A 72,089-nucleotide genomic window follows, 5' to 3' on the forward strand; every position below is an offset into this window, starting at 1 on the left:
AGGGGGCTACCTGGGCAGCTGGAACCTTTAACCTACTGGTGCGCGCAAAACGGGCCATGACGTGTAACTGGGGAGAGCTGGGGGCTCTGACTTCTGGCACTAGAAGAGGAGACTAAAGTCTGGGATGTCAGAACGACCTGTACCTATAGCATATCTGATATCTTGTGTTTGGAGTACATGTTGCTTGAATCTAAAAGTCATCAGAGCAAAGGCTACTTGTCACTAAGGCTAATGCTTGCATATATTTCTTTATGTATTGCGTGTGCTATGAATCTTCTTATGGATATTAATTCAGTAATTCTCTTGCATGGAGACAGAAAGACTAGACTATAGATGAAGATGTTTATGCGGTTCGTTAGCTAGGAATGTGAAACAGGGGAGCTGAACTGATAACTGTAGGCATAACATATTCTTGGCAGACAGGCAGGCAGGCCAGGCCGGGCACCGCGCTGCTTGGCAGGAAGTAAGTGAAGGGTCAGAGATACGGGAGGGGCTGCATCTCTCCTCGGAGTGTTTCAGGAGACTGGAGCTTGAATCTGGTGTCCGGGCCCTGTAAGGCCTAGAAACGGGTGCAACTCGATGATTTAACGTGCACAATGTAAAGACGTTGGCAACATAGGCCTAGAAGCCTAATTCACGTTGCTTTCACGAGGGACTGGATAACTGACATACTAACGTTGGACACAACTATAATTGCGTCTTTATTCGGTCAAGGGGAAATATGCATATTAATCATGCACATATAACATACGATGGGGAACACGTAGGGACACACGACAGGGCAAAATTCAATTTTCCTCATTCCCTCCTTGTTCCCTACGTTTCCTTCAGGAAACATCAATATTCATGAGACCATCTATCTGTTCACACAGCATCATTTGCTCGTCTTTTATCTTCTGGGAATGGGACTTTGGACGTGGAATACAAGAGGTAGCGCACAAGCCGCAAATCGCAGGGCCACATTGTAAACAGAGACAGCAACTGAATATGATCATTACTACTATCCCTAGGAATGATAGTACTTTCCATCCCCAGGCAGATATTATATTCCAGAGCCAACCGGACCATGTCCAGGTGCCTGGATTCTGGTGTAACTGATGGGCTATTTTATGAAGTCTTGTTATTGCTGAATATACAGACGGTGCGTTATTAGGAATGAAAACGCAACAACTAGATCCGATGACTCTACAAGCTCCGCCCCTATCGGCCAGTATGACGTCAAGAACAAGGCGGTTCTGAAGAACGACAAATCTCATAGCAGATTGCTCTTCTGTTAAGTTACCTAGAGCGGAAGTAGTCTCATTCACTACTGCTTCAAGGGTTCTGGTTAGCCTACGTATTAATTTACTATTCTGGATAGGTCCTATGAAGAAAAAGAAACCTTTATTGAAATCTGTATACTGTTCTAATGCAGTTTCAGTTTGATCGACAATTGGGGACTCGATCTCCCTTCTATGTCTGACGTGTACTAGATGTGTATTTCTGTGATAATCGGATGGGGCTAGGAAAACTGGTGGCAGTAGGAAGGCAATGTAACATGTTCCATCCCAATCTAGGGGCAGACGTACATATGCGGTCTGACCACATACAAAATACGAATGACGTGAGGCTTTGAAATTAGATTTCCCACTGTCACTATACTCGACCACAGTAGTACAATCACTGTGTCCTAGATGTACTGAACCATTCTTTCTAACACATAATTCGCCTTTCACTGGTAGAACTGTTATAGCAGGCAAGTCTGGAGTAGTCTCGGACTGAACATTCAAAACCATGAAATTGGAGGAGAAATTACCTAGATCATATACTTCATTTTCTAAATCTAACCCTGTCCTATGGGAAAGACCTTCCTTGTCTGGGAAACATGTTCTATTCAGAAGGGACTTATCGTCTAAGGATGATGTCAATGTAAACCATGCTCCACACGAACCATTGTGTGAGAACGGATAGGGAAAGAGTGGCAGAACTCCCTTCGGTGTCTGGAAAGGGGGGAGTCGACCACACACCCAACAATTAGTGGCATTGCTGGTCTGGTGTGAATAGTGTAACATACGGATAAAAGTATTGCTGCGCATTGCAAGTCGGTAGGATAACTCGTGAGGGGGTAGTTCACTAAAAGTGTGCTCTACTGTATCATTAGAGGAAAGATGTACATGCGAACCAAGAGGAGGAAAAAATACATGTAAAACATAACTTATGCATGTGATCGTAAGACTCAGAAATAACATAAACAATAATGTAACAACACATCTGCTTCGCAGATTCTTACAGTAACGTATTTTCTTGGAGTTTCGTCTAACTCTCTCACTATGGGGGTCTATCTCATACATGTCAGGAACCTGTCTAACCGCTTCACCCGAGAGGGACTTAAACAATTAAACTGTCTGACTTGCTAGACCTTAACTTGAGTTTATACTCCTGCTGCGGAGTTTTCTCTAACAGGGGAAGTTTAGAGTCAGTATCGGAGCAGTCCTTGAGAAAAGTCTTTGGACGTAGTCCATAGAAACGCTTGATGTGGCTGGAGTGTAGCCAGCCCTTTCTGCCTTCCAGCTTCACGGCAGTCCTTGTGGTCATCAGAACAAGTTTCGTCTCTTTCCAGCGGGGCTCCAGAGGGCTTGAACGATCAAAATTCCTGACGAGGACTAGGTCGCCTGGAACGACCTCGTGCGGTTTCACCTGGGTGTTGTCTGGAAAGGCAGCCGCGACCTGTGAACGACAAGAGAGTAGTGCAGACATCAAGGAAGCTAGGTAATCTGTCAGCATATTACTGTCAACATCGGTGATTGTACGTGGCATAGGTGTACCCCACATGTTTGGGGGACGACCAAACACTACTTCAAACGGTGACAGACCAGAACGGGAGTGAGCGACCATTCTCATGTAAAAGAGGGCAACCGGCAGGGCTACCATCCAATCTACACTTTTCTCTGCACATACCTTCGCTATACGTATTTTCAGAGTTTGATTGTTTCTCTCTACGAGGCCAGCTGCCTCGGGGTGTCGTACGCAGTGGAACTTCCACTGGTACCCTAACAGAAGTGATACTTGTTTCATGAGTTCGGATGAGAATGGCTGTCCGTTGTCTGAATACACGACGCTGGGCAAACCATAGCGTGGGAAGTACTCACGAACCAACTGCCTGGCAGTGGTCGCTGCAGTGTAATCTGGGACTGGATATGCTTCTGTCCATCTGGACAAAGCGCATACAACTACGAGGACATACTTGAAACCTCGACATCGATCCATCTGAATATAATCCATCTGGAGGACTTCAAAAGGGTGGTCAGGAGGATGGAATCCACCTTGTTCCACCGGAACACCTTTACCTGGATTGAACTGACAACAGATCATGCAGGTACGCACTTTCTGCTTCGCTGCTGCTCGTAAATGCTTGTTAAACCAAAGGTTCTGGATGCTGTCTAACATGGCTTTTTCTCCTAAGTGTGCTGGACTATGTGCGGTGTTACTAATGACTTGAACCATAGAGTCGGGGAGAAACCATGTGGCTTTTCCCTTCGTCAACCATCCCTGATCTGTCTGGACCCCTCCTTGTTCAGACCATTTCTTGATTTCGTCTGGGGTAGCATGTGTCTGTATGTCTAGTACGTCTCGTGTAGGGTCCTTAACTGTCATACAAGTCGTCTGGACTGTAACATCTGTCTTTGTCGTGTTGACTGGAATGTCTGGAGTCTGAGCTGTAAGCTTGGCTGTTCGATCTGCTAGATCGTTACCTTGGGAAATGACGTCAGTGGCTTTCGTATGTGCTTTGCACTTCATAATGGCAATGGCTGTCGGTAAATGTATTGCTTCTAACAGAGCTTGAATGAGGGGGCCATGCTGAATCTTGGCTCCATGAGAGGTCATGAAACCTCTTTCTTGCCAGAGGACTCCAAAGTCGTGAACGACTCCGAATGCATAACGTGAATCTGTATATATGTTTACTTTCAGGTTCTTGGCTCGTATGCAGGCTTGGGTCAGAGCAATGAGCTCTGCTGCTTGAGCAGACAAGGTGTCAATACGACGTGTCTCTATAACTTCAGTTTCAGTAGTCACTGCATACGCGGCTACTAACTCTCCTGTACTTGTTCTCATACATGAACCATCCACGTAAAGTGTCAGGTCGGGATCAGGTAATGCATTGTCCGTCAAGTCTTGTCTTGGCTTTGTCATGGTGGTAATAACTTCCACACAGTCATGTGTGGCAGGGTCTGATGTAATCAAAGGTAACAGTGTAGCAGGATTTAATACGTTGCAACGTCTGATTTCTATGTGTGGCTGAAACAGTGTCAGTTCATATCCTGTTAAACGTGCAATTGTCAAGTGCTGAGTCTGTGTTCGGTTTAAAAGAACTTCCACGGAGTGTGGAACTTGTACTGTCAGGGAGTGTCCTAACACTATGGAATCACTTTGTCTGATAGCTAGAGCTGTGGCTGCAACTGACTTGAGGCACGCAGGCAGAGCCTGGGCTACTGGATCTAATGTGCTAGAAAAATAAGCACAAGGCTTGTGTTGTCCCGCTTGATCTTGTGTGAGAACAGATAATGCTGTACCATCACGTTCAGTGACAAAAAGTGTAAAAGACTTACTGTAGTTTGGTGTCGCTAAAACAGGTGCATTACATAAAGCTTTCTTTAACTCATTGAAAACAAGTGTATGTTCCTGGGTCCAAGGGAGGACAGTCGATGTGGCTGCCTCCCGTGTTGTCAACTGTATCAGTGGTTTGGCTAGATATGCGTACTGAGGGATCCATTGTCTGCAATAAGAAGTGAGGCCGATAAAAGCTCGTACCTCCTTCTGTGTCTTGGGCTGTGGAAGATGTGCAATTAACTGGATACGGTCAGGTGTCAACTGTCTACCCCTCTTGGACAGCAAGTGTCCAAGATATACCACTTGCTGGACACAGAATTGCAGTTTCGAAGGGGACACCTTGTGCCCCATTTCTGCCAGAAAATACAAGACTGTCAGTGACGCACGTTCGCTGTCACTTTCTGTACGGGCTGTGATCAATAGATCATCGACATACTGGAGCAGGGCAGTGTCAGTTGGCATGTGAATACTGTCTAGTTGTCTTTTAAGTGCTTGACTGTAAATGCTAGGACTTTCTGTGAAACCTTGAGGAGCACGTGTGAATTTATAGCTTCTTCCATTTAAACAGAATCCGAAAAGGAGCTGGCTGTCTGGATGAATGGGGACACTAAAGAATGCGTTCTTGAGATCAATAACAGTAAAGAACGTAGCTTCAGAATCAATGGCAGTCAATAGGGAAGAGATATCTGGAACCACTGGGTACTGGGGTATGATACATTTATTAAGTTCTCGAAGGTCAATCACTAATCGATACACTGGAGGTGCATTTGGATCAGTACGTTTAAGAATCGGAATGATAGGAGAATTACATACATTGGAGTCAGTTTCTACAACCACTCCTTGAGCAATGAGCTCGTCAATGATTTTCGATAAGGCTGCTACAGACTCAGGTGGCAATTTGTACTGTCGGATTCGTGGTAATACAACACCTTGTTTCAGAGTGACACGATATGGTGTAATGTGCATACAACCTACATCAGTTGGACCTTGCGCCCATAAATGCTGTGGTACATTCAGTAATCTTGGATCAAAATCTCGTAACACATAATGACCTTTAAAATCACGTAAAAACAATCTCACTCCTTCCGGAGAACAGCAAATGACAGCTCCTAATTCTTTCAATGTTTTATTACCAAGTAAATTTTCAGGACATGATTTCGTAAGCAACAAGTCTGTAGTTCGGGACAATGGACCAACTTCTAGGGAAACTGGTTTCGATATTTCATTAACAATCGGCTTTCCTGAAAATCCCAGGGAAACATTTCTTGAGCCTGAGAGTGGAGCCCCTGGAACCTCGTCATGACTGATGGTAGTCCTACTTGCCCCTGTATCAATCAGAAACTTTCTGTCTTTCCCTAATACTTGACTGTGTACATAGGGACCCTCTTGATCTACAGGAACCTCGATGAGAGGCAAGCCAACCTCCTTCTCTAGGCTGTTTCATGAATACTGCTGATATTCTGGATAATCTGACTGTGCGTACTGGTACATCTGTTGTGTAACGTGTTGTGTGGCAGCTATAGGCTGCGGTACTGTAACTGTCTGTTGTGCGTTCTGCGGTGGTTGCGAATTTTGCGGAACATGTTCCTGTCTAGGAGGACGCGGTCTCTCTTTCGTCTTACCTGTAGCTATGTTGTGTTTCAGAACTGCACATTCGTTTATATAATGACCTGGCTGTGTACAGTAATTGCATGTCCCTTTAACGGGAGCTGCAGAATGACTAGTTTGATTCGTACCCCTCTTCTGACTATCTGGTGGAACAGACTGTGCAACTAGTACTTTCATTTTCGTATCTTTCATACGTCTCCTTTCGTGTTCTTGCTCTTCCCTGATTCGGTTCTGGTGATACTGTAACATCTGTAGCATTTGGGACGGGGTATTAGCTTGCCATGTACTCTCGACTTTTAATACTCGATTTTTAACTTGTGGTAAAGAATTCTCAACTAGTTTGGTAACAAAAAGATGTGGATATGACTCACTACTTGTTTTCAAACCGCTATTAATAATGAAACATTTCTCAAATCTGGAATAAAAATCACTAGTGTCTTCGTCTTGTTTCTGTTTACAGGCTGAGATGGCATCCCAATCTTCCTTTTTCGTGGCTAGTAATCTTGGCAAGACTTGTATTAACAACTCGGGCAATTCTTTGGCTTTATCCCCAAGACCAGTACCTGGGACCCGTGTGTTATCTTCGTTCTCTAACGCGGTCCAGTCAATCTTTTTCTCTCCCACCTCCCATTCTTTTTCTTTGAGTTTTTCATATATGCCCGCAGGCAACAGGACCTTTAACATTTTGATGATATCAGGATACATGTATTCTCCCATACGGAGCATGTCTTTTAATTCACGGTGGAACCCTGCTGGATCTTTATCGTGACAGGGCACTAACTTTTTCATTTCTAGTAGTTCTATTTTCGTTATAGGGGTGTAAACAAATACTCGCTCGAGCTCACCCCCCGTTCCCTTAACAGGATGCACTTCTCACAACGGATTCTGTCTATCTATGTAGAATGGGGGTGAAACAGGAACAAAATGTGGAGTCAGGAACGTTCTGTATTTGTGGCGCTGTTCTAAAATGACGCTAATCAAATCGGTACCTAGACCTTTCCATCTGTTAAGGAGTAACTCATTCAATACATTATATAAAGGACCTGGATCAGAATGCTGATCCTCGTACAGTGTAATGAGGTGCTGGATCATGTACATACCCACCAGTCGTTGTTCGCCTGGGGGAAGCTTCAGAAACATTTGAGCCACTACTTCGTCTGAAAACGTGATAGAATCACTAGTCCATCGGACTGCTGATCGGGCTAGTTCTTGTTCATGCATGGTACTAAGCTCACCGTAACCTATTCGTAGTTTCAGAACTTTATCGGTAGCCTGGAATAATTGTTCAAGAGAACACTGTTCTGGTACGGGAGGAGGAAAAACTTTCTTGTAGTCTGTGCGTGTGTGTCTATCAAAAGGTCTCGTTCTACCTACATACGCTATTCTGGTGGGATTCTCGTCGTCTATATCTTCGTCTGAAGAGTCATTCTCTTTCTCGGCTGCTCCACTTGCTTTCTCGCTCTCGTGTATCCTTATAATTTCTTTACGAATCTTTCTGTACATGATTTCTATACAATTTTGTGTCTTGTGTTTTCCTTCTGATATATTGTCACTCCATCTTATCAGGACTTTCATCTCTTCTGGATTTTTATCAGGACAATCCTGTTCTCTTATTAAACAATTTATTAAAAATTGCAAAATCATGCCTTGAATCTCGACTTTCCTGTGTGCCATAGCTTCGTGAATACTTTCTGGTTTCTCCCCTGTTCGGATGAAATGATATATTCTGTCTAAGTGTTCTTTCATATTTGATAGGGTAATCAAAAAGTTTGCAACTCGTCGTAAACGTATGGAATACAATACCATGTAATCTTCGCCTGGCACTGGGTCATATCTACAATCATTAAGGAACTTTTTGAGGGCTTCATACGTAGCCACTTTTGGCGTACGCTGTAATGCTGCGTCTCTCAGCGTCAGGCGTTTCGTTTGAGGCGGGGTGATAGGAATACCTCCCCCTGCTCCTCCTGAACTAGAATCGTCAGTTAATACTGAATGTGCGGCTGCTGGTAATGTGACTGGTAAAGTAGGTGTACGTAATGTGGGTTCGTCCTGGGGTACTGGCACATTAACAGGATTCCCGGGACCAACGACTGGAGGCACAGTGATTACGTTATTAACAGGGTGCTGAGGTTGAACTGGCGGAATAGGATTCGTATTAGCATATTCTGGGACAGTGTCGTCTAAATAGGAAGAAAGGAAGATTTCAGCTGCAGTCGGTTTATGACGTAGCTTAGTCGGAACTAATGGTGGCGGTAAATTACGGGGTGCTTCCGGGGTCGCCTTAGGCAAACCCTCGGCGAGAAGGGGATACATACCTTTAATGAGGGCATTTCTTTGTCTGTCTGACTGTTCTGCTCTAACTCGTTCACCTTCTTCTAGTAATTCCCTTTCTTGGGCTTTTTCTGAGGATTCCCTACTTAGTTCTGCTTTTCTGAATTCCTTCTCTGTTCTTTTATGGGATTCTTTACGCCATAATTCTATGGCATCTTTCTGGGATTGTCTGGCTTTCTTTTTCCATAATGCTTCTTCTACTCTCATGATGCACTCGGCATCCCATGTTCCTGAAACAGGCCATCTATATTTCTCTTCGAGATCCTTGGTGTAGTCCACCCATAAATCTAGATACAGTATGGCATCTAAGCCATGCTTATGATACATGAAATGTCCAGGACTGTCCCTAGGAGGGACAGGAACTGATTCTTCGAGTACTGCTTTTCTCGTTTTTATCTGACGTAACTTTGAAAACAGAGGCATATTTGAACCGTACTTGAACTTGAACACAATACACAATGAACACAGTAATGAATAGCAAAACAATCACTCATACCATGACATAAAAACACATTAATAACAGTTCGAACATATGCTACCTAATACATTGAAAACACAATACTTCGAAAACATAATACTGGAACTTCTCGAGGAACTTTACCAGAGAACAGACTTACTAGAATTACTGGATGCACTGCTAAAACAGTACAGAACATACCGGTCTCCTAAAGAGACACGTCATACCGTATCCACCTAAGTGAACACGTCGGACCGGATCTGTGTACCCAAACCCGTCGGACCGGGCACAAATTAATGAACCCGTCTAGATACGTTCCCAGCAACGGTACTCACCGGGAAGCAAAACTGAAGGCCTCGGACTGGACTGGACTGCACTGCTACGACGTCTGGTTACTGCTACGCACTACGCATGCGCCTCGGGCTTCGGAAACAGGTGGGCCTCCGGATACCTCGGACCTTGCTCTCTCGGCTTGGGCTCTGGTCGGGACGATCCGCCTTCCTCACCGCCTCGTCTGGATGCCGGACCGCAGTCTCCGTCTCCTCCGTGGGCCTGAGGGAGACTTGAAGCAGAAATATCTGCACGTGCACAGTAGGGGTCCGTCGCGGCTGTAGAAGGGTTACATCGCCGGCGCGTGGGGAAGGGGCTCGTCCCTATTCGGGCGCCATTATGTGGTAAATAAATAAATAAATACCGGTACTATTTTTCTATGCATTAACTGAAAAGGATAGCTCAATAAATAAGAGGCAGAATCCGTGGTATCTGAGTCATACGGGCTTTAATCAGATGGCTCGAGCCAATGGACCATCGGGTTCCATCACCTGCGAAGGTTCAGGAAGGGACAGACACAGGAAAAAGGGGACAGCCTCGCAGCTATCATATTAACATCATACAGTATATATAGTAAAACAGTACAATTGCATTGAATACAGTAGGCGTAACAAGTGACAAACGGAAGATAAGAACATATGGGCGTGAAAAGAAGGCGTGCACAGGGCGTGCACGGAGACATGTGATGTAAACGTCACAGAAGTGTCATAAGTGGGTGGATACATGGAGGGGGCTACCTGGGCAGCTGGAACCTTTAACCTACTGGTGTGCGCAAAACGGGCCATGACGTGTAACTGGGGAGAGCTGGGGGCTCTGACTTCTGGCACTAGAAGAGGAGACTAAAGTCTGGGATGTCAGAACGACCTGTACCTATAGCATATCTGATATCTTGTGTTTGGAGTACATGTTGCTTGAATCTAAAAGTCATCAGAGCAAAGGCTACTTGTCACTAAGGCTAATGCTTGCATATATTTCTTTATGTATTGCGTGTGCTATGAATCTTCTTATGGATATTAATTCAGTAATTCTCTTGCATGGAGACAGAAATACTAGACTATAGATGAAGATGTTTATGCGGTTCGTTAGCTAGGAATGTGAAACAGGGGAGCTGAACTGATAACAGTAGGCATAACATATTCTTGGCAGACAGGCAGGCAGGCCAGGCCGGGCACCGCGCTGCTTGGCAGGAAGTAAGTGAAGGGTCAGAGATACGGGAGGGGCTGCATCTCTCCTCGGAGTGTTTCAGGAGACTGGAGCTTGAATCTGGTGTCCGGGCCCTGTAAGGCCTAGAAACGGGTGCAACTCGATGATTTAACGTGCACAATGTAAAGACGTTGGCAACATAGACCTAGAAGCCTAATTCACGTTGCTTTCACGAGGGACTGGATAACTGACATACTAACGTTGGACACAACTATAATTGCGTCTTTATTCGGTCAAGGGGAAATATGCATATTAATCATGCACATATAACATACGATGGGGAACACGTAGGGACACACGACAGGGCAAAATTCAATTTTCCTCAAGAGGAATTTCAACAGGAGAGAGTCAACTTTTTTAAAGTAGTAATCAGGTATATGAATTGGTATTATTGAAAGAGTGTAGAGGAGAAGGGGGGAGAGCATCATTTTGATGGAGTTCAGGCGACCCCACCAGGATAAGAAAAGTGGATGCCAGCGAGTGATAGCGGAATCCAGTTTTTTGGAGATAATATCGAAGTTAAATTTCAAAGTGTCAGGTAAAAGGGGGGCAAACCACACACCCAAGTATTTAATTTTGGTAGGCTGCCAAGAGAAACCAGAGGCATCAAAGAGATGCCTCTGACAGGACGAGTTTAAGGGGAGAATTTCACATTTGTCGACATTGAGACGATAACCCTAAACGGCTTAGAAAGAGGAAACCTGTTGTAAAAAGGCAGGAAGGGAAGAGAGTGGGTTTGAACAGTACAGAAGAATGTCGTCAGCGTATACGGAAAGTTTAATCTGTTGAGGATCGAAGGGGAAACCAGTGATTGAACTATCTTGGCGGATTTTGGTGAGGAAGGGTTCTAAGGCGAGAACAAATAATAAAGGAGAGAGAGGACATCCCTGACGAACCCCCCTACTGAGCGTGAAATAATCAGAAACTGCGCCATTGACGAAAATCGACGCTTGAGGGCAAGAGTACAGCAGTGAGATAAGAGAGATAAACTTAGATGGTATACCGGACCAAGAAAGAGCGCGAAACATGAAGTCCCACCCAATCCTGTCAAAGGCCTTCTCCGCATCAAGGGAGATAGCGGCAAACGGAAGCTTTGCTGATAATGTTAAAAAATACTCTTGAATTGTCTGAAGCGAGACGACCTTTCACAAAACCGGATTGTTCAGGGCCGATCAGGGCTGGCAAGATAGGGTCCAATCTTAGAGCTAGAATTTTGGCCAGGATTTTATAGTCCGTGTTAACTAATGATATGGGCCTAAAGTTTTTGCACAAAGAATGATCCTTACCGTCTTTAGGAATAAGGCAGATGAGAGCCTGTTGAAAGGATCCGCTAGAGGAACCAGAGGCCAGAAAGGTGTGATAGAGAGAAAGAAGTTTCGGGAGAAGAAGGGAAGCAAAATGGGAATAAAATTCAATGGTGAAACCATCGGGGCCCGGAGCTTTACCACTTCGAAGTTTAGAAACTGAATTAGAGACCTCAGAAAGGGTAATATCAGCAGTCAAAGGCTCAAAATTCACATGTGAGGAAGGAGGGGGTAAGAGAGATTGGAAGTAAGTAAAGAGATCATCAGGGGAAGGGATAGATTCCGGTGTATAGAGAGATTTGTAAAAAAGCGAGAATTCATGAAGAATGTCTTTATCCTTAAAGAGAGTACCGCCAGAGGAGGATTTAATTTGTTCGATTTTTGTGCGTTCCTTCCGGATTTTAAGGTAGTTAGCGAGTAATTTTCCCATCTTGTTTTGGCCGCCATAGTAACGGGCATTGCATTTTAAGAGTGAATTAGAAGCAGCTTCGGTGGTAAATTTATTAAAAGAAACCTTGGCCACAATAAGTTCTTTAAGAGAAGATTCCGAGTTCGTGGAGTAAAAGGCAAGTTCCAACTTTTTGATATTAGCAAGTATAGAAGAGGATTTAGCCTCGTTGGCACGTTTCTTACGGGAGACAAAATTAATGATAAAACCTCTAGAGGCTGCCTTATAAGAGTCCCAGACTGAAACATCAGTGGTAGGAGGGATGGCGTTGAGTGAGAAAAATTCAGTGGTAAAAATAGAGAATTCTTTGCTAAAGAGAGGGTCGAGAAGAAGGGAATTATTGAACCTCCACCTGCCAGAGTGAGGTGAGAATGGAAGGAGGTCAATGTCTACGAGTACCGGGGCATGATCAGAAATTAGGATAGACCCTATGTTGGAGTGTATAGCATGTTGAGTGAGGGATTTACTGAGGAAGAGATAGTCTATTCGTGATTGTGAATTGTGAGCGGGAGAGTAGAAGCTATATTCTCGAAGGTCGGGGTTGCACAATCTCCAAATGTCCACCAAAGCATTATTACAAACAGTATTAGTAAACTGAGCATGCATCTTGGAAGGGGAGAACCTGACTTTAGAATGACGATCAAGGAAGGGGTCGAACACCAAATTACAGTCCCCCCCAAAAATAATATATTCTTCAGTAAGGGAAGAAAGCTTAGTAGATATCGAGGGCCAAAACAGCTTATCAGTACCAGTGGGGGCATAAACATTGAATAAAACAATCGGTATGTTATCAATAAGCAAGTGAACTAAAACCCAACGACCTTGGTCGTCACATTCTTGTGAAACAATAGAAACATTCAACTTTTTGTGTAATAAAATTAAAGTCCCACCCTTCTTAGAATCAGTAGGGGAGAAGAGAACATGACCCACCCAACAACGTTTCACCTTTAAGGCCTCTGCCTCAGTGAGATGAGATTCTTGAATAATCAGTGTTTAGTCTAGCTAGATGAGTCAGTACTCGTTGTCGTTTGATAGGGTTATTTAAACCCTTGACATTCCAAGTAACTACACGGAATGAAATGACAACAGGAAAAATATACAAAACTTAAAACTGCTTACTAAATCCAGGAAAAGAGAGAAATGAGAAAATGAAGATAAGAAAGTTGCAAGAGATAACAGGGAGATCAGATAAATAGAAAAAAAGATATGAGACAGAAAGGAAGGAGAGAGAGAAGAGAGAGAAAAAAGAGAAAGGAGAGAGGGAGAACAAGGACAGATAAGATCAAGAAGACAGTACACATCCAAAACGGACGACTGAGTATCATACTTACGAAAAACGAAAAACACAAGCGGGAAGGGGGGTGGTAGCACCGAAAGGGGAACGACGACACTATCCAGAGCAGGAACCAAGACTCGGGAAACAGGGAATCCAGGGAATACTGTACGAAACAGAAACGAGTACATCAGGAGAGGGTGAGGGACAAAAGGACCTGCAGAGACAAAGGAGAAAACGAGATGAGTACAGAATAGGAATAAAAACTCGATAAAAACATGAGGAAAAGTTAACACAAGAACAATATGTGCAGACAACCATGAAAAAAGACTAAAAAAGCATCGTCACAAGTGGCAATGAGAGAGAAACAATCGCAAACAGAACAGGAGGAATTACAAAAGCCATTCAAGGGGGTCTGGAAACGTCCATAACATCAGAGCCTTGACGACGTAGGAACTCCCGAAGAATGGCAGGATCTTCGTATGTGGTGGTCCTGTCCTTATAGGTGACCTTAAAAAGACAGGGGTGAAGGAGACCATATCGTGCACCAAGAAGTCTGAGTTGAGGGCGGAGGTCCAGGAATTGTTTTCTTCTGTCTGCAGTGGCCTTGGAAACATCCTGCGACAGGTAAAGACGATGGCCTTCCCACACGATTTGCTTCTTGGCCTTGGAAGCTGAGAGCACCTGCAGAAGGTCAGTAAATTGGAGGAACAACATGATGACACCTCGAGGTTTGGAAGAACTTCTAGGGCCCAGACGATGAGCTCTCTGTATGTTGATGGAGGCCAGGGCAGGAACATCAAGGATTTTTGAGAGAAAAGTTGGGAAGAATGCCGTTGGATTGGGCCCTTCTGACAGTTCCGGAAGTCCGTAAAGGCGAAGGTTATTCCTGCGGTTCCTATTTTCCAAATCCTCTGTTTGTTTTTTGAGCAGAAGAACCTCAGCCTCCAAAGAAGGAAATCTTGAACAGGTAGAATGGAGAGCCTCTGAAGATTGTTCCAGTAGTGAGACCCCAGAGTCCAGAGTCGACCATTTGTCTTGCATAGCCTGCATGTTGCTCGTGGTGGCCTCTATAAATGGTTTAAGGGCCCGAATTTCCTCCAGAAAAGTGTCTAAAGATGAAGGGGAGACACTATTGTCAGGTGAAGGGGGGTGTGTTTTGAGGCGCTTGATAGTAGGCGACGTTGAGGAGATCTTCCCTCCATTTTGAGCTTTAGGTATTGCACCAGAAGTGGCGTCCGGCTTTGACATTTTGGATAAATCCGTGTCCTGAAGAGGCGAGTCGAAGTCAGAGCCAGGAGGAAGTTTGGTAGTCGCAGCAAGCTTCAGATTGCGGAGTTTCCCCATAAAGAGTCACTATACAGCAGGTGGTGTGACCAAGGCCGGACAATAAAATACAGTAGAGATGCAACTGCGACGAAACCAATGCAGAGAGAGCAAATGAAAAGAAGTCGCTAGAAGGATATCTCACACCGTTTCAGAGCAAGAGGAGGAAGCTGCATAGCTCATATAAAGGTGCACAACAGCATGAGCTTCAAAGAGGCATCTTTCTCATAGATATAGCAGATAGGCGGTGCAAATCCATAAGAAGCAGGTGGCAAACCTCCATAGGCGGCTGGACGCAAGTGTGATGAGAAGAAAGGCAGTCTCTGGCGTTGGCAGGCAAAGAAGACAAACGGCGCATAGCATATGAAACAAAAAACGATATGGGAAACTTCTTTAGGCGACACAGGCAAAGCAGAACCAGTGAAAAACGATGTTAGAGGGCAGCCAGAAGGTAACCGCATGTAGAAAGTCAGTGGTAGTTGTACAAAATGGCGGTCATGAGTATAGGCACAGGCGCTTCAGATAAACAGGCATGAAAGGGTTAAAATGTGATGGCACATAGTGACAGACTCACCGCTCACTGGGAAGAGCAAGTTCTGAGGCACGGGTGAGGAGTCCAGCGAGAAACGAGCATCAGAGTTCCTCAGGTGAGAAGGTGCGCAGCGCGCACAAAATGGCGGCCGTTACCGCGAAAGTTCGAGTGAGGCAGACGAACTTCGTGAAGAAGCCGCCTGAGTGCAGAAAGAGATACACACCAAGTGCCCCTCACATTCCGATGCCTGCTGGTGCGAGCTGAGGGGATTCCGGCTTCAAAAAACGGTAAAAATCATCCAGAAACCGAGTCTGGGCTCCGGAGCTCCGGGACTACGCCGCCATTCACCTCGGCGCTTAAGCCACGCCCCCTATCTCAGCTTCTAAATAGCGACCAATGCTGTATTGTAACTAGTTCTGTTGTGTGCACAGTCCATTTTATGGTGACATATCATATACACCACACATTATATCTAGATGTTTTGTAAATGTTATAAATCTCAGAGACCTCGTTTTCTGAAAGCAAGTTGTGTTACATTTTAAACAGTTTAGACCTGCTCTTTTAAATTTACAGTCCTTCCAAACTTTACCCATCTGTGCTGTGGTTATAAGTTTTGTAAACAGAGTTGTGACTTGTGAGGATCAGGACAACTTTACCTGATGAGCACGCGGACCGTATTCAATCTCATGACTTTTTCATCTATTTAATATGCCTACTGTGTTTATTGCTTCATGTTATCATTTATTGTTGTATAAGATAAATTCATTATAGACTATTGACAAGATTTGTGCGCTTCTCTCTATCCCTTCATTTCACTGGACCAGACAGGGCCCCAAACCACAGGTGCCTGATGTGGGGAAACAGCTGGCTGGTTGTGGTGGGACAAAGGTTACAGGGCTACAACCAGCCTTGCCACCACTGTCCTGCACAGGTAGAGCGGGGAGGTTCACCAGTGGGTGGGGAGACCGTGAGTGGACTCCAGTGGAAAGACTCGGGGGGATTGACAAGTGTTGGAGTCATGTCCGGCAGCCTCGCTCATCTGTGACAGAAATGAGTCCTGAGTCCAAGACCAGGTCTTCTCCAGGGACCCCCTTAGGTGCAAACATTCACACGCCGCCTCCTGCTCTCGCCTTCTTGGGGTGCCTGTACCCTGTCAACATCATAAGTGGGGGACCACGCCCCGGGTGCCTTCTTCAGTCCGGTGAGATCCCCTGTGGAGAGATGTCTGCCATCACTGTCACTCTGTCACTGCCGTCTGGGGCCACATCTCACCGGATCACCAGGCTGAGGCCCCTATGACATCTCTGCAGCCTGTAGACTCACCGCCCTCCAGCCCTCCCCACTTCAATAGACCCAAGGGCAAGGAATGCCCCGGTTACTTACCGGTAATCTTCATTACTCCGAGTCCATGTCTTCCTCGCCATAGTAATTACCCATGAGCCTCCGGCTCCACACAGAACTCCAAGTATAAACAAAAAAACGCTCTAGTCTCTCTCTCCCTCCTCCAAGATGGCCCCCAGTGGCTCCAGCCAATCCCATAAAGGGATACAGAAATACCAACACGACCTGAAGAACCAAGTGCACTTCATCCGCCACAAGCCTCTGAGGAGAATTATCGAAACGCGTCAGGCTGGCGTGTGACTGCTAAAAGGATCCTGCCGAAGCATGTTTTCCATACCTTTTGAATAAAGGCTGTTGCTTGGAGCCTTTGATGTAGTTCGAGTGATTCCTAGTACTTCGGATCAAGCAAGAGCTACAATGTTAAAACGGCAGCCGAGCCGTCAGGAATGCACCATCCTGGTAACTTGGGAGCCGTGTGGACTGTCATCCTGCCAGCCCATTTTCGGAGCTACATCACACAGGATTTAGGAAAACATCGGAGGCGGGGGCCCATCCAGGGCCTTGAAACGAAGCCAGCAGAACATTGCACCTTTAACCGGCACTACAAATCCCATAATCCGCAGCGCAGTACCAAAACAGGTGTGCGCCATGAGAGGAGAAAAACGGGAAGTAAGGCAGTGCACTTCATCCGCCACAAGCCTCTGAGGAGAATTATCGAAACGCGTCAGGCTGGCGTGTGACTGCTAAAAGGATCCTGCCGAAGCATGTTTTCCATACCTTTTGAATAAAGGCTGTTGCTTGGAGCCTTTGATGTAGTTCGAGTGATTCCTAGTACTTCGGATCAAGCAAGAGCTACAATATATATATATATATATATATATATATATATATATATATATATATATATATATATATATATCGTCAGGTGCCTCACACATGCTGTTCCCTGCGCCAATAGAAATAAAGCTGTTTTCCAGAAACCGGGTTGTGGCGCTTCGTTTGTTGTGGATATATATATATATATATATATATATATATATATATATATATATATATATATATATATATATATATATATATTACCTACTGGCGGTCGCCAGTAGGTATATATAGTTAGGATTTTTTCTCTATGGGATTTTTGAAAATTCTATGTCTAATAACTTTGGCGTTTGTGGACGGAATTGGCTGAAATTTTCTGGAAAATGGAACATTTTGTTTCTGAGCAGCCCCTGGAAATTTGGGGGGGGTTCGTCAAGGGGGGGCCGAGAAAAAAGGGGGGTCCCAAAATGTGTTTTTAACATTGAGTTTTCCATAGGGCGGTTGGCCTCACTTTTAGCCCGAACGGCTGAATGGATTTCCACAAAACTTGGCAAAATTGTAGGGACTGGTAGCCCGATGTGCCTTTGCTAGGTCTCAATATATGTGCTTCAGTGGATTTTGAGAAATTAACGTTCAAAAAAAGATATATATCTGTAACAGCGGACCGGGCAGCGCTCCGGTTCGCGGACTTTTCGCGGTACGGAGCTTTGTGAAGCAAAGCTGATTGGTTCTCCGGCGTCTGTGAACATTCCAAACAGTCCGTAGCGGCCGCCATCTTGTCTCTCGGTAGGATCGAGAGACAAGAGGAGGCCAAAGCAAAGGGGCAAATGACCATAAGGGGGCATAGTAGATCCTCGCTGACCCCCTAGGTTTGATGTGGAGGTTTTAAAAGGGCCCCGCGGGGCAAAAAAAATAAATAATAATAATAATCGAACGGCTGAATGGATTTGCACGAAACTTGGCAAAATATTAGGGACTGGTAGCCCGATGTGTCTTTGCTAGGTCTCAATATATGTGCTCCAGTGGATTTTGAGAAATTAATGTTCAAAAAAAGATATATATCTGTAACAGCGCTCTGCTTCGCGTACTTTTCGCGTTACGGAGCTTTGCGAAGCTGATTGGTTCTCCGGCGTCTGTAAACATTCCAAACAGTCCGTAGCGGCCGCCATCTTGTCTCTCGGTAGGATCGAGAGACAAGAGGAGGCCAAAGCGAAGGGGCAAATGACCATAAGGGGGCATAGTAGATCCTCCCTGACCTCTTAGGTTTGATGTACCATTTTGCCAAGTTTGGTGTAATTCCGTTCAGCCATTCAGGCTGTAGACGTATGTAAATGTCCTATGGAAAATTGCATGGGGAAAGCACATTTGAAAGTGTTGAAATTTAGAACCAATTAAAATGTTACTTTGGTTTTGTATTTGTGTGTGATGAAAGTTAATTGGTTATGTATATATCTCAAATGAGAGGAAACCACAGCCATTTTGTGATACTACTGTCTGAGGTACATTTGTGAGGAATTTTTGGTGGTCAATTTCGGGTGTTTGATTTACACAGTACTAACACTTCTCCTACTTTTAAAAAGGTGAGTTGTTAATTTGTAAGGGGAACTATGTTGTACACTTGAAGATAATTTGAAAAATGTTTTCTGTTATTTATTTGCAGTCCTTCTGTTATACTAAATACTTGATAAAGTTAGTTTTATATTATGTATTACTAAAAACGATAAATGAAAGTGATTATTTTTTTCTGCAATTTACAGCAAGCAATTTCAAAATAAAATGGCTCACAATGAAGAGACTGTGGCAATTTCTTTTGAATTATCCACTACATTGATTGAAATTGACAGCACCAATAATGAAATATTGTCACAAGGAGGAGATGACTTGAATGATTTTTTTGATCAATCTGTTGATGGTGAATTTATCGAATGTTTGGAGACCATAGAGTTACAAGAATCATCATTGCAGACTTTTAATGAGGAGATTCCAGATGAGATGATTGAAGAGGAAATTCCTGATGAGGACATGTTACTAGTTCTTTCAAATTTAGAAAATTCAGAAGAATAAATGTATATTTAGAAATCAAAAATTGTTTGAGACATTATTCATTTTTATTTTTAATTTATGAGGTTGTAGCGAAGTGATTGTAGTATAAAATGAGACTTATAGTATAGAGTGCAACATTTTTATGTTACATGGTAAGTTTACTCATATTTACTTCCCTTCTCCCACTATATTATCTCCAATGTGTATTTGACATCTCTTCTTCATCTCCGGCCTCCTTTCTCTCACTGTGTGTCTCTGATGCATCTTATCGCTGCTATTTTGTGTAATTACAGAAGAGAGTAAAATAAAATAGTTCGGAACGTGAAAAGGGGGCAAAGTAGGGTACCCCTCACCCCCTAGGCCTTCTCAGGTGGTCCCAAAAGGATCAGTTTCTGCTTTCCTGAGAGATTATGGTATGAGTTCCATATACCACAATAACTTGCATTACAACATGCAAGATATATATCTCCTATTACCAACTTTTGGAGATATTCGCGCTAAGCGCGAATATCTCCAAAAACTAACACCTGCCCTGAGCAGTTCTTAGCCATGTTATCCAATGGGAGGTGGATAACATGGCTAAGAGCATTAGCTCGGTAATGCATGAATATCGCTGACTTTTTAGCGATATTCATGCATTGCGGCCGTTTTTTATCGCATTTGCGATAAACCTTGATAATAGCAAGGTTTATCTTCGATAATTTCTGACGATGCTTAGCGGTAAAAAATTCGTTGGTAAGCATCGTTAGCGATAAATATCGCTTAACTTTGGTAATATGCACCAACGTCTGTTAACGTTCGATTCGAAGGAAATGAGGAAGTGTTGAAAAACATTGTTTGCGCCATCTTGCCTTTTTTGAAATGCCACACTTTTGTCGTGCACGGCAGCCATTTTAGATGCCTTGACCAGACCCACTCTCTGCACGCTGTCGATTCGTAGCATGGCTCCCCACCCTCGCAAGCATCTTCCCCAGGCACTGGCCACCCCCGCTCTCTGTCTTATGCATGGGCAATAAACCTCCTGCGCTGCTCTTCCCTGAGAATCACACTCTGTGCCCGCCCGACACCTCCCTTTCGCCCTATTCACTACCGCACCCTCTGACACTCCTCTTCCTCTGTGTCCGATTGTCCAGGCTATCAGCTAGCCCTGCAGATGTAGTTTATGGCCCCAGCTGTAAAGAATCACCCCTCTTCAAAGGAGTTATAGTAGATCAAGGCCCACACCCGATGAGATCCGTCACACCACACGTGTTCCTACTATCTGAAAACCATCCTGTATTGTGATTGGGGAGGGGACCGAGCCTGAAGCGGAAGATTCCAGGGATGACTCTTTGTACATCAAAGTTTTTACATTTATGTGTCACATTAAAAATATATAGCACTCCAACAAAGTAGTAGGATTATAAAACTTTAATAACTTATAAATATATACAACAAAACAAAAACAGTAAAAACATTTAAACAACGAAGAGACCGTGGCAATTTCTTTTGAATTATCCAATACATTTATTGAAATTGACAGCACCAATAATGAAATATTCTCACAAGGAGGAGATGACTTGAATGATTTTTTTGATCAATCTCTTGATGGCGAATTTATCGAATGTTTGGAGACCATAGAGTTACAAGAATCATCATTGCAGACTTTTCATGAGGAAATTCCTGATGAGGACATGTTACTAGTTCTTTCAAATTATGAAAATTCAGAAGATGTTGCCTGGGTGCCGCACTGATTTGGGTATCCGGCGTGGGGCGTCCCGGGGGGTGGATTGTCAGTAGCGGTCTGTTGTGCGAATAGTTCCAAGGCAGCAGAAAGCGCTGAAATCTGGATGTCACGAAGGTGATGTCTAGTAAGTTGCCGCCCAGCAAATAACGGCGTGGGGCGCGGCGGGGGTGAGTGAGTCCAGTAGGCACCACAGCTATTCTTACCGGCATTGCAGAATTACTGCTGGGGACAATGCCTGTGCTGTAGCAGGGTCACAGCAGAAACAAAAAGGATTCTGTTGAAGATGTTGTTGGTTTTCAATTTGAAAACAGTTCTGGTGTCAACTGCTATGCTAATGTAGTGGTTAATGTTTTGTTTTCTCTAGAAAATGTAAAAGAGGGGGAGGCAGTCCAAAGTTCTGGTAAAAGGGCAAAGGAAAGGATCGGTGGTTTGAACTATCAGTCAAAAAGGGGAGGGGGTGCAACAATTTTTCCTACCGGGTCACAGTGTGCTTTCACCGGAACTGAGGTCAGCAGGATTCTAGTCATTCAAAGTGAGGCTGGCGCCAGCATGGGAGCGCCAACGTCCCGCGGATACAGTTTTGTCACTCCACGGGCGATCATGGCAGTCATTCCCCATCGGGGGTGTCTGCGGGGGTCGGAGACTCCCGCGGCTCCTCTAGAATCTTCAAGGTCGTGGAGGACTACGGTGGTGGAGTCAACCAGTGACCGGGCCATTTCTTTATGCTGGGCCCGCTCTTGCCAGGTCGACCGCCATTTTGAGAGTTCGGTAGCTACTGGCGATCGCGGGGTCAAATGAGCGGACGGGCTCCACCCTGCCGGGCGAGACGTTGCAGCATCGCCACAGTGGAAGAACCCTTTTCCGGGCGCCTGGAGCGCTGAGGGTGCAGGTGGGAAGCCTCCACTGGGGAGGCGGGAGAGGCCTGTTCGCACCGTCTCTCCCTCCCAGTGCACCCCACGGCGTCTCGCTTGAGATTTGTTATGGCCGGACCAGGCGATGAGGACGAGGGGGGGGGGGTCGGAGGCATGTGCAAGACATCCCCCCCAGTGTTGTCAAAGCCATTATTGAAGAAAGAAGAAATGTCCCGTCCGTCTTCGGGCCGGGCTTCCGGTGGATGTCGGCCGGACGCCCCTTGCTCTGGCCCCATGAACGGGTTCCTTGGTTTATCGGCTGCAGCCGGATCCCATCGGCCCCGGCCGTTGGTGGCCGGACCGGTAGAGAATGTGGCGGGACTACCTGCAACTGTCAAGGGCCACCGTGGCCGGACTGGGAGAGAGAGGGGAGGGTCGAGGACACGGACATTCCCCCCCCCTGCAACTCTCCAGCGTTGTCAATCCCCCTGGCCGGGTCCCGCTGGCCTCGGCCTCTCCTCCGGCTACACCCTACGTGATGATCTCCTGGCCGAGGCGTGGCAGCAGGACCCGTCTTATATGTGTTGCTTCCGGCTGGGCGTAGCCAAAAACCTGTTGCCCTTTGGAAGTTTCTAGAATGGGGCGGATGTCTGCTGACTTCTATCTTTCCCAGTTTGCCGTTATTTGGCCGTGGCAGGCGGTGGGACAGACAGGTTTTGGGGCAGTGAGGGGCGATGTTTTCAGGTTTCTTATTACAGGCTTACTTCTAACGTTTCTTGTTTCTAGGACAATAATAGGTTTTATCATTACGTATTGTTATCGTTTCTTTGTTTGTTATTTAATAAAAAGTTCATCAGTGGCCTACTGATTTTCGTTTTCCTATTCTTTTCTTTCCAGGTTGTTTCATGCTAAAGTTTCTGTTAACAGGATACAGTGATCACTTCGTTATTATTGCATATGTCCTTTTCACTAGAGGTGCTCTCTGGTCGGGCCAGATGACGTATCTCTAGTAAATGGTCCGGGTGAAACAGGTGCATCAATCAGTGGGGAGTAGATAGGCATGACAGATTACAACGGGGGAGAAAGGTCCGCATTACCTACGCTTTCACTACTTGCAAAGATTTTCCTACGTATATTTGCAAACAGGGAATACCTCCAAAAAGAACCAATTCCCAAACAGTCAATGTTTGGGCAAACAATCAATCAATGAGGAACGAAATAGGCACGACGTGTTAAAGGTTTGCGTTACCTACCCTTCACTATCTGCAAAGGGAGAGAGAATATTCCTATTCTTCCTCGTTTGCAGGCAGAGAAGATCCTTAAGAGAACCAACTTCGAACAATTCAATGCCCGATTCAAACAATCAACAAGGGGTACTGTGAACACAAATGGACGCCGCTTATGTACATACACATTGCTATTTTCAACAGGTTGTTCTTAATGTTTCTATTTTAGCGAGGTCAAAAAGAGATCCCATTAGTGGCCTACTGATTTTGCTCGATTCCTTTTGTTTTTTTACACGATTTTTCGCTATCTGCAAAGACTAAACAGAGTATTGCGACTCTGTGCTTGTTTGTAAATAGAGAATGAACCAAAGAGAACAATCAATCAAATGGAGGGAGAAGCAGGCACGACGGATTACAACGGGGGCAAAGGCCTGCGTTAACTACCCTTCACTATCTGCAAAGAGAGAGTACTCCTAATAGAAATGAGGGGCAGCATTCAAAGTAGATCAGTGTGCATAAACACGAAAATGTTTTTACTTACCACGTACTTGACATTCGACAGCTTATGATATTTGCTGTTAAAAAACCATTGAAATTCACTGAAAAAGCCATAGGTTATAGACCATATATAGTTAGGAATTAGCATTTACAAAACCTTGAAAATTCACTGAAAAAACCATAGGTTATAGACCATATATCGTTAGGAATTAGCATTTACAAAACCTTATTTTACTCACACAAAACCATTGAAATTCCATATATAGTTAGATGCACTAACTATATATCGCGCACCCGCAATCCACTGCTGATGATGTCACATATTACATCATTCATGACATGGTCAGTGACATCACTGATGACATCACTGATGACATCTCAAATGACATCACTGATGACATCACTGATGATATCTCATTTGACATCAATGGTCACATCAATGACGATATCATTAATGTGACAATACAATGCATCTCCTCACACTTTAATATAACCTCTGTTACACCCAGTGTTAAATACAGAGTATAATTTTTGAAACCATTGACACACCAATACTAGTTACTACATACGCACTCACTGATTCCTACATCCACACACACATTCACTCATTCACCCATACAATCATTCATACATACAATCACTCATCTTTACAACACTATCATATGCACTCATACACCTATACAGACACTCACACTCTGCCACTCATCCATGGAGTTACTCACACACCTAGTCAGTCCTGTAAAGAATCAATCACACTTCCATTTTCTAATCTATACAGTTAAACATAGAGTACCTTACATTTTCAAACATATACTAACACATACTTACTCTCTTATACAATCATTGATACAAGTACACATTGATCTGCACAGAGTCACACATCTCCCAGCCAGCCACACATACACTCAGTCTCCCATACAAATACTTGGACAATCAATTAATAACCCATATAGTTACTCATATAGCTACTGATCAACACATGCAGCAGTTTACAGAACAACAGACATAATAATGCACAAATTAAGACAGTTTAGTCACTAACCCATGCACTCAGTGAGACACATTTAATCACTCACTCATACAGTCAGTCACCCACCTACTAAATGCTTCATCCAGACACTTATACATCTACTCATTCTTCAATATGTAAAACATATTTAAACTTTACAGAAACACACAGTCACTGGATGATGTCATCAGTGATGTCATCAGTGATGTCATTTGAGATGTCATCAGTGATGTCACTGACCATGTCATGAATGATGTAATATGTGACATCATCAGCAGTGGATTGCGGGTGCGCGATATATAGTTAGTGCAACTAACTATATATGGAATTTCAATGGTTTTGTGTGAGTAAAATAAGGTTTTGTAAATGCTAATTCCTAACGATATATGGTCTATAACCTATGGTTTTTGCAGTGAATTTTCAAGGTTTTGTAAATGCTATTTCCTAACTATATATGGTCTATAACCTATGGTTTTTTCAGTGAATATATATATATATATATATATATATATATATATATATATATATATATGTAATGGAGGAAAACACATTGCATTCTAGGACAGTGTTGTGAAAATATAATCATATCTTCTTCAGTTCCCTAACACTTCAACATTTGTATAGTGTAGATCCGCTCCCAGCATGCATTGCTTATGACCTCACATATAGCAGCACTTATGCCAGGTTAAATGACATGTTCTCTCCTTCCCGAGGTCCAGTTTGGGTCCGGCCTGGCCTCGGCACCTTGGAAGAAGCACTGAACCTGTCTCTGATCTTAGGAAAATACGTCAAGGCTAGGGTGGTGGGGGCCCTTCATATGGCCTTTATGGATCTCTCCTGAGCCTTCGTCCTCGTAGAGAGGAGGAAACTTTGGGAGTCGATGGAAGAGGTGGGAATTGACCACTCCTCCCCCCCACCCCTTACAGGCTCCTCTAAGATGCCTCCATTGGGACACAACTATGAAAGTGCATTAGACTCTGTCGCCTTTCCCCAAGAACCACAGGAGCCGGGAGCAGGTTTGAACACGTCTTTATTCTTGCGTGTCTGCTCGTAACTTCTTTCCTTAACTTCCCTTTCTTCCCACGCCCCTTCCTGCCTTGCCTGTCCTGTCCCAGACAGGGGTCAGGCAACGACAATACGACACCTCCCCCTTTTGTACAAAGTCTCATTGTATCTCAGATTTCTTCAATGAGGCGCGTTGGTTGCCTGGTCTGTCTGGGGCGGCTGAGCTGTTCCGGTGTCCTGGCTCAGTGGCTCATGAAGTCGTCCTGTCTTACTGGGCTAGAATGGCTTCTGTCACTGTTTCCACTTTGGATCCCTGAGTCAGTGGCGAGCTCACGGTGCTGGCTTTCATTGTGTTTGATGGAGTTACATTTTTTGAAGTGTGAGACATTTCGAGTTATCCGTTTATGATCAGCCTCTGCTGTGACCATGGTTAGTTTCTGACTACTAACTTTCAGAGGATGAGCGAGATAACGACTATCTGCTTTCGTTCTTCGGTCACGCCGGACCATTACCCAGTCTCCTTCTTGGATGTCGGTGTGTTTTGCGCGTCTACGCCGATCGGCTTAGGTCTTCATTTGTAGTTTTTTGTCATAGTCTATTTTGACTAACGTGTCATGGTCAACGTTTACAGTTTGAGGTTGGAGGGCACTGTCCAGTGTGGGCAGTCGAGTGCGAGGGACTCTTCCTAGCATCTGAGTGGCTGGGCATTGGTTGGTAGTGTTGTGGGGCGTGGTGCGGTATGCTCGCAGCACTTCATTCAGAGCTTGTTGAGTGTCTCGGTGAGCCAGTTCCGCTTGTTGAACCGCTTTCTTCAAAGTCCCCATAAAGCGTTCCACCATGCCATTAGCTTGAGGCCATAGGGGTGTGATCTTTTGGTGCTTAAAGTTAAGGTGTTTTGCGAAATCTGCAAATTCGTGGCCATTGAACGGTGGCCCATTGTCAGACTTAACTCGCAGTGGAATGCCCCATGCTGCGAAGGTTTCGTCGAGAACTGGGATTACCGTGGTCGCCTTGGTGGATGATACTAGGTGTGCAAACGGAAATCGGGAGTATTCGTCCATGATGATGACGATGTATTGGCCTGATTTTAGAGGGCCGAAGAAATCAATGGCGACCTGCTGCCATACCCCTTCTGGTAGCTCTGACATTTGTAGAGGGGCTGGTGGTTCGTCACGGCTCGCCAATTGGCATGAGACACAGTCCTTGAGTGTGGCCTCCACCATTAAATCAAGTGTCGGGAACCAGACACGCTCCCGTAGAGCCTTTTTGGTAGCACTTATCCCTCTGTGACCTTCATGAGCAAGGTTGATCACTCCTTGCCGTAGTCCTTGTGGAATCACAATCCTCCCCCCTCTCAGGATCAGGCCATCTTCACTGATGGACAGCTCTTCTTGGATGTGCTTGAACGCTTTCAGTTCTTGAATGTTCCGGCCAGAGTTCTGGGGTGTGTCTTTCACATGTCGCCATGAGTTGCTGCGTATACGATCTGTGACGTCCCGTAGGACAGGATCCTGGATGGACGCTTCTCGGATCGCCGCTAGGGGAACTGTAGGCAGACAGGCAGTGTCGATGACAAAATGAATATACTCTTCTGCCAGTGAGCACTTTTCACTGGTGGTTGTCTGGGGGTGTCGGGACATGTAGTCTGCTGGATTTTCAGACTTCCCCGGCTTGTGGGCAATAGTGTATACATAGTCTTGGAGTCGCAGTCCCCATCGTTCAATGCGTGGAGGCATCTTGGCTTTGGGATTACCAAAGATGGTGACAAGTGCTTGGTGGTCCGTAATGATGGTAAAGTGTTTGCCGTACATGAAGAGATGGAAGTGCTCGCAGGCCCATATCACCGCTAGACTCTCCTTTTCCGGTTGGGAGTACCTTTTTTCAGTGCTGGTGAGACTGCGACTGGAGTACGCAATAATGTGGCGCTGTTCTGAGTCCTCCTGATATTGTGCCAGAATGACGCCTAAGCCCACTGGGCTGGCGTCAACAGTAATTTCGGTTCTTTTCTTGGCATCAAAGTAAGCCAAGTTGATGGCAGAGCTGACAGCGTGTTTGATTCTCTGGAAAGAGTGTTCACAGGCATCCGTCCATGCAAATGGCTGGCCTTGATGGGTGAGCTCTCTGGAGCAGCTCATTCCGCATGGACCTGGACGCTCGCAGCCATGTTCACATTCTAGTTGCCGGGGGTGATTTACCTTCTTGAGCTGATAATTCTGTTTCAATGACCCTTCAGGTAACCAATGGCTGCACCTGACTGATCCAAACCACGTTTTGTATATGTCCATCTTTATTTATGTCAAAAGCTTTTGCCAATGATTCATCTAGCTACATATCCATTAAATCTTCATTCATTCAATCTTCCACTCACTCACTCATCAGTCTATCCATTCACCCAACCACTGACGCGTTCTCATGCATCCATTCACCCACACAACAAAACAAGGAACAGGGGGTGGCAGGTCGGGAGGGGAGGGGGTGAGGGTATGGGGACGAGGGGTAAATAAAAAATCTAATTATACTATGCTTATCTCCTCACTGCATCCACCCTCGCCGTGTCGTCCTCGTTGGGTCCCTCCTCCAGCAGTCTGGAAGACAGATCAGAAAGCACCCAGGCTCCCCTGAGCAAATCACAATGCTGCAATGCACCGTTGTGATTGGTTTGAGCACCGTGGAACGGCGCTCAGACGGGGACAGGGGCCCTGGGCATGTTCTCCAACCAGGCTGTAGTGCACCCTGGGTGGAGAACATGCTAGATCGGGCCGGGCCAAAGATTCATGCGCCCTTAGGGGGTGAAAACCATTCCTCCCCTCCCTGGCTCTGTCAGCAGAGCAGCCCCACCCCGCTCTGCCTGGTAAAGCTGCCATGCCCACAACAGAAAAAAATAAAATGATAATAACTTTCAGTTATAATTATATTTTTCCAAATGCTGCTGAAAAGCATAGGGGCGACGCTCGAGTCGCCACTAAGAAGCACATACTCTTGCACGCCAATGCTGGTTTTTCCTCTTTGTGTTCATTGCTTCAGAGTCAGAGATCTCAAAGACAGGGTACCTCATCGCAGACTGTCATTGACTGACTGCAGGCATTAAACAGCCCGCCCCAATGCCCCCACTTACAGCTCTCTCACAAACACACATGCATGAGACATATATGTGTGGATTCTTGGGTGTACACTCCTTACAATTTCAGCACTTTGAGGTTATAGCAACTTTCAACAGCGGTGGGGATTAAAATCTCCACAGAAAAACACTGCCCATAAATGTATCTTTAGAACCAATCTAGCTTGTCCCACTCGTATGGACTCTACAGAGTCACCAGAGTGAAGACCCATGCATCAAGTGAGTTTCCGTAGTGTCATGGTTATCACGTTTGTCTCACACGCGAAAGGTCCCCGGTTTGAAACCGGGCGGAAACAACTTTAACTTGTCACTGTGACAATCAGAGACAAATTTAATTCATTATTAATACCATTTTATTACTATAGCTAGTGTTTGAATCTACGTAATCTATCATTGCAAAGTCAGCCAATCAATCAATCAATCAATCAATCAAGAAATTTATATAGCGCGCTACTCACCCGGAGGGTCTCAAGGCGCTTGGGGGAGGGGGGTCTGCTACTGCTCGAACAGCCAGGTCTTGAGTTGCTTCCTGAAGGAGAGGTGGTCTTGGGTCTGATGGAGGTGGATGGGGAGGGAGTTCCATGTCTTGGCTGCCAGGTAGGAGAAGGATCTTCCACCCATGGTGGCTCTTCGGATCCGTGGATCGGCGGCGAGGGCGTGGCTGGTCGAACGAACCTGGCGGGTGGGAGTGTAGCAGGTCAGGCGGTTGCTGAGGTACCTGGGGCCCAGGTCGTGGAGGGCATTGTGTGCGTGGGTGAGGAGTCGGAACGTGATTCTCTTGTTGACGGGGAGCCAGTGCAGGTCTCTCAGGTGTCCAGAGATGTGGCTGTGACAGGGGATGTCCAGGATGAGTCGTGCGGAGGCGTTCTGGATGCGTTGGAGTCTCTACTGTAGTTTGGCTGCGGTTCCGGTATAGAGGGTGTTTCCGCAGTCCAGTCGGCCTGTGACGAGTGCCTGTGTGACCGTCTTCCTGGTTTCGGTGGGGATCCATCGGAAGATCTTCCGGAGCATGCGTAGGATGTTGAAGCACGAGGACGAGGCGGCGTTGACTTGTCTGGTCATCGAGAGGGAGGAGTCCAGGATGAAGCCCAGGTTGCGTGCGTGGCCCGTTGGTTTGGGTGCGCTGCCCAGGGCAGGGGGCCACCAGGAATCGTCCCAGGCGGAGGAAGATGGTCCCAGGATGAGGACTTCCGTCTTGTCTGAGTTGAGTTTTAAACGGCTGTTCTTCATCCACTAGGCTAATTCTTTCCTCCCTTCGTGTAGGTTGGTTCTGGCAGTGGCTGGGTCATTGGTGAGGGAGAGGATCAGCTGAGTGTTGTCGGCGTAGGAGATGATGTTGAGGTTGTGTTGGCGTGCGATGGCCGCGAGGGGGCTCATGTAGATGTTGAAGAGGGTGGGGCTGAGTGATGATCCTTGTGGTACGCCGCAGATGACTTCGGTGGCCTCGGATCTGAATGGGGGCAGGCGGACTCTCTGGGTTCTTCCGGCGAGGAACGAGATGATCCACTCCAGTGCCTTCTCTTGGATTCCAATGTTGCTGAGGCGGTGTACTAGGGTGCGGTGGCAGACAGTGTCGAACGCTGCGGAGAGGTCTAGGAGGATGAGGGCCGCTGTTTCCTCGTTGTCGAGCAGGGCTCGGATGTCGTCAGTGGCTGCGATGAGGGCGGTCTCGGTGCTGTGGTTGGCTCGGAAGCCGGACTGCGAGGGGTCGAGGGATCCGTTTGTCTCGAGGAAGGCAGCAAGCTGTCGGTTGACGGTCTTCTCGATGACTTTAGCAGGAAACGGGAGGAGCGAGATGGGGCTGTAGTTCTTGAGGTCGGTGGGGTCTGCTGAAGGTTTCTTCAGGAGGGCGCTGAGTTTGGCATGATTCCAGCTCTCCGGGAAGGTGGTGGCATTGAAGGAGCAGTTGATGACGTCTCAGAGTTGGGGTGCGATGACGGAGGCGGCCTTGTTGAAGACGTGGTTGGGGCATGGGTCGGTTGGTGATCCGGCGTGGATGATGCTCATTGTGTGGATGGTGTCTTCGGTGCTGACCGGGGTCCAGGCACGGAGGGTGGTGGTGGGGGGCATCGGTTCGGTGGTTGGGTGTGTGGGCTGTGTGCCGAAGCTGTTGTGTATGTTGGCGATCTTGCTGTGGAAGAACGAGGCGAGTGAGTCGCAGAGTTCTTGCGAGGGGGTGATGTCGTTGGTTCTGGCGCTGGGGTTCGAGAGCTCTTTGACGATGCTGAAGAGTTCTTTGCTGTTGTGTGCGTTGTTGTCTAGTCGTTCCTTGAATGTTGTCTTCTTGGTGGCGTGGATCAGCTGGGGGGGTTTGCGGGTGGCGTGCTTGAGGGCAGTCATGTTGTCTGCAGTCGGGTCTTTGCGCCAGGCTTTCTCGAGGGTGCGGCAGTTCTTCTTGGAGTTCAAGAGATCGGCGTTGAACTAGGAAGCCTTCTTGCTGCAGGGTCTGCTGGGATGGGTTTTCAGGGGTGCGAGGTCATCAGCGCAGTTGGTGATCCACTGTGTGAGGTTGTTGGCTGCCTGGTTGGGGTCCGTTGAGCTGGTGGGAGGATTCAGGTTCAGGGATGTGGAGATCTGGTCAGAGGTGATCTTGTTCCAGCTCCTGCGGGGAACCTGTTGTGGGTGGTGGTTGGTCGTGGTCCTTCTGAAGCTGAAGTGAACGCAGCTGTGGCCTGTCCAGTGGAGTCCGGTGGAGTGGCTGAAGGAGACGTCCTTGCTGGAGGAGAAGACAGGGTCGAGCGTGTGTCCCGCGTAGCGGGTGGGGGTGTTTACCAGTTGCTTGAGTCCGAGGTTGGCGAGGTTGTCCAGCAGGGTGGTGGTGTTGCTGTCCTTGTTGTTCTCTAGGTGGAAGTTGAGGTCCCCTAGGAGGATGTAGTCAGTGGAGGAGAGGGCGTGCGGCCTGATGAAGTCTGCGATGTCTTCGCTGAATTGTGTGCGAGGTCCTGGGGGGTCTGTAGATGAGGGTGCCTCTGAGTGTGGTCTTGGGGTCGGTGTGTATCTGGAAGTGGAGATGTTCGGCGGCTGTGAGGGTGTCGTCGGAGTTGGTCGTGATGCGGATGGTGTTCTTGTGGACGATGGCGATGCCTCCTCCTGTCTGGTTGACGCGGTCCCTCTGGGTGATCTTGTATCCGTCCGGGATGGCGATGTCGGGCGCTGAGGAGGCGTTCATCCATGTTTCCGTGAGGAAGGCGACGTCTGGAGATTTGGTGTCAAGCAGGTTCCAGAGTTCGACGGCGTGTCTGTGGACGGAGCGGGTGTTGAGCAGGATACACTTCAGGTGGTTGCTGCTGGTGCTCGGCTTGGCGGGTGCGGTGCAGGACCGGATGCTGGAAAAGTTGCAGGATCGGCAGCGGAAAGGTCCGTGGGTGCGTCGCAGGCTGGCTCTGTAGCATCCGGGGATCCGTCCGGTGTTGAGTGCGTTGAATGTGGCGGCGTCGTACTTCCGGCGGGTGGGATGGCCTCTGCGGGGACCAGGGGTTCTGGCGTTGGCTGCGGTCCAGGCGCGGACGGGCGCAGACGGGCTTGCCTTTGGTGCGCCTCCGGCGCACAATCGGCGCGCCCGCTGGGCGTGAACGCTGCGCGTGCGGGGGGCGTCATAAGAAGGGAGCCGGGAGGGAGGGTCCGCTGGGTGGTGGGAGCGGGGGGTCCAATCGGCTGGCGGGGCCGCAGGGAGGCAGCAGCGGGAAAGTCAGGTGCTGGCGGCCGGACGGCTCAGCGGCGGCTGGGTCGCCTGCAGCGAATCTGGTAACTCTCAGGAGCGGTAGCAGGAGGAGCGTGGGGGCGACCAGGCCTAGGCAAGGCTCAGTGGCTGCTCCCAAGGTAGAGGCAGTGGTCCCTTTAAGAAGGGAGCCGGAAGGGAGGGTCCGCTGGGTGGCGGGAGCGGGGGGTCCAATCGGCTGGCGGGGGCGGGGCCGCAGGGAGGCAGGGGCGGGAAAGTTGGGTGCGGGCGGCCGCGCGGCTCAGCGGCGGCTGGGTCACCTGCAGCTAATCTGGTAACTCGCAGGAGCGGTAGCAGGAGGAGCGTGGGGGCGACCAGGCTTAGTCAAGGCTCAGTGGTCGCTCCCGAGGTAGAGGCAGTGGTCCCTTTAAGAAGGGAGCCGGGAGGGAGGGTCCGCTGGGTGGTGGGAGCGGGGGCCCCAATCGGCTGGTGGGGGGCGGGGCCGTAGGGAGGCAGCGGCAGGAAAGTCGGGTGCGGGCGGCCGGGCGGCTCAGCGGCGGCTGGGTCGCCTGCAGCGAATCTGGTAACTCGCAGGAGCGGTAGCAGGAGGAGCCTGGGGGCGACCAGGCCTAGCCAAGCTCAGAGTTGTAAAGTCTGTCTCTAGCCGTGACCACAAGACAGTACTTTTTCAGACAGTATGTTAACTAAAGTTGGTTAGAATATGTTATATTTGTTTATGTTTACTGACTTCAAATATTAAAGGTGGTGATGATAAAATTCATCATAGGTAATAAATACCAAGTCCCAAGAGCAGGCTTTTAAAGTAAAATATGGTCAGAATAGATGTAACTGAGGTACCCTCGTTGTCGTGGGTAGGTGCACTTTTTTCCCGAAAAGTGAACCAGAATAAAAAATGTTCCAGCTATCGCCACAAGAATTTTAGATTCTATTAAGGACACGGTGGCGAGGATTATGCTTACTCAATTTCTTTACTGCAAACACAGCAGCCAATAAAGTAAAACTACACATTGTAAAAAAAAACAATACCCATGAGGCTATGAACCACGCCTCCATTATCACAGCCAATCACTGCATCTTAAAGTATACAAAGTAGAGAGACACCAAACTGGCTTCCTCTTTCTTTGCGTGAACTCAGTCCATAAGAACGAACCAAAACCAAAGTCTTAAACTCTCAACGGAGAGATGAACAGTTGCTTTATGAATTCTCAACGGAGAATAAATCCACAGCACACGAAGACATCTGCTTCAAGCATGAGGGCGATGCATCTCCATCCGGAGTGACCCGTTAATTCTTGCTGGAATCATTTCCTAGAACAGAAACAAGGTTGAGAAAGGGAACCCACAACTTCACTTCTCAAAGGGTGGGTACTTAGAAGTCTTATAAATATAAACTTTAACAACTTAACAGTTGAATAAAACTGTCCTAACAGGTGGGATAATCCTCGCCTCCGTGTCCTTAACAGAAACTAAAATTCTTGTTGCGATAACTAGAAAAGTTTGTATTCTATAGCAGGACTGGAGGCTTCTGATTATGCTGGTTCAAAGCTCATCAATCACAACATCAGAAACATGAGAAATAGGTTTATAATAGAAAACTTTAAACATAGAATCTGAAGACCAGTCAGATGCCTTGAGGATGTCTTCCAAACGTGATCCTAACAAATAGGCTTTGGAGGCCATAGCCCCTCTTGTAGAGTGGGCACTGTAAACAGAAATATCAATACATGCCTCCGACATCACCAAACGAACCCACCTAGCTAAGCTAGCAGTAGAGACTGGCTTGAATGGCTTCTGGACAGAAATTAACAATTGACCCAACGGTTCAGATCTATGTGCAATAGTACATTCTTCATAACATTTCAGGCATTGTAAAACACATAACTTGTTATTGTGAGGAAAAGAAGGATACTCCACCGAACGTGACATGGTCCTTGTCCGTCTCGTGATCAGAAAAGAGACACCCTGTGGAGCAAACATCCTACCAGCCAGAGCCAATGCACGAACATCGGACACCCTCCGGCAGGAAATGAGGCATAGCAACATGGTAAGTTTGGCAGAAAGTTGCTTCAGAGACAGATCAGCGTTATCTGGCCAGGATTCCAGAAGTGAAAGAACCTTTGAAACATCCCACAGAGTCGAGTACCTTGGACGAGGAGGGTAAGCAACCAGAACACCCTTAAGAAGTTTACAAACCAGAGGATGCATCCCGACAGGCTTACCATCATGACCTGCAGAAATAGCCAATCTGAAACTATTAACTGATTTGTAAGCAAGGCCTAATTCTGCGCATTCTGACAAGTAGTTTAAAATCTCGGTCACATCTGATCCCACGGGATCCACCTGCCGTAGAAGGCACCAACCCATCCATCTCTTCCAAGAAGCTGAATATCGCTTTCGGGTGGAAGGAGCCCAAGCCTGTTGCATAAAATTGGCAGCCGCCTGTGAAAGGCCTGCAATGCTCTCATGTCTCCTGAGAGCGTCCACACCATCAGCGTTAGCTGGTTCTGCAGGACCAGTGGATGGGCCGCTCCCACTGGGTCATGGAGAAGTGTCTGGAACACAGGAAGTTGGAACTGAAGATCCACAGATAACTTCAATAGTGTGAGAACCACGTCTGCGTGTTCCACAACGGTGTCACCAACACTACTGAAGCCCTCTGTCGACAGACAAAGGCCACCACCCTCGGGATCGGAGCAAACGGAGGGAAGGCAGAGTTCCTCTGATGCCCCCAATGCTGAAGGAACGCGTCCGTTCCCATAGCCATCGGATCCGGTCTCCAACTGAAGAACAGGGGAAGTTGAGGCGAGAGGCTAACAGGTCTATCTGGCATGGGCCTTGCATATCCATGATCTGGGCAAAAAGAGAGGGGTGAAGCTTCCAATCGCTGTAATCCCTGAGGAATCTGGAATTCCAGTCCACTACTTGATTGAGCTTCCCCGGAAGGTACTCCGCCACAACAGAGATCTTGCGATCCGAGCAGAAATGCCAGAATTCCTTCACTATGTTGACTAGCATACGGGATCTTGTCCCTCCTAGGCGATTGATATATCTCACCGCTGAGACATTGTCCATCCGAAGAAGGATGCAACAATTGCTCTTCAGGGGTGAGATAGACCTGATGGCAAAGGACCCTGCCAGTAACTCTAGGCAATTTATGTGCAACTTTAGATATTCTGCTGACCACTGTCCTCCTGTGGTAAATTCGCCACAGCGAGCGCCCCAGCCCCATTGGCTGGCGTTGGATTCGACAACCACATCTGGGGCGGCGCCGAAGATTGCTCGGCCGTTCCAGGCCGTCATCTGTTCCAACCACCAATGATGCTCCTCTCGAGCTTCCTGGGATAAGGGAATGAGATTATCGTAGTGGAACCTTTTTTGAATGTAAAAGATTTTGAGCCTTTAAAAGGCCCTGTAGTGCAAGGGGCCAGAACTCCCAGGGAAATCATTTGCTTGGACAAGGTGGATCTGATCTCCCTTTTTATAGACCTGATCTTGGTGGCCGGAAGGAGAAGTTGGGTAGAAATCGATTCTATCAGAAAACTAAGTATGGGCGAAATTTGCGGATTCGCGGTCCGCGAAATCGCACAAAAGCGAATTCGCGATCTGCAGAATTTGAGAATTCGTGCGAATTTCTTTTTTTTTGCGTGTTCGCGCGTTTTTTTGCTTATTTGCGGGCTGCTTGCAGCGCACCGACCGCGAGGTTGCCTATGCGGTCGTACATGGGCGTGGCCATCTTGTGCGCGTTGCGTATTTCCGTTTCCGGGCGCTATATGCAATGTCGCGTTGTGTGCGGCGTGCTATTACGAGTTCGCGCGTGTTTCTGCGTACTCGAGGGGGAAAAATCACGCGCACTTACCCACGCGGACCTCATTGGGCGCGGCCACCTTGTTTTTCATTCATTGCTATGGTTCTGTGCATGCTTTCTAATCCTCCTTTCATCTGTGTAATCCTTTGTTTCTTTGGACTTATTTTTTATCTTTTCTACTCTATATCTATCCCTCTTTTTTTCTAGATCTATATTTTGTGTTTTTTTCAACTTTTCGTTACTTTTAAAGCTACTTTTTAAAACTTTTTTTTTCTTTACTTTTTCCCTATTCTTTCCTTTATTTTTCTGTCTGCTGTACAGGACCATGGCAAAGGGAGCCGGGAAGGAGAAGGGGAAGGGGAAGGGTCCCGTACCCGGCTCCCTTGCGGGCGGTTGCGAGGGGAAGAAGTGGTGGCCAGGGAGACATTCAGCGCGGTGGAGGTGGCCGCAGTGATCTTTTTTGTGCACCGCCACCTCCCCAAGACCGTGGCAGCAGGGCGGCAGGGTATGGCCTCTGGGAGCGTCGCCAGCTGTGGGAAAAGGTGTGCCGGGCCATGGGGAGGGAGTCAGGGGTCCGGCGCACCTACCAGCAAGCGACGCACCGGTGGTCAGACATCCTCGACCGCGAGCAGGACCTGCTCCACCTGCTCGGTGTGGAGATCCCTGGCCTTGGTGAATAGCTATTTAATAACTACTATGTTTTCTTCCGCTCTGTGTTATATTGCTTATATATGTTTTTCCCGAAGAGCAAGAATGCTGCCAATTCGATTACATTGCAGGTAAATTAACGTTTAAATAGCTTCTGTGATTGCAGGTGCTCGCCTGCTCAGTGGCGTTGCTACAGTGCTTACTTGTTTGCAACTTTGTGGTCATTTGGCCTGAATATGTATGAGTGTAGTACTTTACAGAACTGCGTAATGCTAGAGAGACTAGAGACTCATGTCTAGTCCTTCCTTTGTACTCCTGCTGCCACTAAGAAGAAGAGATAGTGATGGATTGATAGGTTCGGGGTTGAGTATATTATGACTTGTTATTTGGTCTGCAATCATGATGACGGACTGTGTCTGTCACGTCGCGTGCTGCTGAGTGCTGGCAGTCGTAGTAGAACCTTTTTGTTGTTGGTTTAGTTAGTGATTTACATAACTTTCCATGTAGACGGTCTGCGAATCCAGAAATACTGTACTAGTATCCTCCTAGTTGACCAGATCAGATAGGTCAATACATGTAGTGCAATTCTTGCTAATTTGTTTCCCCGAGATAATTTAGGATTGTGGTCAAAGAAATCAAATATTTCCAAAAAACAATCATCCATGTTTGTGTTTATTTCATGATCATCAGCACCTCCCAGGGGCAAGAGGACAGCACCACCCCAGACTCCGGCAGAACAGAGTGGGCAGGAGGAACAGTCCACTGCAGGCTCTTCTGCTGGCCCCAGTAAGTAGTTCTGTTGTTAATATAATTATACTTCTCTAACTCTATTCTTTACAAAATAGTCTTTGATCTCCTTGTACACTGTTTCTACATTCTTAGCCAGCCTCTCTACCATCACTCTCTGTGCTGCTACTATTTATTATTATTTCTGAGTCGGTCTGTGTAGGTAGCTAAGCTTGCCTAGTCGGCAAGCGGTGTTAAACAAAACTCTGATCCAGCAATAGCTCTAGGGGCACTCAGTGCAGTCCTCTGGGTTGCCCTTGCTGTCTATTTCAGTCTTCTTAATGTTAGAGCTTTGACAATTTCCAACAACAAAATGTCAATGTCCACCAAGAATAAGCTAGTAGTTGTCTTTTTGATTTGATAGTAGCACATACCATACCGCTGGTGTTTCAGGGACTATTGTCCAAAGCATCCAGAACGCCTCCGCCCGACTCATCCTAAACATCCCCCGACGCAGCCACATCTCTGGCCACCTGAAGGACCTGCACTGGCTCCCCGTCAGCAAGAGGATCACGTTCAGGCTCTTCACCACGCACACAAATCTCTCCATGACCTGGGCCCCAAGTACCTCAACGACCACCTGACCTACTACACGCCCACCCGCCAGCTACGATCAACAAGCCTCGCCCTCACCGCCGTACCACGCAACCGAAGAGCCACCGCTGGTGGCAGATCCTTCTCCTACCTGGCGGCCAAGACATGGAACTCTCTCCCCATCCATCTTCGGCTGACCCAGGACCATCTTGCCTTCAGGAGACAACTCAAGACCTGGCTGTTCGAGTAATAGCAGCCCCCTTCCCCCAAGCGCCTTGATTGATTGATTGATTGATTGATTCTGTACATACAGAAGTATGGACACGAGAAATAGGACATTGTTGATGATAGGTGCAGTTCGACTTTCCACATACCTTAGTCAGAAGTAACTGTGCGGGACTCGGGAGCCCTCACCTTGTTGGAACTTCAAGTCCTCCTGGTGGTGATGAGGAGTAGTTGGTTCTGTCTGTAATTATAAAAATGTTGCACGTTAAAGATCAAGCATTCATCAGTTGTGCCAAAAAGAGTTGCATGTTATGGCTAAGCATATAAGTTAACACCCTCCCCAAAACCGTGACTTCTTTTCACTCCTAATAATTAAAAATTGTTTAACATTTTTTCTTCCATTACCAGACGAAGTAGGGGGTGGTGTATGGCAACTAAAAATATGACATGTTTTTTTTAGGCGTCACATCAGATTCAGCACTTGCCAACACCTGTGCCGGGGCCAGCAGTGTGGAGCGGTCTACTCAAGCGGCGGCGCCACCAGGAGGAGCTGAGGGGGATGGCTCAGCAGCGGCAAGCGGTTGTAAGTTATTATTATCATCCTTTCTTATTGACATTTTAGAGTAGGCTCGCAAAGGAGTGTATGATGTACTGTACAGTAGAAAGTACACTACTACAAGTACACTGTACTGTTAAGAACAGTTACTGATTTAGAATTACATTTTTTTTAGCCTATCACGGAGAAGACAGTCACCCTTGACTTAGCAATACCATTAGCGGTGGTAGTTCTTGTTATGTTATGTTATGTTATAACCCATTTGTAAAGCGCACTTTGACCAAGGTTTCATGGCGCTATTTGAGTAGTTCTGAGTTGACTGTTCTGACCTGACTTCGTTAGGGATGGATTACTCATGTGCCTGTATGAACAGCCATGTTTTAAGCTGCTTTCTGAACTAAAGCAGGTCGGGGCAAGAACGGATCTCCCATGGGAGTGAGTTCCATAGTTGTGGTGCCAAATATCCAAAGCGACATCCACCATGTCGTTTGCGTTTGAATTTTATGCTCACCAACAGGTTTTGATGTTTAGAGCGGAGGTCGCGGGTTGGAACATACCTCAGGATCAATTTGTTAATGAAGGTTGGACTATAACAATTTAGGGATTTAAATGTGAGGCAGGCGGTTTTGAAGGTGGCCCGCTGGAGCAGTGGGAGCCAATGCAGCTTTTTTTTAATCAAAGGTCTGGCCGATTGCCACTTGGGTTGTTGATAAATCAGTCTTGCTGCCTGGTTCTGTACAAGCTGGAGCCTCTTGATCTGATAAGAGGGGAGGCCTAGATAGATAGAATTTGCATAGTCTAGATGGGATAAGACTAGGCCAATCACAACTTGTATCAGTGCTGCCTGGGTGAGCAAATGATGTATCTTTTGGATCTTTCGCTGTTGGAAAAAACATTTAGAAACTACTGTACCTACTTGAGTGTTTAGAGACAAATCTTTGTCAATAATCACCCCCAAACTTTTTACGGAAGAGGATGGTTTAGGGAAAGACCCTAGTTCTGCTGGCCAATAGTGAGGGCCCCAGGAGATACAGCTATCTCCTATCAGCAGTGCCTCCGTCTTTCCGGGGTTCAATTTCAGATGGTTGTGATCCATCCAATTCCGGATGAACACCATAGTATCCTGAAAGTTGGTAATAGATTCAGTAGAATTATCTATGGTGAAGGATCGTCTGCGTAGTTAAATGTTGTTACTTTCCTCTGTTTTAAGGCTTTGATTAGGGGAAGTAAGTAGATGTTAAACAGGTGTGGGGATAGGGAGGAACCCTGGGGAACCCCACACGTGGTACTCAGCCCTGGCGCTGTAAAGTTTGCCAGGCGGACAGCCTGTGTTCGGTCTTCCAGAAAGGAGGTAATCCAACTCAAAGCTCTGCCTTGGAAGCCCGCGTGTCCAACACGGTCCACCAGGATCTTATGGTTCACCGTGTTGAACGCGGCAGACAAATCCAAGAGGACCAGAGCCTGGGGGGTTCCGATATCAGCCTCCCACGGAGCTCGTCCAGGACAGCCAAGATAACCATCTCAGTCGAATGCCCTGGACGAAAGCCGGCTTGATGAGGGTCCAGATGTTCGGACTGTTCTATAAAGGCAGACATAGATTTTGCAACATGTGCCTCCAAAACCTTAGCTAAGTATGGAAACAAGGAGATGGGGCGGTAATTAGATGGTTCTGATAAGTCAGCGCCAACCTTTTTTATTAGAGGGACCACAGTAGCGTCCTTAAAAGATTTTGGGACGCAGCCTTGAGTGAGTGATGAATTTAAAAGGGATAGGGCGGGTTGAGGAAAAATGGAGAAGACTTCCCTCATTATGTGTGGGGGGCAGCAGCCACGGGCCAGAGTATCAAATCAGAGGAAATCCAAATACTACAAGTTGTGATTGTTCTGAAACTCTCCCTTGCCTAAAGTAACAGTACAGTAGTTTACTTTGCAAGCACAGCATATATTGTGTATGTATTGTATAGTTCACAATTATATCAAGTCCCTTCCTTCGGCAATTATGGTTACCACACTCACTCCCTATGTTCATAATTTTCTTTCTGCTGTGTTAATCATGGGTGGACTATCGCTGTTGTTCACTCAATCTATCAGAATAAAGCACCTAAAGTCATGCATCACATAAGCAAAGAGATCATGTAATCGGCTGGATACATGATCAGAAATTAATAATCTTCATTTTTCTTTAGTAGTACTGAAGGCCCCGGTGGGGGGTGGGGGGAGGCAGTGCGAAATATAAATTACATTGAGCAGTAGCCCTTGATGTAACCGAGTATGGCCAGTGCCACCCCAATACAAAAGTAAGAGCTTCCCATCCCCACCTGCATATACTGCTTAAAGTAATGCATGCAAGTCTGTGTCATCATGGCTTGTGTCTCTTTTTCTTGGGTGCAAGCTGACTGAGCTGGCATTATGCCGGCTACCACAAGTTCACGTACAAGTAATTAATTTCTTTCGCAAAAGTAGAGAAAAAAAGAAGAAAACAGGTGTACTCTCTGACTATGTATTGAGTCCATAGTGCTGCCTGGTAGTAGAATTCCTGAAACTCTAACTGTTACTGGCCTACAAAGACGGCGGAAAGATACATGCCAAAATGTTATACTGTGCTTGCAAATTGCTAGTGTTACTGTGAGACAACTTTGTGTTGAATTATGTTGTGTTATTGTTAAAGAGTATTGGTTACATTATTTTTCATTCTTTCTTCATATAGATGCTCCCAAAAAGTTCACCAGAGGGGAGATGGCTGTCTGGGCCAGGGCCCGGAAGATGGAGGCCATGCGAGTGGAATATTTCTGGCTGTGGGCTCGGGAGAACAAGGAGGGAACGTCACCAACCTCCTCCAGCACTGCCACCGTGACCAGCCAGCAGCCTCCATCCCACCGCCGGGCTCGGACAGCCCCCCGCCGCCGCTCAGCTGCACGACCATCAGCAGCTGGCCCCCTCAGAGCCTTAAAGGCACGCATGCGCCGCCTAAGCTTGAGAGTGGACTACCTGGAGCGCAAGGTGGACAGCCTTGAAAAGCAGCTCCGGGACCTTCGCAAGGACCGCCTGCCCAAACACCGCCGGAAGTGACTGTGTCCCTTGCCCCCTTTTTAAAGACTGTTGGGGGTGGGGGGTGGGAATCGGGAGTTGGGGATTATTTATTTTTGGACTACTTCAAATGGACAATTGATTGGGTTAGGGAGGGGTGGGACTAGTTTATTTTTGTTAGGGGTAATACATTATTCATTTTACATACTTCAACATAGTGTACGCTTTGATCTTCTTTTGTGGGGTGGTGGGCGGGAATTACGGCACGTTTGGTTTTTCTCAAAATTACCAGAATGAATTATCTAAAACTTCCAAAAATGCCACTAACAGAGTTAGTGAATTCAATTGGCCTACAAGTACTTTACTTGTACTACTGTCAGTCTCTCCTTCGAGTCCTAGCCCATCTTTCTACCTCCCCAAAATGCTTATCTTACCTGTGATTCGTGTTTGAGAACAGAGCTAGGCACAGCGCTGGCTGCATGGCAAATGGCGATTACACCATCCCGAACCGAAATTCCGTTGTTGTGGTGTTAGTAGTAGAAGTGGTACCACACTAGCAGTAGCAGCATATGAAAAACAAAGTAAAAAAATTAGACATTGAGTGGCATGAGAGGAGTATTAGAAGGAACAGTAGCCTAAGCAATGCTGAAGATAAGTATGGGGTAAAAAGAATTGCATGGATGATTATGGCTACAACAAGAACAGTGACACAGCAGCGTAACACAACAAGTCTTCTTGACATGTAGGAGGATGATGTTGACGATGGATCCAATCGATGGTGGGCATGAAATTTAAAATGTATTTTAAAATACTCATTGTTGTTTTTTACCCAGAATTACAATATCCTTGGATTCATCTAGCTGCCTTAAAATTGAGTTGAGGAGGTTGCTTGCACCTTATCCTCCCAGCAAGTGTGTGGAATTATTGTTGTAATTTGCTCACACCTCAATGAAAACCACACAGCCCGGGGGAAGAGGGTTAGGGTTTGAAACTTGGATGGGAATGGGGTTTGTGGGTAAAGTTTTGTGGAGAGAGGAAAGAAAAACACAGCATGGACAAACAACAAATGAAGATAAACAAATCTTTGGATACGAAGCTATTCATAAATCTTTTAAGGGACATAAAGAAAGTGCATGCACTACTGCATGCATGAAGTTGTTTTCTAAATGGATAGGTTTTTGTAAAGTAAGTAGTACTTTCTACAATGTACTATGAAGAAACAACAATGTGATAGTACAGGGCTGCAGTAGTTACGTAATTTCACTTGCCTATCTGCCCTCAGAGAGAAGAACCACTTCGTACATTAAATTAGTTTAAAAAATAGCAAAGAAAAAAGTATACAATGGCTGGAGGGATGAATTGAAGCAGAGAGCAAACAAATGCACAGTGTCACACTCACAGTAGTTCACAGCAATAACATTACTTAAAAGATAAGTTGAAATGAAGATGGATACTGTAACTGTATGTTGTTGAATTTTGGAAGTTGCATGCATCCAGCCATTCCTCTTTCGCGGTACTCCTCCATTCCATCTGACGCTCCGCCGATCAATGTTGGGGACCAGAAGACACCTTGTCCACTGACTGCCTGGAGGATGCTGAATTGCGGGTCGTTAAGCCTGAGGTCATCCTTTTTGTCATTGCCCAGGGTAAAAGCCGGCCTGTAATTGTTGATGGGAAAACAGGAAGTGAAATTTAAACACCACGGAGAAAAAAATATAAGGTATGTTGTGTAGTGCAAAAATAACACTTTCAGTTTCAGAGTCGACAGTATTACAAAACATACAAGCATCATTTCGAAAGTGCGTACTCAGAGTCTCCTTTTCAAGGATAAATAAGTGTGGGCGAAATTTGCAGATCTTTCCCCTCAACCTATGTGTAAAGTGGAAACAGCGATTTCAGAACTAACCCTGGGCGAAGAACTACGCTCCGTTCGCGGAGCTTGCGGAGTTTCGGCAACTCCGCGTTCTACGGAGAACGCGAAGCTGTCGATTACTCCGCGATCCGGTGCGTAGCGTAGTTCTCGCGCGCTGAATAACATTATCGCGTGCGCGGCAATGGCTTACCTTGCTTCTGCGTTCGCTTTTTCCCGGTCGCGTGTGCCACCATGTTTGTAAACACTCTCGCACAATCCCGTGTGACTGTGCGAACGCGATAACGTCATTTGGATGCGCGAGAGTGTCATAAGGATGCGCGAGGATGCTTGTTGGTAAGATCGAGTTGCCGAACACGCAGAAACTGCATTCTTGCACAGAATAACTCGCGAGCATGTTAAAACCATAATAAATATAAATTACCATTTTGGTTATCAAAAAAAGGAAAAAAACCCTTAAAGTTGTACCTTTGCCTGTATTTTTTGGGGGGAAGGAGCCCTCTTTTTGTTTCTACTCTTGTTTTGAACAGTAAGGAGGAAGGAGGAAGGGCCCTTGAGTTTACAACTTCCTGTTCCTGTCCACCAGGCTCCTCCCAGTGCTTTGTCCTTGTGGTGCTCACTTTCCTTTGGATTTTGAGCTGGAAGGATCACTTTCTGTGTGTGTTGGCTGCATTACTGATTTTTCTTGGATTTATTGAGGACTTTTGGATTTGGAATTCTCTTTTTCAAGTACATTTGTGTAATGTATGAGTGAGTATGATGTAGACTTGTGTTTGTTTGATTTGAGTTTTTTTTTAACTACAGTATTCAATCCTGGAATTAAATTATTGATGGAGGCCTGTACTTTTATGAGGTCCCAACTTGTATTTTTTTTAACTTTCATCCAGGCTACATAGAGAGGTACCCATGGGTCCAATCATGTTTCTGTAGTCTGTGTTTAAATTTTTATTCCAGTTTGTAAACAAACATCATGGATGGCATTGGATTATGTTCATTATGCAATAGCAATGTCTGTTGTGGAATTTCTGTTTGTGGAATGTAATTTTTTTTTATTTTTTAAGCCAATAGCTGACCCTAATACTCCATGTAGTTAGTGTGTAGGCATGCTTGAGTTCATTGTATTAACTTTCTGTGGTTGGCCTGGCCATGTGTTGGTGGCCATTTTATGTTTCCAGCCACTTTGCTCTTGCCATAGGCCTCCAACCTTGTGGCCTAGTCGGCCAGTAGGCCAGAGGTACTACTCATAGGGTCATGAAAGTTAATCAACTGTTTTTGTGGTGTACCCTTAATTTGAAAATCATGGATGGCTTGGATTGATGTAGAAAATCTTATTTTTATGTGTGGGGTATTTCAGGTTTTGGGTGTGTTTAAATACTCTGTCAATTTCTGCCATTAGGTAACCCTAGGAATACAGCTTGGGTAGTTTTGGTAACTTCGCACAGTGTGAGAACGTGACCTTACATTTTTTGTCTTGTTCGCGCACTCAATGTACTTGCTCGGGAACGCAAAAACAACGTTTTATTCCATTCGCGCTGCCGAACACGCCGAAAATGTTTAATGTGTTTCTTGTGCTACAAAAAGTCTTCATTTATGTTATGTTGTCATTTGGTTGTAGTTTTCTCTTTTTGGAGCATGGACCACTTCCATTTTCTGTCCTCTATGTAATGATTTCTTGTTTATGGGTGGGGTGACCAATTTGGGCGGTGGTGTGGTGTGTCCATTTTGTGAAGCAAAGCATTGTCCCTTTGCCATAGGCATTATTGTCTGCCTTCTCTTTCTTTTCATGTTGTTGTTGGTGGCCAGGCCATGTGGTGGCGGCCATTTTGTGTATGCTTCCTTTGTGATTTTGCCATGTTGTTGTTGGAGGCCAGGCCATGTGTTGGAGGCCATTTTGTGTATACATCCTTTGTGATTTTTCCATGTTGTTGTTGGTGGCCAGGCCCTATGGTGGCGGCCATTTTGTGTGTCCTTCCTTTGTGCTTTTGCCATAGGCATCCAAGGTTTTTGACTATTCTGGCAGTAGGGCAGAGGTACTACTACTCATAGCCATAGGTGCATTAAAGTTAATCAACTCTTGACACGCGACATTACATTTTTTGTCTTGTTCGCGCGGCCAATGTACTTGCTCGGGAACGCGATAACGACGTTTTATTCCATTCGCGCTGCCGAACACGCCGATTTTGCATTCTCGCGAACAATATGTCCCGAGTTGCATAAAAGTGTCCTGAAAATGTTGCATGTGTTTCTTGTGCACCCAAAAAAACTGAAGTTGTCATTTGGTTGTAGTTTTTGGAGCCTGGAACAATTCCTGTGTCTGTCTTCTGGTTTGTGGGTGGGCTGACCACGTGGGCAGCGGTGCAGCTACTTTGTGAAGCAAAACAAAGCATTGTCCCTTTCCCATAGGCATTTATTGTCTGTCTTCTCTTTTCTCTTTCTTTTCATGTTGCTGGGGGTGGCCAGGCCATGTGGTGGCGGCCATTTTGTAGGTACTTCCTTTGTGCATTTATCATTGGCCTCCCAGCTTTGGGTCTGATCTGACAGTAGGCCAGAGTCCCAGAGGTAGTAGTTAGCGGGGGTGCTGCCTTTATGTAGCTGTTTCCATTCGGTGTATTCAATTAACATCAGTAGGGCATGTGTGTATGGCATTGCATTCCAAAATGTGTTGTCTGGGCAGGGGTGTATTAATAAATGTATGCCTTTGTATGTGTTTTTGCGGTGTAGGTTTACAACCTCTTAGCCATGGGGTATTGTTATTCCTTGCATTAACCTGTCATGTGCAGCAGGCATCCTCCTTTTTCTGTCCATATTGGTATATGTAGGCCTGCTTGACTTTATTGGTTCTTTCTGGACTTCATGTCGCTTGGAGCTGTGGTGCTGGACTGGTAGTATTAGTCTTCTGTTTTGTCTTTTATACATTGGCCTGTGTGTCTTTCAATTGTTCATGTTGGCTTACTGCTTGTTTGACTGATGTTGTTCTGCCTTCTTTGCTTGTAGGTGCACAAAAAAAGACTGAGGAGGTGCTGGTTGTTTTTTCATCCATCGCCCGTTCTACTGCCAGACGGACGTCCTTCAGTTGTACGCCACGTGTGGTGTGTGACTCATCTGAACAGACATCTCTGCAATTTGTGCTGCTGTGTGCTGACATCAGAAGAAGATGGGCCCTAAGAAAGCTACCAGGTCCTCCACCACCAAGAAAGTTGCTGAGAAGAAGGAACAGAAGAAGGAAGTGTCACTTAAGTCTGGTATGGACCCCAAAACCTTTTTTGGGACCCCAAAAGGTACGCCTGCAGCAGCGGTGTCTGGGGTGCAAGCTGGGACCAGCACATCCGCATTAGTGGGGGCAAGCCACCAACCCAGGGCCAAGCACATGATGAGGGTCGAAGAGGTAGCCAGCCTAATGTTTGCAAGCAGTGATACTGAGCCTGAACTAAACTTATCGCTGTCTCAAAGTAGTACACAATCCACGCAAGATGGAAGTGCTCAACAACCACCGCCAGCAGCAGATGTTCAACAACCACAACCACCGCCCGCAATAGGAGTTGTTCACCCACAACCACTTCCCGCAACAGTTGTTGAACAACCACAACCACCGCCCGCAACAGTTGTTGAACAACCACAACCACCGCCCGCAATTGGAGTTGTTCAACAACAACAACCAAATCCCACAATAGTAGTTGTTGAAGAACCACAGCCCGCAATAGTACTTCCTCAAGAACAACAACCACCATCTCCGCACGCAATAGTAGTAGTTGTTCCTCCCGAAGTCGGGGCAGTTCAGGAAGTAGAGCCTGATTCCGAGCAAGAAGAAGAGGAAGCCACTTCTGGAGGTGATCTATTGTCTTTCAATTCACCAAGGGAAAGGAGGGTTAGTGCATCGAGTTCTTCGCCAAGCATCCCTTCCGATGACCAAGATAAGGATTGGCAGCCACAACTATCTGAGCATTCAAAGGAGAGACATCCCAAGACCAGGCTAGGAAAAAGGAAGTTTCCAGCAAGGCTTGAACTTATGGAGGCCGATGTAGGTGAGCAGGATACTGCTGGTGATAAAGACGGGTCTGACACTGTCATCATCACAAGCGTTATTCCTGGTGCAGAGGATGAAGAGACCAACATTTTCACCCTATCCAGAAAGGCTGCGATTAGTGATGAGCAGGTAGCACGCATAACTCCTACACACTCAACACCCAAAGTAACACCAGCTCCCATTTTTTCATCTGCGAAGGCCCGGCAGCATCCGACATCCAGCAGAAGCGCCACTTCAACAGAAGGAGGTAGTGGCAGTACTAGGACTGAGCTGTCACATAGGGAAATTCAACAAAAATCCTCCAGTCCATCCCGCATTGGAAGTGGGTCCTCCTCTTCCTATGATAGGAGACAAAAGTTTACCTCCCCAGTGTGGGACTTCTTTACGGTTCACCCAGATCAGGAGAACATTGCTATATGCACCATTTGTCATGTCAATGTTAGTCGTGGTAAGATTGGTACAAACTATGATACTGGAGGCCAAACGACCCATTTGAAAAAAATACACTTAATCAGGTGGGAGAACCACCTTGCAAGCTTAAAAAATGTGAGCACTGGTGTTGGTGGGGATACAGTACTACAAGGTCCACTCATGGTTGACCAGGAGGTAGAAGAAGAGGGAGACGATGACCTTCTATCTGGGAGTGGTACACAAATGACCCCTGTCGCCAGCACTGGAGTGGTAAAGTCCATATCATCCGCATCAGCAACTTCTCAGTGGCACCAGAGTCAGCTGGAGACACCAAGGAGTGCAAAGTCTGCGATGCAAGGTGGTCCGTCTAGCATAACTGAAAGAAATACAAAGCAGCGTACCATTACTAGCATGTTTAGGCAGGAGGGAAAGTACGAGCGGAACCACCCAATAGCACGTTTGTACAATGCGAAACTTGCAAAAATGTTGGCACTGGACCTTCTCCCATTTTCATTTGTTGAGGCTGGGGGATTTCGGTAATTAGTGGCAACCCTCTGCCCAAAATGGAACGTTCCCAGTCGCTACTATTTTGCCCGAGTTGCTGTTCCAGCACTACACCACGACGTGCTGGAATTGATTGGGAAAGCCTTACAACAGAGTGTTGTCCATTGTATCCACCTGACAACAGACATGTGGAGCAGTTGCGATGCTACAGATTTCATGTGCATCACCGCACACTGGATCTCTTTTGCAGGTGTTAAAGACAAGTTAACTTCAGGCCTCCTTGACGTTGCTGGGATTTTTAATGATACGCGCAGACATGCAACTGTAGCCATGTTTGCTATGGAGAAAAGTCATACTGCTGAAAACATTTTGTCTGAGTTTAACACCAAGGTCTTTGAATGGCTGAAACCAAGAGGCCTTAAGATTGGTTTTGTTGCCTCCGACAATGGCAGTAATGTAGTGAAGGCAATGAGAGAAGGACATTATTTCAGGGTACCCTGTTTGGCACACTGCATTAACTTAGTCGTGCAAGACTTTCTGAAAACTGAAGCCAAAGTCAGCAACATACTGACCATCTGCAGAAGAATATGCACGCACTTTAACCATTCTTTTAAAGGACGGAAGCTGCTACGGGTCATTCAGCGTGAGCATAAATTGCCAGTCAAAGCACTGATCCAGGAGGTCCCAACACGTTGGAACTCTACTTATTTCATGCTTGAGTGTCTCTTTGAGCAGTACATACCACTAAATGCTTATGTCATGTCAAGAAGATTAGGGGATCCTACTGTTAATCTTAAAGCCCTGACCGTTGAGATGTGGCAGTGGGACCTCATTAAATGCATCACAGAGATGCTACTACCCTTTGAGGTCTTCACACGTGCAGTTAGCAGGGAGGACTGTACTATGGGCCAAGCCATCCCATTGTTGTACATGCTTGAGCAACAGGTGAAGGAGGTCTGTGAAACATACGAAGGTGACGAACAAAAAGTTGATGCATGTACCTTGGCCAAGGCCTTAGCCAACCGTTTATCTCTAAACGCAAGGCTTCAAATGATTGTGTCAGGTGAACATTACATAACTGCAACAATGTTGGATCCACGGTACAAATTATTTGTCAGCAGTAGCGCAGTAATTCCTTTTTCAGATGAGGATGTTGCCAAGTACAAAACTTCCATAGCTGCGGAAGCTAATGATTTAGAAACTGAACGGCTGTTACTTAAAGGCCTGCCAGTGCCAGCCCAGGCCAGTCAAAGTACTCCTGACGCAAGTTCTTCAGAGCATGAGAGCAGTGCGTCTGCTTTCCAGCAGGTACCAACAGTACCAAAAGCAGCACCTACACGATCTGATTCAGCAGACCCAACCAAAAGCATAACTGCTTTTTTTCTACAGAAAGGGATGGGTAAGTCCGTTGCTGTTGCAAAGGGGAAAGAGGACCAGCAAAGCCGAGCCCCAATGAACACTGAGCGGATGGTTCAGGCCTATCTGGATGACACAACAGAGGTGTTCATGGAGCAAAGCCCATTGGTCTATTGGTATGAAAGAAGGAGACAGTGGCCAGTGCTGAGCAGGCTGGCGATAAAGTATCTGGCTTGTCCTGTAGCCAGTGTCTCTTCTGAGCGGGTTTTCAGTGCTGCTGGTGCCATTGTGACATCGAAAAGGACTAGTCTCTCCCCCAAAAGCATGGAGAGGCTGACAATGATAAAAATGAATCAACACTTCATACCACCAGACTATAAAGTACGTGAATCAGAGCAGGATGAAGAAAGCGAGTCCGAAGACCTCATCACTACTGGGTTACATGACCTACTTCTGTCCGAACGCACAGAGTTTGAGGACGAGCTCCTCTTCCCTGACAACTAGGCTTTTAAATTGTTACTTTCTCCCTTCCTTTATTTGTGTTATTTTCTTATTAACAATGGCTTTCTGGTGCAAAACTGCAAATAAAAACCACAACCAAATCCATCCACACCACTGATTCTTTTTATGTACCTACTGGAGTTGCACGCCTGTGCATTTATTTTCACTGTATCTCTTTATTTACCTACTGGAGTTGCACGCCTGTGCATTTGTTGACTGCAGCACTCCTCAGAGTCTTGCTCCATCTTCGTGACTCCCACTCAAGTCAATACAATTCCATCTTGCCAGCCATACATTGGATGTTGTAGATGGAGTATAGTACAATAATGTAGCCTCTAACAGTCCCTCCATAACAAGTGAACCGGCGTACACAGTCATGACTACAGCCATCCTCTATATCATTTGAAATCTGCAACTCATCACTGTCTTACTCTTAAGGCTACCACCTCTGTCTGCAGGCATTCATAGACGACTCTTCAGTGTCAATACTTGAGCAGGCATCCACAACTGAAGTCAACTTGTTGTGACTCGTCATTATTTTTAAAAGGCTCTGCAGCATCTGTGATCAATCATCTGACAGTGAAAGACAAGAGCAAGACAGGTATATTAAATGAATGATGCAATGCATTGCATAGGATGTTTTGCTGACTCTGAGCAAATGTGCATGGAATTGAAGTATACTACTAACTTCAGACTCAAGTGATGGCCAATTTTTCCATGTTATTTAATAATATAAATTATTTACGCACTTGTGTATCTACTACTACAGGCGCAGTCAGGACTTAATTTATCGTTCGTAGTCACTCACTACAGAGTAGACTGAGTTGCTGTTGGACTAGACGTGCCACACCTGATAATGATGGTGACACCACCCATATCTTTGCACGCTGTCAGGCAGTTGGATCTGAGCTGATTGATGTACGATGTTTCTTGGAGTGGAATACAAGGTAAATACAAATAAGAGGCACAGCACAGTAGACCCAGGCTACTTCATGTGTGTGCACTGTGCAGTGGTACAGTACAATAGTGGTATGATTGATGACTGAGAATGACGCATTGATTTTGTTGATTAATTTTGAAAACGCTAGGTTGCTTTTTTAATTTTTATGCCCCTTTCTCTGGCTCAGTCAAATTGTTAGGTAAATGCAGTTTGTGTTACTGGCGACCCTGACTCGTGGGTCTGTTCTGTGCTGGCTCCTATCTTTTCTTGTACTTCTAGATTAATAATGATGTGCAACTAGTAGACTTATACATAACATATTGTATCGAAGCCGCCTCAGTCTGAAAGTCCTCTCTTTACGACTACTCCGCTTGTATTATTTTTTTGATCTTCACTGTTTTGTTTAGGTCATTCACATTCTTTTGTATTTGCCTTTTCTTTTTCAATCCACACAGGCTGGACGTTTTTCACCCACTGCTATTATACTATGAGCATCTACTCACCATTACCACTAATCATCATCATCAAGCAATTGGATGGCGGGAAACCAAGAATGATATTCAGCGTATCCTGTTTCTACGTTTATTCCTTACATTCATTGGCTAGTGGATCAAATTCAACATCATAAATCATCGTCTTCATTGTTTTGCTTTTGTTGTCTACATGCGTACTGTTTTTCTTTCTCAAACCTTTCCCAAAACCCCCGTACCCATCCATTCAACAAACCCTAACCCTCTTCCCCCGGGCTGCGTGGTTGCATTGAGGTGCGATGTTTGTTACATTAAATATACGCCAACAATTTGATCACGCGCTTGCTGGGGCAGATGTGGTGAAAGCAACAATAGTGTAATTTCAACAAGGCATGGCCGGGATCTTCTTCTGCTTCCCAACTCAAGCTCTGTGTATAATGCCAAATAATTTACCATTACCATCAAACAACGAATACGTAATGAATTGGCGTCATTGTTTGGGTTTAAGTTTACAGCATTATGATTTAGAAAAGTTTGACGTTGACGTGAGTACTACAACTACAGTTGAACTTCTTATCTTCTCTTGCACTTACTTTCCAGTCCCCAAAACCATTGTTTTGTTTCAGTTTAGCAGTTGCAACATTTTATTGGGTCAGTCGTGTAATGTACTGTACTTAATACTTATACTACCCCCACATTGTCTATCACGCAAATGACTGCCTCTTTCTTTTTGTCTCAAAATGCTACTGGCAGGGTCTGTCTACTACTACTATCACAGAAGTTCAGAACAACAGATTCTTATCCATTGTCTTGGGAAACAAATGCAGCCCACTTCATCATCAGCAATCACAGGTAAGATAAGTTTGCTGTGAGGTATAACGCAAGACAGACTGGTAGTTCTTCTAATACTACAAATATAATTCGGTGAGGGTTTACCGCATCTATCTGTCTGCATGTTAAAGATGTGGCCAATATATTTTTTTATTCGAAAGCACTGTCCCCTGACCTGCATGGCCAATTAAACGTTGCGATGTTGCACAACGTACATTATTTGGTGAAACAGTCCCCCCTCAACCCCCCCAACAAACACAAATGAACTTTGTGTCTCATTTTTATTTTAACATAATATAAAGAAAGATGATACAAAAATAAAATATATATGAAATCTTACCCCACAGCTGTCCCTACCCTCCCCTAACCCCAACCAAATTTCAAAGTTAAATGTAAACCCCAACACTCAAATCCCACCCACCAACAAAAGGATTGAAAAAGGGGCAAACAAACAGGGTCCATCTCAAAGCCGGCGGGCTTTCAGGTGTTTGTCAACAATGAGCTTCACCCGCTCCTCTATTCCATCCTCAAGCTTCACCCGCTCCTCCTCAAGCCTCGCTACCCGGCGGAGAATCTTTTGTTGAAATTCCCGGCACCTACATTGGCACGCATGTTGTGGGGGGGCCGCCGATGATGTAAAAATTCGGCGGCGGGCGGCTGCCTGACCACGGCGACGTACTCCTGCAGGCTTGGGGGCCGGGGCATTGGAAGAGGCAGCAGCTGCTGCCGCCGCCTCCTCCTCCTCCTCCTCGGCCTGAGCCACCAGCCGGCGGTAGGCCTCAACGATGGCCTGCAGTTTCCGCTGCCGGGCCCGGACTGCCAACTCCTTCCTTGTTGGTTTTGAAGGAGTAGCTATAAAGAAAGAAACAGAATTGTTGTAATCCAAAATCCCAGAAAATCAAGAACACAAAATTGATTCAACACATAGTGGCACAGTAGCACTAGCAAGCAAGCTGAGTACAAAAAATTGTGTTGCATCTATCTCGAACATTCTACGGCCTATATAATTAATTTGTTGGACTTTTTGGCACGGCATTATGCCTGCCCTAGTAGCATGGGTGTACTTCAACGGTCACACACATACGAACGAACACCTGTCTTTTTCATATCTCGTTTTATATTATATACTCTGCTTCCGGGAAGGCGGGAACAGTCTCAAACTAACATTAATTAACAGGGGGCAGCTAGTAGTAAATGTCTAGTAGAGACTATCATTCTTTATATCGCGCAACAAACCTTATTTGGTTTGTGTTTCACCAGCAACGAGCCATGCATCCAGTCGTCCCCTCCTTCCCTTGCCTTTGGGTTTGACCAAAACACCGCTGCTGCTGAGACTATCCACTAACCACCGATATTGGGTGTGTCTCCCAACCACGCAGGCAGCTGTGTTTTCCCCTTTCCATGCTTCAACAACAACCCAAGCATCCGACTGCTATCAGCCACCTGCATTACTGTAGTGGTAATGCTAAGCATGGTAATGACAAGTAAAGGTGGCGTCATATATTGTCCAGTAGAACTTCAAGTTCTTAATTCTCAGAGTAAAGTGAGGAAGTTTTCCCCTCCCCCCAAGTAATGCGGATCACTATTGAATGGAACTTACCATCGCCCACCGCTGTTGGCTCCTCCCCCACTGCTGCTGGTGCTGGTGTAGGTGCCTCTGGTCCTCCTGTCCCCTCCGGGATCACCTCTGCTGGCGCTGCGCTGCTGTCCCCGTCGGCAATGGTGGATGGTACAGGTTCTGCACCTATAAAAATAAGTACACCTTTTTAGATGGATGCACAGCCCCCATTGTACTTGTTCACCAAGAATGGAGTTCTGCAAAACAGTTAAGTACAACGTACGTAATCAGTAGTAGCCCACATTGCATAGTACAGCAGAGTCACTACACATATTAGCATTCATTTGTTATGGTATGGTACCCAAGCTCATCTCATCTGTACTGCTACTCTAGTCCTTGGAAATTTGAAGTGAACTATGTAACCTTTGTACATCAATGTATCCAGTTTTGCGCATGCTACCTCGCAGCTTGTTGCGCAGTACGAGAAGACGCCTTTGAGGCCACATGATTGTTCAATGCATACACCTGAAGAGGTTGGAAAATAAAAGGGCCCATATTTACGTTTTGTATGTGGATTGTGGAATCGAGTTTGCTTACAGGTTACAACTTTTTTTTAGCATGGCTGCATAAAACTTGCCTAAATGTATTTCATACTGTCTAACGTGCACCACTTTTGTCATTATTTTTCGGCAGATGAGAAGATTTCCTTCTACGAAGCTGAGATTTCCAGAGCTTACCAAAAAGAGGCATATGTAACCAGTATACGTTCAATGGTGAGGGGTCTCCGACATTTCCCACATTTCCCTATCGTGCACTAGTAGCTGTATTGGTTACTTTATTCAGCCTTTTTTAACTCTGGATTTTTTCTGGTGGGCCCCTCGACGTATTTCACGGAACAACTTAAAAACATTGATGTTACTTACTTACTTCTAACAAAATAAAGCGTTTGAAGTACCACTTTGACTCTGAAGTTTATTTTCAGTGTCTGTTGTCTTGTAGACTTACACGAGTGAGTGAGCAAAAGGGGGTTACTTAGGTTATGGATTGTGTAATAAAAGCATTGGGCATCTTGGTATTGGGGTTCAGGAGTGTGATAATTGAATAATTGACCAATGACTGAGCCCATATAGGTTGTCGTTCAGTGAATTGTGGGTTCCTCAGAGTTCTGTGACTGAGGTGTAAGTAAGGTCCAACCTGCCTATCAGCACCAACATCCAATTTTCTGGTGCATACATAGTTATGTAATATGTATATGACTCCATAGAAGATAGAATACCCACAAGAGTAGTAGTGGTATACTAACGTTTACAAAATACTAGACCAACATCTGGATGCATACTTGGTTGGTGTCAATTGCCAAAGCAGAGACATTACAGAGGAAAAAGCATAAGACAGGAGTGGACCCTGTGCCTACAGCTATTCTAATTTTTATCACATATTTATGGAAAAGATTAATACCTTAACTAAAGAGTCAAGATTTCTTTAGGAAGTAAATGTAATTAATCGGTTGAAAAAAAAAAGCTCCGTTACAAAGTTAGGGAAATATCATTGTTCCAAAAGAAAGCACTGTTGGACTTACTGGGGACAGCAGCAGGATCCTCAGTAGAGGAGCTCTGTGCCTGTGGTGGTTCACCCGCCGACTCGGTCCCAGCCTTCTGCTTGCCCCTGGGTTCTGTGGTTCATGTAAGAAATAATAAACAAAGAGAAAAACATTGCGTGCTGTGAAACATAGACATCATTTCAAAAACCACTGCTAGAACATTAAAAGAAACAAACATTGATCTACCAAATGACTACTGCCTTGCAGGATTCACTGACTGTATACTTGGAGAAAACAACTCAAATGTTCCATAAACATTCTGCCTGCAGATTACTAAGTAACACAGAGGCAGTAACACCTGAACAACACCACCGATTCAAGAATGGGGTAAGCAATTATCTGTAAGTAGGCATTTATTTTTTATTTTTCCCAGCAAAATGCATAGATAGTTCGGCTAGTGACTGAATGCTACTGCTGCTAAGCCTACCCACTCACTAAACAAACTACATCAGTTCTATGGAGGGCTGAGGCAGGGGCAGCTCTAGGCTCATGGTGGTCCTGGGCATGGAGTGTAGGTAGGGGGCCCCGGAAGAGGAGGTCGGGCGGAGCACGGAGGCCAGTGAAGTGGGGGGAGTCAGGGTGTTTGGAAGTGGAACAGAGCCGGAGGCACCAAATCCCTGCAAGGGGCCGCCACGCAAATATGTATATATATATATATATATATATATATATATATATATATATATATATATATATATATATATATATATATATATATATATATACCTACTGGCAGTCGCCAGTAGGTATATATAGTTAGGATTTTTTCCCTATGGGATTTTTGAAAATTCTATGTCTAATAACTTTGGCGTTTGTTGACAGAATTGGCTGAAATTTTCTGGAAAATGGAACATTTTGTTTCTGAGCAGCCTCTGAAAATTTGGGGGGGGTTCGTCCAGGGGGGGCCGAGAAAAAAGGGGGGTCCCAAAACGTGTTTTTAACATTGAGTTTTCCATAGGGCGGTTGGCCTCACTTTTAGCCCGAACGGCTGAATGGATTTGCACGAAACTTGGCAAAATTGTAGGGACTAGTAGCCCGATGTGCCTTTTGTAGGTCTCAATATATGTGCTCCAGTGGATTTTGAGAAATTAACGTTTAAAAAAAGATATATATCTGTAACAGCGGACCGGGCAGCGCTCCAGTTCGCGTACTTTTCGCGTAACGGAACTTCGCGTAGCCGAGCGCAGTGGTGTTCCCTTTCAATGCTTTGGGCATGTTGTATAAACATTACTTGCACGGCCGCCCTGCCGTGGAAAGGAGAACCATCGTCAGCTGGATTAAAGACGTTTCCAGTTGAAGGAGGCTTTAGTCACGAACGATTCGAGACTTTTAGAGCACTGCGTTCTATATGCTAATGAAAGCTGTAACGAGACTCTAATACCTACTCAAGGTTTATAAAATGCTTTTTAACAAGGAAACTACAGGTTGAACCTACTGGCGTTTAAAACTCTGACACCCATCATGCACCAGAACTTGAAATGCACACGCCCACCAAGTGCGTACATGAAACACCGGAAATGCACTTAAATGCGGAGTGTCAGCCTGTGTTCCTAAAGCGGCCCATGAAGAAGAGGCGGAGTGCCTTGAAACGCGTTGGCCAAAGAATCTATTTGGAGCCGAGATGCAGCCTGCATTTTTCACTGCCGGATGGCCGAGCGCAGTGGTGTTCCCTTTCAATGCTTTGGGCATGTTGTATAAACATATATATATATATATATATATATATATATATTACCTACTGGCAGTCGCCAGTAGGTATATATAGTTAGGATTTTTTCCCTATGGGATTTTTGAAAATTCTATGTCTAATAACTTTGGCGTTTGTTGACAGAATTGGCTGAAATTTTCTGGAAAATGGAACATTTTGTTTCTGAGCAGCCTCTGAAAATTTGGGGGGGGTTCGTCCAGGGGGGGCCGAGAAAAAAGGGGGGTCCCAAAACGTGTTTTTAACATTGAGTTTTCCATAGGGCGGTTGGCCTCACTTTTAGCCCGAACGGCTGAATGGATTTGCACGAAACTTGGCAAAATTGTAGGGACTAGTAGCCCGATGTGCCTTTTGTAGGTCTCAATATATGTGCTCCAGTGGATTTTGAGAAATTAACGTTTAAAAAAAGATATATATCTGTAACAGCGGACCGGGCAGCGCTCCAGTTCGCGTACTTTTCGCGTAACGGAACTTCGCGTAGCGAAGCTGATTGGCTCTCCGGTGTCTGTCAACATTCTAAACAGTCCGGAGCGGCCGCCATCTTGTCTCTCGGGAGGATTGAGAGACAAGAGGAGGCCAAAACAAAGGTGGAAATAACCATAAGGGGGCATAGTAGATGCTCCCTGATCCCCTAGGTTTAATGTGGAGGCTTTAAAAGGGCCCCGCGGGGCAAAAAAAAAAAAAAAAAAAAATTTGTTTTTTTTCGTGGTTAGCGCCCGGTCCGCGAACCGGGAAGCGTTCTGGGCAGCGTACTATAATGAAAAATGAATGATAGACTTTTCAAATACTGTATGTTAATTGATTGTTGGTTTTGTTGATTATTTTTTAATTTTTTTATTTTTTAAGCAATTATTTATTATTGTGATAGTGTTTCAACATTTAATAACATTTCTAACATTTCACTAGTTTATGAATTACATATAAAAATGATTAAAGACTCAAATAATTTTTTAATATTACATATAATTTTATTTTTCGGATTGTTTTTCAAAATTTAATAGAATGTCTAACATTTGACTGTCAGATATGTCCTCTTGTTGAGTGAACATAACTTCCCACATTTGACCGTCATCATAATGAAGTAAATGATCCACAGATTCTACACATTGAACTAATTCATGGTCCCGTGATTCATCCATGAAATCTGAGTCATCATTGTCCTCAATATCTTTTTCTGTGTTGTTCTCCAGAATGGGTAGAAGGGGGCACGGTAGATGTATCTTGACCCCCTTGGTTTTCTGAGGGTGGCTGAGGAGGACCATAGTTCTTCACTCTTGTTCACTCTCTCTGTTTCTATTAATGTCACTGTTTCTGACTGATCAAAAAATGTTTTTTTAAAAAAGAACAGTAACTATAAGGGAAGGAAACAGACAGTTATGTTAAAAGAAAGACAGCTATAGGGAGTAAACTAAGGATACTGTTACCAGCAATCCACTGCTGATGATGTTACTGACCATGTCATGAATGATGTAATATGTGACATCATCAGCAGTGGATTGTGGGTAACAGTATCTCTTGTTTACTCCCTAGAGCTGTCTTTCTTTTCAAATAACTGTCTGTTTCCTTCCCTTATACTTACTGTTCTTTTTTTTAAAAAATAATTTTTTTGGTTAGCTTCCGGTTCGCGTACCGGGTAGCGCTCCGGGGAGCGAACTAAGAGAAATAGAGGTTGGCAGAGTTCCAAATATTCTACCAATTTTTTTATAACGGGGAGGTAGTTCTGAAAAGAACTTTTTTTTTAATGTTTTTGTTGTTTTATATTTTTTTTAGTATTTTTTGAACATTTTTTTACTTTTTTTGTATTTTCTGAACGTTTTTATATTTTTTTTGGTTTTTTTTTGGGGGGGGGAAACAAAAACGATCCATTGTAAAGGGCTCAACAGGAGCAACAAAAAAAAAGAATTTATTTTTTGGGGCGTTTCGGACAAACATTAACATGATTCTGAATAGCTCTCATAATCAAAATGATGCTACTTTCCCTGTAGCAAATGAAATCGCCGCAGTGCACGCACACTTGCTTCACTTCCCCAAACAACATTTGGATGTTTGGGATCATCTCCCTCGCCTCTGGTCCCGACACCTCTGGAACAACCGATCTTCTTGCCATCGGAAGGGGATTTTGTTGCTCATCACGTAGCTGGGCAGCACTATAATTATTAGGATGCCACCTACTCATATGCCGATGCATAGTGTAATTGCCGTAACTGTACTTTTTTTCAGTTCCCCTTGACAGTCTATCACCGCATATACGGCAAAACACGTAGCGTGCATTTACTTTTTTTTGCCCCTCAGGAAATTTAAAGAATTGCCAAATGTAGTTCTCTTTTCGATTATACCTCCTGGGCTCCTCTGGCAAAAACCTTGGCTCTTCCTCCTCTTCCTCCTCTTCCTGTTCTTCCTCTTCTTGTTGTAAAATTACTTCAGCAGGTGGTCCTCTCTTCTTTGGATTTGGTGGAGGTGGTGGGTTAGAACCAGCTGAAGCTACTAATGAAGCCATGTCACAATGTAAATAAAGGGTCTTTCTCTCACCAAGATGAAAGTCAGAGTGAGGAAAGAAGGAGGGGTTTTCATCATTTGGGAAAAGCAAAAGTTCTAAACCAATGAAAAGTGTTAATTTTAGATCACATGACCTAGTATTACATCATTAGGAAACCAAAAGTGAAATGAACCAATGAAAAGTGTTATTACCGAGTCACATGACCTGCTGTGTTTACGTTACGCGGTCGGCGCCGCGCCGCGGATCGCTTCCGGTTCGCGTACCGCTGCGCTTCCGGGTACGCTAACGTAGCACGTCATATGACGTATCACGCGAGAACGCGAAACGTCATGCTGACGCGATGCGTCACGATGTTGTTTTCTAACGCGACAGTTGCGCAAACGGAACGTTTACCGGTTCGCGGACCGGGTCGCGGCTCCGAATTGAGCTAACGGGAAGCTAACCGGTTCGCGTACCGGGAGCGAAACAATAAAAATAATTTTAAAAAAAATTGTATTAAAAACATGTAAAAAATATTTTTCGATTTAAAGAAGAATACATTGTAAAGGTTTTGATATTTGCTATTAAAAAACCATTGAAATTCATTGAAAAAACCATAGGTTATAGACCATATATAGTTAGGAATTAGCATTTACAAAACCTTGAAAATTCACTGAAAAAACCATAGGTTATAGACCATATATAGTTAGGGATTAGCATTTACAAAACCTTATTTTACTCACACAAAACCATTGAAATTCCATATATAGTTAGTTGTACTAACTATATATCGCGCACCCGCAATCCACTGCTGATCATGTCACATATTACATCATTCATGACATGGTCAGTGACATCACTGATGACATCACTGATGACATCTCAAATGACATCACTGATGACATCACTGATGACATCTCAATGACATGACTGATGACATCACTGATGACATCTCATTTGACATTACTGATGACATCACTGATGACATCATTCATGTGATAATACGATGATCTTCTTCAGACTCTAAAATAACCTTAGATACACTCAGTGTAAACAGACACTCACAGACTGTCACTCATCCATGGAGTTACTCACACACCTACTCAGTCATGCAAAGAATCAATTACACCTCCATTTCCTCAACTATACAGTTATACATACCTTACTTATTCAAACATATACTAACACATATTTACTCTCTTTTACAATCCCTGATACAAGTTCACAATGATCAATACAGCCACTCACACATTCACGGGCTCTTATGCACAGTTATTTATATATGTCAACTCTCACATGTACTGTGTTTTACATATGTTCTTACTTTGACATGTAGCACTCAGATATCCATTCACTCACCAATGCACTCAGTCAACCGCCCATACACCTGTTTCCACATGCACTTTTGAATCCATATATCTAGTGAATCAACTGCTTACACATCTATGCACAGAGTCATACACCTCCCAGCCACCCACACACACACTCAGTCTCCCATACAAATACTTGGGCAACCAATCAATAACCCATATACTTACTCATATAGCTACTGATCAACACATGCAGCAGTTTACAGAACAACAGACATAATGATGCACAAATTAAGACAGTTTACTCACTAACCCATGCACTCAGTAACACACATTTAATCACTCACTCATACAGTCAGTCACACACCTACTAAATCCTTCATCCAGACACTTATACATCCACTCATTCTTCAATATGTAAGACATTTGAGATGTCATCAGTGATGTCATTTGAGATGTCATCAGTGATGTCATCAGTCATGTCATTGAGATGTCATCAGTGATGTCATCAGTGATGTCATTTGAGATGTCATCAGTGATGTCATCAGTGATGTCACTGACCATGTCATGAATGATGTAATATGTGACATGATCAGCAGTGGATTGCGGGTGCGCGATATATAGTTAGTACAACTAACTATATATGGAATTTCAATGGTTTTGTGTGAGTAAAATAAGGTTTTGTAAATGCTAATCCCTAACTATATATGGTCTATAACCTATGGTTTTTTCAGTGAATATATATATGTGTGTATATATACATATATATATACAATTATACACACACTTTGTTTTTGGGGTAGCCACTCATCAAGACCCACGACCTCGACACCAAGCAGGTCCAAGAGGTCCTGCTCCCGGTCCAAAATGTCTGCCCAGCGGTGGGTCAGCTGATGGTGGGTACGCCGGATACCGGAGCAGTGGAAGACTGCCCGGCGCACCTTCGCCCACCGCCGGAGACGCTCTTCAATCCGGTAGCCGGAGCGGGGCCTGCCGCCTGCTGCCAAGGTCAAGGGGAGGTGGCGCTGGAGAAAAACGACCAGGGCAGCCACCTCCTGCTCCCCAAAAAGTTGGCGGGGCGTCACCCCTGAGGGGCGCATTCTGCCACAAGGCAGCCGGGTTTTTTTGGGCACAGGCGCCTTGCCCTTGGAGCCACCGATGCTGCTGGCGCCCTTCACCATGGTTCTGGGTGGAGGGGAGATGAAAAGTTCAAGACAAAAGGGTAGGGGAAAGGAGAAGCAAGGTAAAAGAAGGAAGTAAAATAAAACAATAGAAAAGTTGAAAAAAAGTTGTAAAAGTAGAAATAAAATGAAAAATATAAACCTAGGCACAGAGAGAGATAGGTAATAACTAAAGAAAGTTTGAAAAAGTGGGTAAAAAGATCAGGATTGAAGAGATATCAGCTAGATGCTAAAGTAGGCCCAAAACCATAGCCAGAGTGTGAAATCCAAGATGGCTGCGCCCGTCGCGAACGCGTGGGTAGGTTCGCGCGATATTTAGCGCGATCACGCACTTTTGTAGTGCGAACGAGAAGATGAGTTCCCGAACATGTCTTGCACAACGCGAACACGTGACTTGTGACCCGGAACAGGAAATAAGGGAACGCAAGCGGGTGGGACAAACCTCTTGGGTAACTTAGCGCGCTAGCCATCCCGAGCATGCAGGCAGCGCCCCGAACACGCGCACCGCGCTCCCGAAGACGAAAAACGGCGCGCGAACGGGTCTAGCAAGCAACTACGCATGTCCGCGGAGCTACGCGTAGCTCGCGAAGTGCAAGTGCGTCTTCGCGTAGCTCCGCGGAGTACGGCTCCGCGAACTACGCCCAGGACTATTCAGAACCCTAACCCTAACCCTAACTCTTACCCTAGGCCCTAACCCCCCTTTTTCACCATGGATTTTGTCCAAACAACTTGATTCCGATATTAGACCTTCCCAGCAATGCCCCAAGACCCACCAACCCACCCGCAAAAAAGCAGAACCCCCCCAAACAGGCAAAAAGCAAAAATGGAAAATCTCATACTTAGAATATTTTCGTCCTTCTTTAAATTCTGTTTAAACGCGCTCTGCACAAGGCCATAACTCCCCTTTTCCACCATGGATTTCCTGAAAAACAAATGCAATCAAAATTAGACTGTGCCAGCAGTGCTCCCAGACCCCAAAACCCACCCCAAAACACCAGGAACCCCCCAAACAGCACCCCATAAACAGGCAAGTGAGCAAAACCGGAAAAACTTTTTCATCATGGATTTAGTCCAAACCACTTTTATCCGGTATTAGACCTTCCCAGCAATGCCCCCAGACCCGTCAACCCAGGTGAAAAAAAGTAGAAGACCCACAAACAGGCAAAAAGCAAAAATACAAAAAGGGGCACTTAAAATTATTTTGGCCAAATTCCAAAATCACTCCATGCGAGCTCTGCAGCTAGGCCCTAACTCCCCTTTGCCACCATGGATTTTCTTGAAAACCACTTGCAATCAAAACTATCCATACCCAGCGTTGCTCCAAGACCCCCCAAACCCCCCCAACACCAGGAACACCCCCAAGAGGCCCCCGAAAACACGAAAGTGAGCGAAAACTCTGAAAAGTGAAAAACTTTTTCACCATGGATTGTCTCCAAAACACTTTTATCCGGTATTAGACCTTCCCAGCAATGCCCCCAGACCCGTCAACCCAGGCGGAAAAAAGTAGAAGACCCCCAAACAGGCAAAAATACAAAAACGGGGACTTAGAATTATTTTGGCCTCATTCCAAAATCACTCCATGCGAGCTCTGCAGCTAGGCCCTAACTCCCCTTTACCACCATGGATTTTCTTCAAACCACTTGCAATCAAAACTATCCATACCCAGCATTGCTCCAAGACCGCCCAAAACCCCCCAAACACCAGGAACACCCCCAAGAAGGCCCCCGAAAACACGAAAGTGAGCAAAAACTCTGAAAACTGAAAAACCTTTTCACCATGGATTGTCTCCAAAACACTTTTATCCGGTATTAGACCTTCCCAGCAATGACCCCAGACCCGTCAACCCAGGCGAAAAAAGTAGAAGACCCCCAAACAGGCAAAAAGCAAAAATACAAAAACGGGCACTTTGAATTATTTTGGCCTCATTCCAAAATCACTCCATGCGAGCTCTGCAGCTAGGCCCTAACTCCCCTTTGCCACCATGGATTTTCTTCAAACCACTTGCAATCAAAACTATCCATACCCAGCGTTGCTCCAAGACCCCCCAAGCCCCCAAACACCAGGAACACCCCCAAGCAGGCCCCCGAAAACACAAAAGTGAGCGAAAACTATGAAAAGTGAAAAACTTTTTCACCATGGATTGTCTCCCAAACACTTGTATCCGGTATTAGACCTTCCCAGCAATGCCCCCAGAGCCGTCAACCCAGGCGAAAAAAAGTAGAAGACCCCCAAACAGGCAAAAAGCAAAAATACAAAAACAGGCACTTAGAATTATTTTGGCCTCATTACAAAATCACTCCATGCGAGCTCTGCAGCTAGGCCCTAACTCCCCTTTGCCACCATGGATTTTCTTCAAACCACTTGCAATCAAAACTATCCATACCCAGCGTTGCTCCAAGACCCCCCAAACCCCCCCCAACCACCAGGAACACCCCCAAGCAGGCCCCCGATAACACGAAAGTGAGCGAAAACTCTGAAAAGTGAAAAACTTTTTCACCATGGATTGTCTCCAAAACACTTTTATCTGGTATTAGACCTTCCCAGCAATGCCCCCAGACCCGTCAACCCAGGCGAAAAAAATTAGAAGACCCCCAAACAGGCAAAAATCAAAAATACAAAAACGGGCCCTTAGAATTATTTTGGCCAAATTCCAAAATCACTCCATGCGAGCTCTGCAGCTACGCCATAACTCCCCTTTTCCACCATGGATTTCCTGAAAAACAAATGCAATCAAAATTAGACTGTGTCAGCAGTGCTCCCAGACCCCAAAACCCACCCCCAAACACCAGGAACCCCCCCAAACGGCACCCCATAAACAGGCAAGTGAGCAAAAACGGAAAAACTTTTTCATCATGGATTTAGTCCAAACCACTTTTATCCGTTATTAGACCTTCCCAGCAATGCCCCAGACCCGTCAACCCAGGCGAAAAAAAGTAGAAGACCCCCAAACAGGCAAAAAGCAAAAATACAAAAACAGGCACTTAGAATTATTTTGGCCACATTCCAAAATCACTCCATGCGAGCTCTGCAGCTAGCCCCTAACTCCCCTTTGCCACCATGGATTTTCTTGAAAACCACTTGCAATCAAAACTATCCATACCCAGCATTGCTCCAAGACCCCCCAAACCCCCCCCCAACCACCAGGAACACCCCCAAGCAGGCCCCCGATAACACGAAAGTGAGCGAAAACTCTGAAAAGTGAAAAACTTTTTCACCATGGATTGTCTCCAAAACACTTTTATCTGGTATTAGACCTTCCCAGCAATGCCCCCAGACCCGTCAACCCAGGCGAAAAAAATTAGAAGACCCCCAAACACGCAAAAATCAAAAATACAAAAACGGGCACTTAGAATTATTTTGGCCAAATTCCAAAATCACTCCATGCGAGCTCTGCAGCTACGCCATAACTCCCCTTTTCCACCATGGATTTCCTGAAAAACAAATGCAATCAAAATTAGACTGTGTCAGCAGTGCTCCCAGACCCCAAAACCCACCCCCAAACACCAGGAACCCCCCCAAACGGCACCCCATAAACAGGCAAGTGAGCAAAAACGGAAAAACTTTTTCATCATGGATTTAGTCCAAACCACTTTTATCCGTTATTAGACCTTCCCAGCAATGCCCCAGACCCGTCAACCCAGGCGAAAAAAAGTAGAAGACCCCCAAACAGGCAAAAAGCAAAAATACAAAAACAGGCACTTAGAATTATTTTGGCCACATTCCAAAATCACTCCATGCGAGCTCTGCAGCTAGCCCCTAACTCCCCTTTGCCACCATGGATTTTCTTGAAAACCACTTGCAATCAAAACTATCCATACCCAGCATTGCTCCAAGACCCCCCAAGCCCCCCAAACACCAGGAACCCCCCCAAGCAGGCCCTCGAAAACACAAAAGTGAGCGAAAACTCTGAAAAGTGAAAAACTTTTTCACCATGGATTGTCTCCAAAACACTTTTATCCGGTATTAGACCTTCCCAGCAATGCCCCCAGACCCGTCCACCCAGGCGAAAAAAAGTAGAAGACCCCCAAACAGGCAAAAAGCAAAAATACAAAAACGGGCACTTAGAATTATTTTGGCCTCATTCCAAAATCACTCCATGCGAGCTCTTCAGCTAGGCCCTAACTCCCCTTTGCCACCATGGATTTTCTTCAAACCACTTGCAATCAAAACTATCCATACCCAGCGTTGCTCCAAGACCCCCCAAACACTAGGAACACCCCCAAGCAGGCCCCCGAAAACACGAAAGTGAGCAAAAACTCTGAAAAGTAAAAAACTTTTTCGCCATGGATTGTCTCCAAAACACTTTTATCCGGTATTAGACCTTCCCAGCAATGCCCCCAGACCCGTCAACCCAGGCGAAAAACAGTAAAAGACCCCCAAACAGGAAAAAAGCAAAACCGGAAAAACTCACACTTAGAAATATTTAGGCCTCATTCCAAAATCACTCCAAGCGCGCTCTGCAGCTAGGCCATAACTCCCCTTTTCCGCCATGGATTTCCTAAAAAACAAATGCAATCAAAATTAGACTGTGCCAGCAGTGCTCCCAGACCCCCCGACCCAGCACCGCAAATCTAGAATACCCCCAAAGAAACCCCCAAAAACCTGCCATACTGGTATAATCTAAACACGGCAAATTGTGCTGTTCACAAAAAACACAAAAAACAAACAGCAATTGGTTTCAACAGAGACAGACAGCCATTGCTGTCCACTGCATGCCATCTTCTCATTTTTCATTACCTGTTCTACTTTCTGTCCGCATCTTCTTCGGAAAGTGAGGGCCCACAGGGCAGCCTCTCCTGTCAATTTCAGAAGTAAGTCTGTCAACAATCAGCAAGCATGTAGTCAGTCACTAATTTCAGTCCCACTTGAGGGTACTCGTCTATGAAGACAAAGTTTATTTATTCTCCATAATCCATCCATCTGCCTTGAGGGAAATGGATAGGGGGAGTCTGGAGGAGGAGGATAGAGGAGCATGATTGTGTTGTGAACTTGTGAACATATGGTATGCAGACTGCGGCACCTTCAAATCAATAAGGAAAACAAGATGAAGACAGTGCTGATGATGGACTTGTTGTGATTAGGTGATTAGAGTTTTGTTGTGGTAAAAGTTGCAAAACAAAGAAAGACACACAGGAATAAAAGTGAATAAGTACGGAGAAAAAGGAAGTAATTTTCAGGCCTCGGTGTCAGGGAAGTAGAGCTCGTCCTCAAAGTCTATGAATTGAGACGGGAGTAGGTCTGGTGGCAGAGAAGAACTTCCGTCGACGTAATTTAAGTCGGTGTCCTCTTCTTCCTGCGTGCATTCACGTATTTTGTAATCGGGTGGTATGAAGTGCTGATTCATCTTGATTATTGTTAACCTCCCCACTTTTTTGGGCGAGAGGCAAGTCCTTTTTCAGGTTACAATGGCACCAGCAGCACTGAAAACACGTTCAGAAGACACGCTTGCGAGTGGGCAAGACAAATAATTTAGAGCCGGGTTGCTGATCAGTCGCCATCCAGACCTTTTCCTATACCAATACACCAATGGGTTCTCATTAAGACAGACCTCTGTTGGGTCATCCAGATAGGCCTGCACCACCGACTCAAGGTTCTCCAGGGTTGCTCCACTTTGCGTAAAATCTGTGGCCTTTGCAGCAGTGGACCGAGCAAACCCATGCTGAGTTAGCCAATCCGCTTCTGACAATATTTTTTGGGGGCCTGGTGCAGGTGAGGATGATGATGACACGGTTGCTGGTGTCGGTAATGGCTGTGAGGGAAAGTGACTCCCTTCGGCCACGGATTCAGTAGTGGAACTTGACGCCGGATGGCCTGCTGATTCAGTTGTACTTGTGCTGTCTCCTTGCAATTTCATCCACTCTTTTTCGAACCGAGTGGCTGACAAAGCGAGCCAATGTTTGTACTTTGAAACATCTGCTTCATCAAAAGGAATGAATGCTTTGCTGGCCACTGTCTTTTTGTACCGTGGATCCAGAATAGTGGCACAAATGTAAGAAGTAGGCTCCTTAATAACTTCTCCGCCAAACCATCTGCTTCTCGCTTTTCAGCATGATCTCTGAACGTTGAAGACACCTCCTTCCGTTGGTGCTCTAGCATGACCAACAATGGGATAGCTCCGCCCAAAGAACAGTCCTCCCTGCTGACTTTACGCGCGAAGACCTCAAAAGGACGAAGCATGTCTGTCAGGCTTGCAATTAGCTTCCATTCCTCCAACTCTAGCCTCATTTCTTTGTGAGTAGAACCCAGTTTATAGACATACTCATTTATTACCCCCCACTGCTCAGACAGACGCTCAAGCATGTAAAAGGTTGAGTTCCAACGTGTTGCCACCTCCTGGATTAGTCCTTTGACTGGCAGTTTACGTTCATGTTGAATGCTCCTCAGTAATTTGATGACTGGCTCTTCTTTTTTCAAGAATTCTTGCACCACGATGTTAATACTGTGCGCCAAACACGGCACTCTGAAATATCCACCATTAGTCATGGCCCTAACTATATTACTGCCATTATCCGTGGAAACATAACCAACTATGTGATTTCTTGGATGCAGCCATTCATTGACCTTCCTGTTAAACTCCTCCAAAAGGTTACGTGCAGTGTGAGATTTCTCCATGGCAAACATGCCTACTGTTGCATGTTTGCGAGTAGCTTGCGAGTAGCTTGAAAAACTTTCTCCGTGTTAACACCTGCTTGTTTTAACTATTGTTCGACCCCTGCAAAAGAGACCCAGTGTGCAGTGATGCACATGTAATCAAGGGCTTGGCAACTGGTCCACATGTCTGTTGTCATGTGGATAGTGTGAACAGCACTCTTCAGAATAGCTGCGCCAATCACCTCCAGCACATCTTGATGTAGTGCTGGAACAGCAACACTGGCAAAATAGGACCGGCTAGGAACCTTCCATTTAGGGCAGACTGTTGCTACAAATTCAAGAAAACCCACCCCTTCCACGAAAGAGAAAGGGAGAAGGTCCAGCGCTAGCATTTCAGCCAGCTTTGCATTATACAGACGTACCGTTGGGTGGGTGCGTTCAAATGGCGCATCCAACCAAAACACGCTGCTAATGGTGGGCTGAACCGTTTTACGTGATGATAATGATGCAGACTTCAAACCAGTTATGCTCATTGATTTAGTTTTTTGCATTGGTGTCTGTCCCAGACTCTTAGTGTGCCTCATACATGTTGCAGGGGTATAGGGTGTGGGTGCTACCACTGCAGTGCTGCTGCCAGGGGTACTGAGTGTACCAGAAAAAATGTCGGTCGGTTCTTGACTTCCCTCCTGCACAATCAGCCCCTCATCAGCATAAGATGCAATGTCAATAGATACATTTGGATCAGTTCTACTTTGGTTTTCCCGGATCTTCCTTAGGTGCGGCTCCCACCGGATAGTGTGGTGTTTTTGGAGATGACCTCTCTGGCCTCCGGTACCATAGTTGGTACCAAGCTTACCCCGACTAACTGATACTTTACAAATCGAACAAATGACAATGTTTTCCGCCTTTTGGCTAACAGTAAAGAAGTCCCAAGCTGGGTACTGGAAATGTCTGCTGGTGGTGGAGGTGCTACTTTGACTTGCAATGCCAGATGAAGTGGAGGATGGGCGTGGCTGAATTTGTTTCTGTTGTTCACTTACAGCACCACTACTTGAGGTAATGGAGGTCGAGCTGGATGGAGGTCCCTGCCGGCCCTTCTGACGAGAAAATATGGAAGCTGTAGGTCATTTTGGTGTTGTAGTTAACTGCGTTGGAGGTGGTACCAGTGCCACACCGCCCACTTCCCGCTCAGCATCCATTCGGGATAGGGTGAAAATGTTTGTCTGCTGCATGCCCGCCTTGGCTTGAGTGACGTCTGTGATGAATGGGTCATCATCAGACTGTTCATCAGCAGCAGAAGACACCACTTCTTGTTCATCGTCATCAACCATAAGTCGAAGCCTTGCGGGAACCTTCCTTTTAGGCTTAGCTACCTTTGTCGGCTCATGGCGTGCCTCACTGTCAGACTGCATTGCTAGGTTCCAATCACGATCAAGGTCATCAGAATGAAGGGGGCTTGAAGAAGAACTTGTAGTAGTAGAAGTAGCACCCCTCCTTGACCTTTTTCTTGCTGGGGATCTGGAAGACAATGGATGATCCTCAGGAGGAGTGGCTTCCTCGGATGATACCTCCACTTGAATATCAATTTCCTGATGTGCCCCTACTTCTGGAGGAACAAGCGTTGTAGGGAGTTGTGACGCTCCATGAACCTATAGTTGCACCTCTCCATGCACCTCTACTTGCGCCTCTCCTTGCCCATGTACTTGCTCCTCTCCTTGCCCATGTACTTGTGCCTCTCCTTGCCCATGTACTTGTGCCTCTCCTTGCCCATGTACTTGCGCCTCTCCTTGCCCATGTACTTGCGCCTCTCCTTGCCCATGTACTTGCGCCTCTCCTTGCCCATGTACTTGCGCCTCTCCTTGCCCATGTACTTGCGCTTGTACTAGTTGCACTTGTGGTTGTCGTTGCGGCTGTGGTTGTTGAACACTCGTCAGCTGAGTTACACCCGGCGTTGATTGGATGGTACTTTCTTGTGATGAGCCAACATCACTGGTCGATGGTGATTGAACAACTAAAGTGGCTGCCTTTGCGGCACTCATGGGCTTGGGCCTAACTTGGCGTGGTGGCACTGAGCCCAACGAAGCTGAGGTGCTGCTTCCAGCTTGGTCCCCGGCAGACACCGCTGCAGGAGTAGTTTTTTTCCCAAAAAAGGTGTCGGTGGGCACACCAGTCTCCTTCGTAGGTGGTGCCACTTGCTTCTTCTGCTCCTTCTTACTGGCAGTGGCACTGGCAACTTTTTTCGCTGAGGCGCTACGGCCACCTTTCTTTGGGGCCATCTTCTTCAGATGTCAGAACAGCAGGCCGCAGTTGCACGAGTTGCAGAGTTGTCTTGTATGTGGCCACACGTGACGTCACGTGACGTTGTGCTGCACACACCGCTGCAGGACTTCTTCCTGGCACTGGTGGTTCTCTTGTGCACCTAAAAGCAATGGAAGCCAGAGGAACATCAGTTAAACACCCCAAAAAA

The sequence above is a fragment of the Lissotriton helveticus genome, chromosome 1_2 (genome assembly GCF_964261635.1).
Source record: "Lissotriton helveticus chromosome 1_2, aLisHel1.1, whole genome shotgun sequence".
NCBI lineage: Eukaryota > Metazoa > Chordata > Amphibia > Caudata > Salamandridae > Lissotriton > Lissotriton helveticus.